Source organism: Pomacea canaliculata, linkage group LG7 (assembly GCF_003073045.1).
Source record: "Pomacea canaliculata isolate SZHN2017 linkage group LG7, ASM307304v1, whole genome shotgun sequence".
NCBI lineage: Eukaryota > Metazoa > Mollusca > Gastropoda > Architaenioglossa > Ampullariidae > Pomacea > Pomacea canaliculata.
The window spans coordinates 19659410-19731498 of record NC_037596.1 but is presented as its reverse complement, the minus strand read 5'-3'; the positions used below and the strand labels follow the sequence as shown (position 1 = coordinate 19731498).

Genomic DNA, 72089 nt, shown 5'->3' with positions numbered 1-72089 from the left:
ATTCTCCCCAAAGCCTTTTCAAAGTCTATTATTTCTATATCCGTTTCCGCTGGTGCTGAAGATGCTTCTCTATCAGGATGCGATAGTTAAAGATCCACTCAACTTTGCTCCTACCTGAAGCCAGCTTGTTTCTTCTGATTGCAATCAATTAGCAGTGGTGCTCATGTGGTTATTCATTAATTTCAGCATGAATTTGCTTGGGTGGCTGATATCATTCAGTTGCAGTCTGTTTTGGAGCATCCAGGACTTTACATCATCTATACATTCCTGTGTCTGAGTCAGTGGTCCAGAGAGTTCTGTAAGTGGAGCTGACCGATAAAGCTGTGTATCATCAACATAACTTACATGTGACATAACGGCGTGACATAACACCAGACAGAGGGGAGGTATAGAACACAAACAGAATTGGACCAGTACAGATCCCTGAGGGACAACGTGTGTCGGGACAGAAGCATCTTAGTGAACACCATTCACAAAGTCTGGGTTCGGTCGGTGAGACACGATCGAAAGGAGGACAAAGGAACACGATAAATGCCAAAAGACTGCTGAAGTCTGTGTGGAGGTATGGAATGATCCACAGTATCAAATGACAGATCAGCTGACACGTCTAGCAAGGTCGGAAATGACACTTTGTGGAGCAGATCCTTTTACAACTTTGAGAAGTGCAGATTGAGTACATGGCCTTCTCTATGACCGACTGGAATGGACTGAAGAGATGATTGCTCTCTCCATGCACTGGGAAAAACAATCTTTTGCAGAACTTTAGACAGAAAAGACAGGTCTGTAATTCCTTAAGCAGTTGTAATCTAAAGATTGTTTCTTTATAAGTGGCACAATAACTGTCAAGAGGAGAACATGAGTTACATAGAACAATCGACAATCGACAAACAGAGAGGAGGGAATAGCTCACAAACAAACTTCTTAACAAATTGTTCACTCACTGGCTCAGGGAAAACATTTGTAATGCACATTTAAAACACTGAATGGTGTGTAAGTGGCGGATAGGTAAGACCCACAATGTCCCAAGGGACCTTTCGAGCTCACGGGGGAGTCGTTAGTTGTTTAACTTTGCCACACTGGTCTGTGGACTGTACACGTGCAAAAGGATGTTCTTTCTTCTCACTTGCACATCTGCTTTGGTTCCAGTGACACATTTCCTCTCTCCCTGGCCTGGAGCCTACCGATAGTGGGTGCAGTGTTGTTGATCTTGGCCTCCACCGATGTGACATGGTGTTTCTCTTGCTGCGGATATGTGTGTGTCTTTGCGGACCCCATCTTCCTCTCCAAGTCAACCACAGCCAGTGAGTCGGCTTGGTCTCATCACCCTTGTCCCCATCTTGCTTTTTTTCCCTGATGCCTGCTTTTTAAAAAAAATGTTTTTAGTATGCTTGAAGTTAATGTCACTAGAGTCATCTGTTTTAATGGGTCAACTTACAGCGAGTGAACGATATGTCAGGAGGGCCAGATGTGTGTATGGAGGACAAAATGGTAATAATTAAGTGGTAATAAATTTTAATTAGTACGCTCAACAAGGCATGGTTGGGGAAGTCTGAAATAGAATAATAGATGGTGGAGGCGGAGATTCCTCAGGCGCCGTTGTTACATTCAAACATAGTGATAGATAGGAAGGAACAGTTGGTTTCTAAAGATTATTTGCAATATGCAGCTTTAGCTGAAAAATGACATAATAGTTACTTTTATATTCTTATTTCAAAATAACAGAGGTAATTTGACCAGACCCAGTAACAGTCTAACAAACTGCGGATTTGGGACCCAGGCTTTCAGCGACCCTCTCCCTTCACAACCACACCACCACTGCCACTGTAAGGACAGGAGCACCACAAATCGGTCATGTGGAAAATCTTGACCGTTATTTTAAGTACTAAAAAATGAGACACACCCCCGCCGCTCTACCTTCCACCCACGTGACTGAAATCGTTGATTTGCTGCAAGGTCAATGGTTAGAAAGACGATTCCTCGACTTGACTTGGTCTAAGGTAGCAAAGGTCAATGCACAGAGAAGATTACTCTACATGCTCTAACATAACTAGTAGGCTACGAGTAGGCGCAGGGCCGCCGAGAGCCAGCCCGGGCCCCGGGACAGACGACCTCTCCGGGCCCCTTGTACTTGTAATCGTAAATTATTTTCCCAGTATATAATGTATGTTTACAATTCGAAATCTCAATATCTACACTCAAACTCAACTTCTGCATGTGTAATGCTTGGTGTTCTGTCCTTAGACCTTTCTTTACAAGAAAAAGAAAAGGAGAAGAAGAAAAAAATCCACTGACCAAGGCCGGGACCCCTTGACAGCCGCGGGCCCGGGTACACCAGACCCTGTCCCCCCTCTCGTCAGGCCTGAGTAGGCGACAAGTCTCCATGGCAACTGATGACACGAGGTCGTCACACGCTAGTGATCGTGAATTGCAGTCAGTCAGCAAGTCACGTGACACCTCACTGCAGCGTGTGTGTAAAGGGTTGGGGGGATGTCACTATTTTCCTCCCGCTTGTGTTTATTTTAAAGTGTCTGGTATCTGGTGTACTTTAAAAAATTGAAGAGGAACTCGGTCAGGTATGACTTGAGTCCAAGTTGAAATCGTGACAATCGTTATATACACGGGTGACAGCTGAAGAAACAGGGTCCTACTAAACCCGTTTCTTTTTGTCAAAGAATTCAATACATTCAAGAAAAATATTAATTAAAAAGTGAAATGGTACAGATGTGACTCGTCTGCCATTGACCATAGGAGCATTCCACTGTCGAACTATGGTATAGCGGAGACACAAATGTTAAGAAACTATGAAGCTGTGAGGAATATCTCGTCAGTCTACAGCAAACTTTAGAGACCTACTATAACAGACTACAGGCTCCATACGACACTGAGTCTGGTGCTGACCAGAAATACCAGTCTATGAAAACGCCAGTCTACCGGACCATGAGGTCTGATGACTACAACTTTTTATCGATTAAAAATATCAATCAAGATTAACCTAGTCTGTTGACCAGTTTTCGATTAGAAATATCACTCTACGTTTAACTTCAGATGACAGTTTGCAGCTGGCTACAAAGACCAGTCTACAGTTGAGAAAAAACGACTCGGTATATATTGTAACGGATTGTAACAAGCTTATATACACAGATGCAAATGTTTTAGTGACTAAATTAGTAGAAAGCCCGGGTTTCTTTTGATCATTCAATATTTCAGTCTTAATACGCATTATTGGCCCTCAATAAAATGATAAAAATAGGTTGAGCATGAAATATTCAGACATGCAAGAGATCATAACAAGGAATAAAGAAATATGACTCAGAGGGCATAACTGACTTTATTTGGCATGTAAGTGCATTGAAGCCTTTCAGAATCTGTATTGTCTACACTGTGTCTACACTGTGTGCCGTTCATGTCCACACCTTTGTTTTTGGTGTCCACACGCTGTGTTGCTGGTGTCCTGACTTGGTGTTATTGGAATCCAAACTGTATTATTGATGTCCGCACTCTGTGTTGTTGATATCAACCCTTTGTGTTGACCTTAGTCACGTGCTACTATTTTCAATTTGTCACGAGTTATTTTCATTACTTATTGGCCATATCTATCACCAAAAACCACCACAAACCATTGTTTACCCCACCCTTTTCTTGAAAACAATGTTTCTTATTACATTTTGCTGTCAAAACATCTGGCTACTGAGATCCATCACTGACCCTGTAGGCAGGGATGCGAAACACTGACGTTCAGATAACAAAATAGAAATGAGACAATGAAGAGCTCCTAGCCATCAATATATCCAATATATCTTGACATTCCTGTCGATGTCCAGTCAGATAAAACAAGCAAGTTTCTTGTCTTGGAACTGTTGATGCTTGGGGTCTTTCTAAAAGGAGTCGATCGACGAAAATGAACAGTCTTCGTTGTTATGCTTTAAGTATTGGATGCAGACTAGAATAAAGTACAATAATTTCATGGTTCAAGCCGAATGCAGAGAATGCCAGCGACTAAACTGCTGCACAACAATGCGCGCTACCGACTGCATTTGAGCCACCCAGCCACATTCTGCAGTATTCCCATAAATCCGCGCAGTCTCAAAATATTCCCAGGCCTCATAACTCTAAAGCACGGAAACAGGTGCCACTACAGAGAGGGACAGCATGTCCGAGACGAGATGTGAACCCAGGACACCTGACAAGCAGGACAAACACGACACAGCATAATAATCAGATAAAACTCGCAAGTGTTTTATTATGTTTTGTGCTGACACTAGATCGTCCTCATCGTCCCCAGTACTAGTTGACCACGAAATCAGTGGCCTGCCAGTGCTGGTCGCGGGGGTGGGAGACCTGACTAGACCCAGCATGGGCCAAGGAGCGCCACCTAGGACAGTCCTGGATGGATTTGACCAGATCCTTCATGGGACCAGGCGGCCTGAACACTCCTTTGTGACGTCCTGGGGAGCGAATAGCTGAGCGGTTAGAAGCATGTCTGTCTGTCTGTCCAAAAAACTCATCTGTCATCATTTGTATAGAACAGCACACACCAGTGCCTGTGAGATTTGGCTTTCTTGAAGCTCTAAGGCATTCTTCTTCGTTACCAAGAGGCCCATGAGGCCTCGTTTTGAAAAGCCGGCAGAGGCATTCGTGAATAAGATCCATAGTGGGCTGGGAGAGGGTAAGGCAGAGGGGCAGAGAGGGGCGTCGCCTCACATATCAAGCTGGCCCCGAGAAAAGTCACTCCTTACTCCCCAGCGACCTTTAAAAAAAAGAAAAGAAAAAAAAAGTTAGGGGACGACATATATCTGGACACTAGATATGAGAAGACACGACAGTATAGCCTCCAGAATGTTCCATCACTGGCTAAATCTGTTTACTTCACCCCTGTCGGTAACGGATCACTGCTCGCTACTCTCTTCCCTCAGTGACATATGGGATCACTATTCACCAACAGAGTGATTACAGTTCCCATTGTTCCCCCCTCCGGCCTGTGACGACAGAGCTGCTCTCAATTCAAGACGACCATAGAAGAAATTGCTTGTAAACCACCATGCACACATGACGAAATGAACGATTGTGAGGAGAGTTGACAGTGGACTGCAAAGTATCATATTTCACCATATTAAACTACACTTGCAGGTGAACAATTGCTGACAATCCTGGTAGACTGGAACTTTGCAAGAACTTGGAAATAAAGTAAACTGATGTTCTGTTCAGGAGGTTCTAGCTGTCTTTGGCCAAAGCAAGGACTTTGATACAATAATACTAAGCAAAGATTTTACTTTGACATCATAATAATAAGAAGCACATTTATAGAGCGCTTTTAATTTTTCCAGCATCAGCCGGACTCACCCCGGCCAAGATAGAATGAATTCTCTGCACAGACCAGGAATGAGAAAGGAAAGATAACAGTGGACTAACGTATGCTGGAAGCGCTTCACAGATGCAATAAGCAAGCACGTTGGTCTGAAAACTAAAGAAATAAAAGGTTTCCCTCCATGCAGTGTAAATACTGATCCTAATGAGGTGCCCGCCATCAGCACAAATGCGGTCTGCAGCCTTGCCATTTGAATTATTCAATAAGATAAGGTCTTGCTGTGTCCCATGAAAGATATCAGACACATGTAATAAAACCTTTTAGCATTCAGTAGCAGAGGTTCAGGGACAGGTTTACCCCTAGACTATCCTTCCCATTGAGTGCTTTCCTGTAGGAGAAGTAAACCTGTTGTGTAAGGTTGGGACTTAAGGGGCAGATAAAATAGGTTCAACACAGCTAGTTCTAATTATTTATAGAGAACGGTTACATGTTCACTGAGCTATCAACTGCTTAACTTGGATCACTGTTGTGTTCAGTAGTGACCACAAGCTGCATGACTATCATTGCATACAGGATGCAGAGTGTTATAGCCTATTTTAAAAAAAAGTAAATATATTATTTACTGTTGTGGCTTTAAGGGGACATAACCTATTTCAAAGACACTTCACTTTTCTGATGTGCTTTCACATATCCCCAGACTTCTTTCCTGTCGCCTGATGTCAAACATCTTCATTTTTATATCTCATTAGTGCTAAAAGCCATCGATACCTGACATCTTTTCCTCATAATGCAAGTGAAAGACCCTCTTTCTCAAAGATGTCCTGTAATGATACACTGTCCTTCATTCTCATCTCTGAGGAAAAAACCCCACTCCATGCCAAACCTCCTTGTGAACAAACCTGCCAATTGTGTGAGGATTAAGGTCAGTCTACAATTATAAAGGCTGAATAGATTTGAAGAATTGCATGCACATTGGCTGTCATTTGTGCAAGGACTTGGAATCTTGTGTTCACTGTTGCTTACACCTTACCATGTTTTGTTTCCAAATCTGTCCATACATCCCATTTCACACAAGTTCTAGCATATCTCAAATAATCACAAGGATATTTTCTGCTGTTTGGTGTAAGTGTTATTTTTATCTGTTCACATCTGTGTGGTCACTGTTTTAGGGAGCATTCTGACTCTCCATTATTTGGGAGGATGTAGTGTCGGTTAGTAAGGGTTCCTGAGAAAACATTAGAATTGAGAAGACAAGGATTGGGACCCTAGTAGTTAACTGTTAGCCATCAGTGCTCAACTACTGAAAGTCAATCCAATGTTTTGTTTTTTTGTTTATTCCTTGTCACTCCTAGAGGAGCATAGGGCTGCAACAACACTTCGCAAGCGGACCTGGTTTTGGGCTACCCCCTTAAGTTGGACCCATGTGGTTCCGACTTCTTTTCCCTTGCTCTCTACTGTTCTTCTCCAAGTCTGCTTTGGTCTCCCAATTCTCCTTTTCCCCTGAGGGTTCCAGTCAAGTGCCTGCTTGGTTTGTGCAGGGTGTGTCCTATCCATTTGTGCTTTGTGATGTCTTGGCTAGTGGCATTCTGGTTGGTTCTCTTCCACAGGCTACTGTTGGAAATCTTTTCAGTCCATGTTATTCCCAGAATGTGGCATAGGCATCGGTTGGTAAAGGTGTGGAGCTTGTTGTTAATGGTGTTTGTCACTCTCCAGCTTTCAGAACCATACAGTAGGACAGCTTTCACATTTGTGTTGAAGATGTGGATCTTATTGTGGAAGAATAAGCTCAGGAGTTCCAGATAGGGGGTAGACTGGCGAAAGCATGCCTGGCCTTGTTGATGTGGCTTTTCATATCACCTTGGCAAAACCCTGCTTATTCTGGTCTGTCTCTTTTCTAGTGCCTTCTTCAGTCTCAAGTATTACTCTTGTCAGGACTTTGCTGGAGACGGACACCAGCATGATCCCCGACAATCGATGCACTGGGAGAGGTCTCCTGTCTTTGGTAATTTGACCAGGGGACCTAGTTTCCAATCTGTTGGTGCTAGCTCATAACCAGATCTTGTGTATGAGGGGCCGTACAATTTTTGCTCTTGGTTCTGCCTTTAATGCTTCTGGGAATATGCCATCTGGGCCTGCTGCTTTGCCACTTTTCGTACTTTTTATAGCTTTGATGATTTCTGTCTTAATGTGTTGATGTGAAGTTGTTTAGTTGCTGGTGGTATGTCAGGCAAGGATGGTGGCCAACAAGCTCTTTGAAGTGCTCCATCCAGCGGTCTCTTTGTCCTGCATCGTTTGTTGTGGTTTTGCCATCTTTGTCTTTCACTGGCTTGTTTTGGCTAATGCTCCTGCCCGAGTTCGGTTTGTATAGTCGCATCATGTTTCCATGTATAGCTGCTGTCTCTGCTTCCTCCGTCAGTTCATAGGTGAAGCGTCTCTTGTCCTTCCTGACAGACCTGTTCACTTGGCAGTTGGCCTCCCAATATTCAGCTCTGAGACCTTCTATTGCTGATCTTGACATTGGTTGAGCTTCTGTTTCAGTCCCTTTCTTGATTCAGTCTTTGCCAAGGTGTCTGGGGTCATCCATTTCTTGTTTTCTCTTCCCTAGAACATCTGTACTAAATTTTGAGCTTGTGGTTTGCCTGCTGGATCAACGAAGGACTTCAGCCTAAGCTGGGAGACTGCCACTAAGAGCTGGTAGTCTGAAGAAACACTGGCGCCTCTTCTCACTTGGACATCTTGAAGACTCCTGCTCTTTCGAGAAACTATTTTATGATCGATCTTGTTTTCTGTCTGGCCATCAGGGGAAGTACAAGTTGTGTATATTTTTGTGTGGGACCACGGTGTCACTGTAGTCATTGAAAGTGCAGAAGTCTGTGAAGAGCTCCCTGTTTTCATTGCAGGTGCGGACGCCATGTCTTCCCGCTCCACTTTTACATTTAGGTCTCCCATCATGATCTTCAGATATCTTCTTTAAAATAATGTCTGCCTATTCCTATATTGTTGTGGAACTGCAACAGTACCACAACAACACAGAAACAGGCAGACATTAATTTAAAGATTAAAAAAGTATGGCAACATGAGTGCACGTGCAAAGTTGTCATCATTTTCGCGCCTATTTCTGACACTGAAGTTGTTCTTCATATCTAATTGTTTATTCATGTCAACTTAGTGTGTAACCATTAAAAGAGTGATGGATATCTCATTTTAAACAGTAAACAGTATCAAAACACGACGTAATATGCTTAATTTCCTTTGGATTAACAAGAAAGTGCAATTTCACAATGAAATAAGAAATACTTTTTTCATTGAATTTATAATTTTAGTTTATTTTTCTGTCATTTATATATATTTTTTAAATACTGCAAATTCGTGCTTTTGCCTGGTAATCAGAATCAAAAGTCGAAACACGGGCTGTTAACAGTTGGCCAGTCCATTTTGTTTTATTAAAAAAAAAGCGAACAATGGAATTCTTCATGAGAATGGTGCATACAACCATCACATTTGAATTCTCCAGTAATTTAGAAAAAGGCTTAATCATATGTCTCTGCTATGATTATTTACACATAAATTTAGCGAAACAAACACACCACAGAATGACTGAAACCACAGATAAACAGTGAAATAATCTGGCATCTGCTGGTTAAAAAATAAAAACTTCAGAGATGACAGACGTTTTCCACACTAAAAGTTTACTCAAAAGGCTTTATGGCATAATCTGTTTAATAAATCACTAACAAAGCTTTCATTAAGAAACACATCTCTCAAGTCAGGTTTATCAATGGCGCTTTGGCCTTTTAAGCTTTTGCTTTTGCTTTTTAGCTTCAAACCGTGACAGTTTCTGAGCCTTCTTTATCTGCTTCATCACTCTTTCTGTCTTTTGCTCAAGTGACAAGGATGTCTTCTTTAAGGGAATTTTGTTCTCTGAGGAAAGTTTCTGCCTCTTTGGCCCAGGAGTGGCGGGAGAGGGTTTCAAGATGCCAGGTCTGGGCGACACAGAAGGCATAGGTGAACACACGGTCTGAGTACCATTCTGAAGAAACTCGTCAAGATCTGTACAGAAAAAAAGGAGATTACAATATGCAGTTTATCTCAAAGGGCAATTATATTATATATAATATTATATTGGACTAGCAGGGATAGCAATTATATACAGCAGCTCACACAATAACTCAATAATACACACATAGAAGCTGTGGCCTGATAAAAAGCAGGTGTAACTCCCAAAAGGACATGCATAGATAACAGTTAAAGCAATGTTGACATCACAGTGCACAGCAGACCTACCAACAATCTTAAACATGCTTGTGATCCGGCACTACAGACTGCATTCTGCCTTGCAGCGTACTAATATGTATCACTTAAGACCAACATATCCCACAAATGCTTAAATCAACTAATTTAACAATTGAAAACAATCTGTTACGCATGCCCAATTGGCTGAAAAGCCATTAATGGATGCTTTATACTGGGAGGAAAAATAAAGCCTTAAACTCAAGTAAAAAAAATATCAAAGCACTTACTTGTCACCCTAGCATTTTCAATCAAAGAACCACCTGACGTAGAATGTTTTGACCCCTGACCATCCCTATAAGGAACGCGCCTTGTATAGAATGTTTTGTCACTTTACAATCTTCAGTTATAAACTCACCTTGAGAGGAGTTTTTGTCCAGATTGAACACCACCTGCTTTTTCTCTGAGCCAGCCTGAAACAGCCATAGCATCATTGTAAGAACCAATGAAAAACCAAAAAAGTGCTTTCTTCTGGTTTTTCTTTAGCCAACCGAGGAAAGGGAAGAGAATAAAACTACTGACTAGGCACTGCGTCTCCAAGTAGGATACATGTATATCTTTCACCGAGAAATAGCATTCTCCTATGACTAAATTTTACATTGATGATAATGAGCCTTACTTGAAGATGATTACCATAACAGTCCCAGACAACTGATTAGGTTGAGAAAATGTCCAAGTCACTGAGAAATAAACCGATAACATAGCAAGGCCAAAGGTCTTCACTAGCATGCAAGCTAGTCAATGAAGAGCTACAAGTAATAAAGTCATAAATATAAAGTGTACAAAGGTTGCTAGGTTTGAGAATCCCAGCTGCTACATATAAGATATAAGGCAGAAATTAGCTGTGAACCTCCAAGTGGTTGCAGCTAAACCTAAGTCTGTCTCTTTACTCACAGATGGCAGGCCAACACAAGACATTGTAAAACAGGGATAAAGCCTACCTGCTTCTAACCCATAGCATCTCAAAGACAAAACTCACCCTATGGAATCTGCAACAAAATTCATCTTATCATGAGCATCACCCTACAGATGTAGTAAACCTCATCTTAAGCATAGTCAAATGTGTTGAACTCAAAGCAAAATCTACTTACTTTATGTGCAGTGATTTTGGATGCAGCTTGCAAAGGGGTTGAAAAGTCTGTTCTAATAGGCTGACATCTAATGTGTTCATCATCTGTCAAGGTAAATGTTTGATATTGAAGCTCCAGAGCAATGCTAGAGGACACGGGTGCCATAACCTCCCACCACCCACTATTGCCTAAAAGTGGGTATAACCATCCACCATTTTTTGTCTCCAACTACCCACTGTTTTTTTTTACACCTTCGCCAGCTACCACCCAGACCCCAAATCTTGAAATTTCTTTTAATCATCTATATAACATCAGAGTATGTAACAGGTACAAAGTGGAATGTTCAATAAGAGAAAGAAAAAATTACAAGATCTGGCATTTTCTAATAATTCTATTATTAAATGTCATTTTACATCACTGTAACAGAAAACCATTTTCCTACAATCTTAATGCACCATGTGTGCAGCGTCTGCATGTACATCTTGTCAAATGCTGCAATCTTTCCAAATGCTCCTTTCTTTGACTTAGACTTCTCATGCTTTGTGTGAAATCTCCTAACACACTCACTGTCTTCCCTGTTATTAATAAACAGCCATACATACCTAACCCCCCCACCAATCACACACAAATAAAATTCTATTAAAGGGTAATTTAGGTCATGAAATGAATTTAGAGGAATAGAGCTACAGTGACAGACTTTGCAATCTTGTTTGCTTTCTCTTTTTGCTGACTGGTGTAGCTTTTGAGTCCCCTGGGATCAACTGGTTTGTCGCATGATTCTCTGTCAAACTCTGTTGCACATTTTTGCACTCTGTATTGACATTTCTGGAAGCTGGAACCAGATGGCTTGTGGCACCAATGGTGTCACAGAACCTGCAAAATATGTATGCAATATCATTAAATGATCAACGTTCACCAGACTTCGAAAAATTAGGACCAACATTGTAAAAGATCATTATTTACTATCTGGATGAAATTAAGGAGAAAAACAGATGACCACAAATTGTAGCCTTATCATGCCCATAAACACAAGAATAGAAACATTCAGACCTGCGATGTCATACAAGTCAATGGACACATTGCAATATTTACTCTTTCTCATCTCTAAGCACTTGATTTACCAGCTCACTATAGTTTTAAATACTAAAGCATTAGATTCTGGTCCTGTGTCAACAGCATGGACTGAAACTTTCTCATCTGTACTATTCTGCTATTGTACTGATGTCATATCTGCACTTTGCCATCTCTGTTGCAGTCTGGACATGCAAAGACACTTGCCTTGGGCTCACTGTAACTGCCCTGTATCTGCCAAAATATGTTCTTTGAATCACTTAAACATGCTACTGTAGACTGACCCCCATCATGACTGACAAATGTTACTGTTATCCTTTTGATGCAGTAATTTTTATTTTTCTGTATATTTGTTTAAATGTGTTATGCTCACTCAGAGTCTGCATTTAGATGATTCTGTTTCTGTTAGCACATGCAAGTGTGTGACAGAATGTGAAAATGAGTTAGTAATGCACATCCTATTTTCCAAATATACAGTTATGCCAATTTAAAACTGCCTTTAAATTATTCCTTGCTGCAAAGGTCATTTTTACGATTTCATATCCCTTCCAGCTGATTTCCATCTTGTAACGAAATTCTGTAATAATTGCAATCCCTCAATGAGGACAAACAAGTCTCAATACCATAATTTGTATAATAGTTTTGATCCTACAATTTGTTAACTTCCAGCAGACTCCCAATAGTTTAGTTCCTTATGTTCATTCAAGCAACTTGCACCCAGGGACAGAAAGCAGCAGAGATAGAGGGAGAGAACTGTTTACACCTATATGGCTTGGCTAAGAACAAAGTGTGAAAAAGAACAGCTGATGTCTCTTAGATTAGTGCTAAGGTACATGTACACACCCATGAGAACACCAAGGGAAATTAATGACTTACACTTTCACAAATTTGTAGATTTTACGTCGTACTTTAGCGGAGCATGTAGAAGCCCCAGCAAGTTCAAAGAGCGTGGCTGCTATGTCTTTGTAGCTGTACTGTAACAAGACATTTATGACAAGGTTATAGAGACAGGCTGCCATATCTCCATCAATTTAATTCTCCAATTGCATCTGTTACTAATTTGCAATTAAAAGAACGTGCCCCAAAGATCAGGTTCCTTCCTCCTTATCAAGTGAAAACATAAGTTCGAAATGGATTCAGGTAAACCTTTTAAAGAAACTGCAAAGGTTTTGATATGTTCTTTAGTTATCTTGTATTTGAGAAGTATTATGTGGAATGAATGCATAGCATATGTATGAATTAGTTATTCAAGAACTGAAGGAGTTAAAAGAAAGAACTTAAGAAATACACAAGAAAGCTTGAATAAAGTTGTATTCATGAACAATTGCTTCCCTTTGATAGTTGAATGGGACTTTGTATCGCGCTGAACTGTGTAACAAACTACACTTGGAAAGACACCTTTAAGTACAAAAAAAAAAAAAAAAAAAAAAAAAAAAAGCCTCAACGAGTTTAACTTGTTTCACCCATTTGACTACTCTAGTTTAGAGACAAAAACTAACATCCCTAGTTGTTTGAAACTTCACCTGTAACTGACTTGTTTTATCTCACTCTGCAATATGTATTCTATGATATCACGAACTATATCCCTGGACTGCTGGCAGACGATTCTTTCCAGTTAACTACTAAAACGAGGCATAAGACAAGAAAGCTTCCGGTTTATTCACATTCTTTGTTACAGCTCACCAAGACTAACAGCGGATCACTTCGCAAGAGGCTAAGCTTTGGTCTTGGCAGACAGATAGAAATTCTTATCCTTGTAAATGGGACAAAAAACAATTTACAAAGTGACTCTTTAATAATGGTAACTGCCTATGCCAAGACTAGCTTACTTTAATTATCAGGGCTTCTGCTAAGGCTAAATTCTTTGGGGTGCTACGGACCCCTTCTTCAGATTTTTAAGGTGTCCCTGTTCTTCGCCCAAATTTGACCCCATTGACGAAAATTGAAGGGGTCCTCCAAACTTTTAATGGGTACTGTACGCAATTTTTTGTGTAAGCAGAAGTCCTGATTATGGATTTTATTTTGTCCATGAAGATGTAAGATGTTCATTTTTTCTAACCAATGGGGAGACAACTATTCTGTCAGACTGAATCTGATGGAGAGTAAGCAAGTCTCTTCTTTAGGCTGGTGTTAACGCAATACCCTATCATTTAGCAGCCTTTTCATTTCCGTGCACAAATGATATAAGGAGATCGAGTATATCTGCGTATGTTAGCTTATAGCATTCTTTCATGGTCAGCTAAATGACTTGAGCTTAACTGACATAATGAGCAACCTGAATTAAAGAGAAGTTCTGAGTCTGACAAATGGTGTCACGAAGGCCTGCTCTTGGCAAAGTAAAAAGTTTAGATATTGGTAGCAAAACAAATGAAAGCAAAGTGCAAAAGCCTACTTAATGCATCAAAAAGCCCAGCATGGTCTTCTGTGCCTGGATCTTTCATCTTAAACTGTGCGCCAGCTAAGATTTACTGGGTGCTACTATCAAAACCTTTCTTCCCAAGCGAGGGAAGCTGGACTGGAGGGGGGAAGTGGTTTGAGAGAATAAAACTTTAAAATGTAAAAATTAAAACCGTATGTGCAGTGACGTATGAATGAATGACATATTATTAATGCAAAACAATAAGCCTAAGAACAAATATAACTAGTCTAACTCGTTTAAAATGCTAGGAAAATTGTTCCCCTCTTTGTGTGTGTGCCCACTGACTGCGCAGAGACAAGAATCACAAAAAAACACCTGTAGCTGTGCTGGTCTGTTTTTAATATCTTTGTCTGCAGTCCTGGTCCGCTCTGATTTTGCTTGCTGAAGAATGCAGCCAAAAGTCTGGTGAATAATGCGGTCTGTGACATGAAGCCTATAATGACAGAAGAAGACACACAACATTGTTAGTCTGGTGATGAATAGTACTTCATATAAATTACTACTTTGAATATTGACATGAAATATTGATTATTTATTGCAAGGTTGGACTAAAATTCAGACAGATCTTTGTTTTGCTATGTTAAAGAACATGTACTGTCACATTATGTCTGAGTGTGGCTGACATGGAAAAATTAATCTGTTTGTAGTGTGCCTTGATGCTTGAACAGTAACCACTACTGCACACTGAGCACATCATACCTATATGCATAAATGTGATCTAAAAATTACCACAATTGATAAATTACAGTAGACTTACAAATTAAATGCATTTTGTTCACCAACCATCTAACAGCAACAATACACATTATATATTGTGCAGGTTAATGAGCATCGCAATAGAAGTGCACACACACACACACATAAAAAAGACAGCATTCGGTGAAGACAGGAAGTAACTAGTGCCATTACTTACCTATGGGAGTTTTGGATGAAGTGGTAGAAGGGTTCCAGTAGGATACCAATCTGATGGCCAGTCAGCTATTGACACAAAATGCAGTAATACTTTCAGGGTCTTTATCCAGGGTTCCCAGGGATCAGGGATGGTGCCAAGTAAGGACCTTACAAGGACCTTTCATGAATTTATAAGGACCTAAGTGACAGCCATCAATGCTCTCATGTACAGTCAGAAAAAGGTATTATTTATGAATCTTTGGTCTTCTTTATGTTGTGATATACACTATTCTAGTAATATATAATCAAAGAGTTAATTCTGATGCCTATCGACCATATTTAGATAACTTAAAAAGTCTCTTTAGCACTCGATAACATATACTATTAATGCTAATGTTCCAAGTTTTCTAGAAATCTAAGTAACAATAATTGCAAGGTTCTTGATTACGAAAGTAATCCGTAACACAAATACATGTATCTTCCAGAAATACTTTCATGCGCTTCTTGTGTCTATCAGTAAGCATGTGCTTCTTCAAAACACTTTCGCCCATTGACGACAGATTCAAGGATATTCTACAGGCAGCAGATCATGCACAATGTTTATCTTTTATCAACCAGTCTTTATATTTTTCTTCCTTTAGCCAGTTCTCCTGAAAAAAACACTTCCCCGGCATTTTCTGAATTGTCAAGACAAAGAAATGTGGTCACCCGTCAAGACTAAAATCTCGTGAAATGTAAGTTCTTGTTGTGAACGAGACTTGGCAGTCGTGCGATTAAAATAGTGTGAGGCGAAGAATCGTCTGTATTCTGTGCCAAAGTTGACTCCGAAAATAAATTTGTGGATTTTTAAGAGGCATGAAAAATAAATCTGTGGTAATATTTTATCGATATAAGGACTTGTAAGGGTCACAGAGAAAATGTAAGGATGTGTGTGAGGAATTACCCATTAGTTTACCCAGCTTGTATGAAATACCCCACACTGACGAAAACATTGAACCATAAAAATGAAAAGGATCACCTACTACTAAACTAAGAAGACAAAAAAGGTATATTTCCCAGTTTTTGGACGGATACATATTTCTTACTGCAGTCTCACCTGTTCTGCACCGACTGTCCTCAGCTCATCCAGAAAGATATCAGCCAAGTGCAAACGTAAACTGTCAGGTATCTCTTCCTTGTCTGGCCTCATCACCTCTTCCTTAATCATGCCTGCTACTGTTGAAGCACACTCATCCCATCCTGCATTCTGGGCAACCTTAAATGTCTGCCTTAGCAGGTCACGCACCAGCTATAACATACATATAAATACAATATTAAAAGTCTGTCTTAGAACGTCACACACTAACTGTGACATACACATAAATACAACTTTCATTTTTCCTTGGATGCTCTTAAAGGGATACTAAAGGGTTGTGATAAGGCTCTGGCGACGGTCAAACGTTTCAAAACTATATTTAGTTAAAATTACAGAGCATGAGAGCAATGCAGGAGAAATAAATGATTCGTTTCTCACTTAATTACCGCTTATTAACATTATTTCGGTTGCCAATGTGTATAAGAATCGAAAAAATCCAGTGAAATCGACCCTTGTGTCCTTCCGCCGAGTAGCCACGATAGCTTCCCGAGACGGTCAAGCAGACAAATCCTCTTGTGACGTCACAAGAGGACAGGAAGTGTCTGTGGTCATTGCTAGGATAGTGATCGGTGTGTTTCATTAGTTGGATTTGTGATATCCAAAATCATTAACAATCAAGATTGCCATGAGTAATGTTCAATTTTACCAATTTGAACCACTTGCATCAGCTCACAATCGACTGCACATCCTCAGCGGACGAGGAAAGTGTTGCAGCAGTCGAAGCACAAAGCAGGTACGTAGGACTATAGAAGTAAGTCATACTGTGTGCACGGGAACAGAAAGTGAACGCATGCTTTACCTTCAAGCACTTTAAAATAAACATATTGCACTCGAACTCTTTACACTGGGCATTGTTGTTGATGAATTCACTTCGTAGTGCATTTAAAAAATAAAATTACATTATGTATGCTAATTATTTCCCTCACACACACACACCCCGGAATATTCACATTGTATATGATAATTTGCGGTTTTAAAGTGAACTTTCCTAAGGATAGTTTCAAAATTAATATTTTGAAATATCTGTATTTAAATATTTTAAACAGACAATATTTGCAGCCTTTTTGGGGGTATAGTTTGAATAATTCGACTAATGACTTACTTTTTTAACAACGATGCATAAAATTCAAGCAGAGACATTTGCTTTATCTGTTATTATGCCTGTGCTTTTAACTTATATGTTTGTTGTTTAAATGTGTGTACATAGATTCATTTATCAGAGTTTCAGACTGGTGCATTTGTGAGGAATGGCCACAACAAAAAGATGAAAAAAAAAATGTTGCCTTATTATGCACAAATTGAAAATAATTTAGAGGAGGACCAGATGTGCATTACCAGCCATGAAGGCTATTTCTTATTGTCTTACTGGTGCTTTAGCCACTTTGCAGGCAAACCATATATAAATGGCAAAATTTTTAGAGAAATGCTCTGAAGAATAAGAAAAATCTTATACAAAATGTTGAAGCATAAAAAAATGTAGAGTAAAAGCTTAAAAGTGAATTGTCAAGAAAATATTCTCTATACAGCATGAAAATTGCTACATTTATCCAAATCCAGTTATTGGACACACTTCATATCACATGTCTAAAAATATTTTCATGTATCTGACATGAATTGTAAAATAAGATCTTCCCTTTATTAGCATTAAATTTTTTTATTTGTTCAAACTCAGGTATGGGACACACTTCATTTTTATGTCCAAAACAAATCTTGCATGCATCTGGCATTTTTATTTTACAAACATCATTTCTGAAATACTTGGTGCTGAATGTACCTTTCATTCTTTATTTTCTTAAAAACTAATAATAATGCAAGGAAAACTGTGTGACAACTGATTTTTGTTTTCTCATAATATACAGACATGTGGCTTAATCTTTTTAATTCCTCAAGTTCCACTGCATGTGAATTTTTCATTTGATTGCTTGTAAGCATTTAAAAATAGTTTCAACAATGTATATTGTCATAATTTTCTTAATTCTTGCACAGTTATGGATTCCACTAAACCAAGTGGACAATTTGAGATACATGTGTGTTTGTGTACTTGTCAAAGGTTGAACATTTAGGAAGCCTAAAAGAGTGTGGCTGTGATGTCCAGGAGTAATGATGGCCACAGGAGTTGTCTTGGCATATGGTTATAAATTTGACTTCTATGCGACACTCGTCTATAGTTGTGATAGTAAAGGGGTTGCTACACTGCCTGCAGACGCTCAGCAGCTCCTTCTTTTCGTGAATGATAAATTTTCTTTCGAGGAAGGGATTTGTGTCCAGTTCACTTTTCTGAGAATTCCTAGAGACAAATATCGAGACTAAAATCATAGTTAAAACCATAAATCATTTTTATAACTAAATATCAGCTTAAATTCTTGTGCTAGCATGTTTCTGATATAAACTATCAAGTACTGACTGTTTGTTAGTAACTGCAATATAAACTTTGTTTACTGGTGCTCTTTGACTGCTGAATTATTCCACTCTGAGGTGTCGTTTTCATTTTCTGACTCCCCATATCGAATATCAGGATCACACCTAGCAGACATTTATAGACACAATTTCCTTCTTTTTCATTTCATTATGAAAAAAAATTATCGACATAAAATTGTACAAAGCCAAATAAAATATTTTTTTATCTAAGTGTTTAAAACTGCGCATATTTTTGGCCTTGAATATCCTTATAAGAAGAAAATATCTGGCACAGTCTGTGGAATTCATGCCAATTTAAGATAAAAGAGATGTGTAATAGAAAAAAAGAACTGAAAAGTGGCCATTACCTTTCAGGATTGGAGCTGAGGTCTGAGTTTGTCTGGACCTCTTTATTTAAGCATAGTTGAACTGTTTGTTGTGACTGACTCGTCATAGTCTGAACATAAAGTTTTTATAAAGTAATCATTCAACAAAACATTAAAACAATAATAAAACATGTATGATTATACCATGTGATCAAGCTATTATTATTTTTAATTCTTTACAGTATCCAACATAAAACACAATCATTTATATTACTCTAATTTTCAAATGTTGAAATATCAAGTCTAACTTCCGCAGTGTACTGCACATAGATTTCACTACTATTGTTGATAAGCTCATTATGTAGGAAATACCTTTCATGTGTATTTTATTGTTTTTAGATTTCATAAACAAATGGGCTGTCTTTTCAAAAATATGAATTTAAAAATATTTCATTTTATAAAAAGCAAACATGGATTTTAAAAAATAATGTAACAAGGGCCAGGATTTCAACAATCATTTCTTTTATACTTGCAGTTTGATGATGACATTTTTCATTTATTATGCATGTACTATGAATTTTTACCTACTGAAACCCGCTTATTATAAGTACCACATAACACGTTTATTGTTATGTATTTTTAATAGATGTATATTGTAATGTTATCTACCAATAATGAATAGTGCATTTTGTAAACACAGTAACAGTAGCACTGACACTGACCTGTTTATGCTGTGGTCGTTTGGCAAGTGAAACACGTCTGTCAGATAAATCCTTCTTTCTTTTTCGAGAAATTTCATTGTGTTGAAAAATTGTCGGAATTGCATCTAGCAGAAGCTGTGCCTTGAAGGCCAAACCTAACTGTTTGGACATTCGGGTCCGGCTAGTAAAGCTTGCATAACATGTCCCACTCTCTGGGTTCCCAAACGTGTGGATCGAGCCTTGTTATTGTATGACCCACTCTTTTTGTAAGGCTCTGTCTTTCGGAAACTGATGAAAAGACAATGTCGTATCTTTTCCCATCTTTTCGTGGCAGTCGGAAACCACACGTCATAGGGTCACGTGACGGAGAACGAGACTTCGTCGACGCAAACGAAAGAGTCCCGTGATATTTCTCTTATTAAACACAACATTCTACTGAAAACCTTCAACTTTTTCCACATGAACAGACATGAAAATAGACGAGATTCAAATTTATCCTACTATTTACGAGTTTCTAAGCAGTTTAATTTTCCCTTTAGTATCCCTTTAAAAGCTATATGCACTATAAAATTGCTTTTATACTGGTAAAATGAAGATGAAATAACTCAACAGAAATAAATGCTTCTGTGGGTGTGAATCTCTCCTAAATACTTGACGGCTTTTATAAACTGCCAGATAGAGCAGAACATTCACTACAACAATACAAACTGGTCTGAAAAATGATTCACTAGTCTGATTTCTTCTCACCATCATAAATTTATCCATCCGCCACTGATCCAATGATTTCCATTCTCGAGCCTCTGTGGCGAAAAAGCAGGCAGCAAAATTTAAGGCGGCCTGAGGTGACGAAAAGGAGTCCATGACAGTTGCAATCTTGTTGGACAGCTCTTCCTGGTGACATAATGCATATGTAATTTCCTGTTTGACCTATAACATTCACATCATTTATAAATGGAAACTCATAGGATGATACCACTGTTTAGTACCACTGACAGCTGTTCAGTAACATACTGGTGAAGTTGGTATAATCATAATTCAAACCAAACACAAGATAAAAACAAAAATTACGGCTAAAACACCAAATGTTACATCATATCTTTGAAAAAACTTCATTATCAAGAAAAAAGCTTCATGTAATATAAACAACTTCATAAGCCTTGTTTAACACAAAAGCAAGCATGAACAAAGTGTCCATGTACAAATATGGACAATAAGACATTGGGTTAACCTGAATGAGAGGCTTATCCTGCATCCACATGGAATAGTGAAGACCCTTCAGTAACTTCATCAGCTCATCCCGACTAAACTCTGGAATCATGCAACATTTCATACAAAAAGTAAGGTCTCTACCTAATCATATAATTTACCTTCATTTTGAGCTGACGTTTAAGTCACACAATTATTAAATGTTACATTAAGGAGGCAGACAGCATTTCCAATGCACTTTCCCAGATGATCCAGCTAGATTGAACTCTTAAATAAGCATTAAATTTCAACCATCAAGTTTTACTCCTTATACATCTGCAATGCTGTTACTGATATGAGTAGTGTAGCCGGACTGATCTGCTACAGTAGTAAGTGTATGTTTGTGATGCTGGTATTACTAATATTAGTAATAACTGTATACCAAGATGCTGTTACCGATAGTAAGAGTAACGACAGAAGCGCTAGGTCATTTCTTACCTGTTTTTGCCGACCTCACAGCGATATATTTCTTTAAATATTTCAGCGAACGGTCGCGTGTTTTCTTTTCATTTGATGCAAGCCGTTGTGCAAACTTGACCTCCACAGAGTTCTCCATGAATTCTGCACCTAATGCAAGTCTTGCAACACGTGGCCCTGTGCGCTATTGACAACCGGAAGTCACCTTTCTGACCTTGACCCTCGGTTCTTGTAAGATATCCGCAGAGAATGTATTTTAAACATAATATGTTTAGTATGACTATAAAGATAAAAATCAATCAACATGCAGCTTAAAGCGTTAATTAATAATTTATTCCAAAAATTTAACAAATCTTCGACATCAGTTGCTTCGGTACTGTCGTCTGTCGGTATAAGGATCGAGATACGAATTTGCATATTATATTACTGTATTCTACATATATATACTCACCTGTTAGTTTATAGATGTAAACACAGCTGTGAATATTATTACTGCGTTGTACACATATGTATATGTGTATTAACCTGTTGATCTATATACAAATAGTGATGCTGCAAATTAAAAAAAAGAACACAGCACGCGAATGGTGGTCAACGTTTATGAAGCAAAAGCATCTAATTTTCTGAGAAAATGCTATAAGTGTTTTCATTTTGTATATGATATGATATAATGAAGCTTTTATTGCCAATTACATTATACTTGGCATACGTGAACAAACAGTTCGTCTAATGGTGAGTTGAATGAACACGTATACGTTTCTGTAAAGGTGTCTCTAAAATATATGACTTATATATATATACTGCTTCCCCTCCACCCTCACAACTGTCATAGAGGAAAAGCAGCTTTCATATGTATCTTGTCTGCCCGTATCAACTCTCTCTTTGCCTTAAATAAAAGTGCTGTCGATTGGCTTTCCTGTCGGCTCATCATGGTGCGAGTTTCGGGGCACTGTGCACACTGCCACACCCTGCCACATCCCATATCCTGGTTCACCCTGGGGTTATGAAGCAAGTGTTCTTACCCCAGGATAAAATGGGAACTCAAGGAAAAGCCTCGATCGTGTTTTCATAGCTGAAATACAGCGTCCATATCCAGCGAACACTATTTCATGTTATTTTCTTTCCATGATCTCGATCGTTGTCACCACTTATACACGCAGCACAAGGGGGAACAACATCTGCATGCTCGACTCACTACTTATAACTTCGGAAACAAGACTCCTTTCCTTGAGTTCCCCACGAGCTGCTCGAAAGCAACGACGTACCCTCGCTTCATCACCACAGCGCCAAGAGGTTAGCAAGTGCAATAGAAAATGCACTCCATGGCAAGCCATCGGACTTGCAGCCACACCAACGACCTCATTTGTCGCACACTCCCAGTCGTCAGGAACACGCAGTCAAGAGAAATTGCGGCCATGGCAAGACTGGGAACTGCAGCCACACACTGGGATCCATTCTGTGCTTTGATCGTCGATAGAAAGCGAAAGTCGACACAGATCACTCAATGCACCTTGCGCAGGTGTTTGATGTAAGGCACATTAGTTGCGGATAATTGTTTACTGCCACCAACATCACTGCTTATGTTTCCCATCTCCATGATGAAAACAGAAATGCAGGCCTCAGCCTGCATTGCAATGATTTCTTCGATCTTCGGGCCCAAGACCTTTGAGCCAGTCCCAAGCGATGATGTTTTCAGGGTTATTGTTTATTAAACTTGTTTGTCGACGAAGCGTTGGCGGGGTGTGTTTAAAGTTAGGTTTGAGTCAACATTTACATATAAATCAGTAATTAATACTACATAAAACTAATAAAACCTATATTATATTTTCATGTATATTCGGTATCATTCAAATACGCACTGCTTTAGGAAACAGACGGTTCAGCGATGTGAATATAATTGTTTTCCGTTTTCCTTGAGGCAGGAACTGACAGTCTTGAGCAATGCAATAGTTTCAGTGATGGGAATATTTGCTGTGGTTACAACCCACTAGTATCAGCCATGCGCAGTTCCTGAAGTCGGTGACATCGTCTGAGGTGAACAACGAGGTGCCGGTCTCACAATTGTCAGTGTATGGAGGCTGCCTGTGTGCACTCTGCCAGGGTTAATGTTCCCAAACAAACTGATAAAGGGGAACGGGGGGTCTCCACGATTATCTCCTTTCCCCTGTCGCATATTTGTTTGGTTTGAATAATCCGCACTAGATTTGGTGCAAAACACCGTGTACATAATTAAATGCGCTTGTTTACAATACTTCGTAACCCAGCTAATGGACACATTGACTTTATATATGTTATAACCGGATACTAGCCACCGCCACAGTATTACGTATATGTATATACATGTTTTCTCTCTCACATACCCCAGTTCCCGAGGCTGCAACACCACAACCTTATATGAATGACGACTACCATGTAGCTTGATATGTGCTGTGTCATAACCAAAGATATGAACAATATCCTCACAGCCATTGTGTGTACCGTATCACGACCGTAGATGTCAAGTGCACATAACGGCTGCATGATTACCCTACCGTTGTGTTTATCATAGGTCATGACCCTAGATGTAAGTGTGTTACCCTACCTTTGGTACAACCCAGTGCAGAGCTGTTACCACACTTAGGTTCCTTGTAGATGTGGAACTGCAGAGTATATCCAGGAGCAGAGATGTGCAGCTTTCCCATCAACTGAAGTCGGAGCCCGAACAAAGCGCAAGAAACTCGTCCTCGCTTACCAACAACTGGGGTTACTTCCCTTGGCCTGCTTGGGCTTCGCACATCCCCTCCCCCACTAATATCCCCTGGTGTTTATGGTCATTGCTTTTCTTTCGTTCGTACTGGTTGTTTAGAGATACGGATTAAGAATTGAAAATGTTAGTCGCGATCAAGATTAGGATTGTGTGTGCGCGCGTGCGTCTAGGCTATCAATATCACCCGCTCACTACAGCAATTCGGCCCCATCCCATCGGCCCGCCAGAGGTTATTAAGTGCGTCACCTGACTGGCATTATACAGTCTCATCGGCTGGCTTTGAAGCGACGCGAATACATGTGAGACTTACTGATACCGACACATGCACGCACCAGTACACAGGCACCCGCTCACTTCTGCGCACGTGTGTAGGCACGATGTGCCCGTGTCCTGTGTGGTACCACCACATGTAGATGTGTGTCGGCACGATGTGCCCGTGTTCTGTGTGGTACCACCACATGTAGATGTGTGTCGGCACGATGTGCCCGTGTCCTGTGTGGTACCACCACATGTAGATGTGTGTCGGCACGATGTGCCCGTGTCCTGTGTGGTACCACCACATGTAGATGTGTGTCGGCACGATGTGCCCGTGTCCTGTGTGGTACCACCACATGTAGATGTGTGTCGGCACGATGTGCCCGAGTCCTTTGTGGTACCACCACATGTACATGTGTGTCGGTACGATGTGCCCGTGTTCTGTGTGGTACCACCACATGTAAATGTATGTCGGCACGATAGCCTCGTGTCTCGTACCACCACATGTATATGTGTGTCGGTACGATGGCCTCGTGTCTCGTACCACTATATGTAGATGTGTGTCGGTACGATGTGCTCATGTCCTGTGTGGTACCACCACATGTAGATGTGTGTCGGCACGATGTGCCCGTGTCCTGTGTGGTACCACCACATGTAGATGTGTGTCGGCACGATGTGCCCGTGTCCTTTGTGGTACCACCACATGTACATGTGTGTCGGTACGATGTGCCCGTGTCCTGTGTGGTACCACTATATGTATATGTGTGTCGGTACGATGGCCTCGTGTCTCGTACCACTATATGTAGATGTATGTCGGTACGATGGCCTCGTGTCTCGTACCACAACATGTATATGTGTGTCGGTACGATGGCCTCGTGTCTCGTACCACTATATGTAGATGTGTGTCGGTACGATGTGCTCATGTCCTGTGTGGTACCACCACATGTAGATGTGTGTCGGCACGATGTGCCCGTGTCCTGTGTGGTACCACCACATGTAGATGTGTGTCGGCACGATGTGCCCGTGTCCTTTGTGGTACCACCACATGTACATGTGTGTCGGTACGATGTGCCCGTGTCCTGTGTGGTACCACTATATGTATATGTGTGTCGGTACGATGGCCTCGTGTCTCGTACCACTATATGTAGATGTATGTCGGTACGATGGCCTCGTGTCTCGTACCACAACATGTATATGTGTGTCGGTACGATGGCCTCGTGTCTCGTACCACTATATGTAGATGTATGTCGGTACGATGGCCTCGTGTCCTGTCTCGTATCACCATCGCCCCGCGCACGCAGCTCGCGCAACGTCGAGGGAAAAACCTGGCGGTCATGACGTCATGGCATGGTGCGGACATGGAGATGCTTCTTCTCATTGGTTAAAGTCAAGACAGGGCGACTGTTTATAAATATGTCTGACAACTTCAGAAGTATGGAACTGGCGAAGAGAGAAAGTGAGAGGTATACAGCAAAGTGAAATGGCCAGCACCAAGGAGTGAACTCGTGTGTTGTTACATATCAAGAACGCCATTAGACATTGTGGTGAGGGCTGTGGACTTGCTTGAAGGCCAGCTTTTGAAGAATCGGCAAAAGACAGGCAGCTTTATGAAATTATTGATTGCTGAAGCTATTAACATGTAAGTATTAATGAATTGATTAAATTTTTTACTATTTACTGTGGTTAGAACGCTCAAGGCGTCAAAGAATCTTTGTGTTGTGAACTTGTGACAGGTATCGAGCAGCAACCCACAAGGTAATCAAGTCACGTGTGAACACAATCAGATGGAAGTAGAACACGTGCTAACAGGCTGAAACACGCCGGTTTTGTCGCACTTTTGCATATTTTTCTCTTTTCTTTTTTAGGTTCAGCTAGGTTCGGTTCACTACCACATAAGACTATAGCAATAATAAGGATGATGACGACGAAAATAATAATAACAATCGTTATCATCACCGAAAACGTGGGGAGTGTTGAAAGCATAGCGTTGACTTTAAAAAAATCCACGGGAATAAAATCATGAATATAAACACCTAAAATAATCGACATAAAGCAAACCCCAAAGCTGCCATGAACTGCGAATAAAAGTGAACAAGATAAAGAGAAGGGAAATCAGTGAGGCAGGTCATGTCAGTCACAGAGACGGTATTAATGGCGCAGGCACCCAAACTGCAGCCCGTAAATTCAATTTATCAACAAAACAAAGATGTAGTACATGCTTTCAATTTATGCAACAAGTAAACAAAGCCCACTTATATTTACTCTTGTCCTCGTTGTATATGCGAACCACTTTTTTCCCTAAAGTTACCGTCCGAGATGAAGGCGCGAGTGAGAAAGCTGTGGTTCCTTAGTAATACACTCCGATAAAAGAAATTATACATAAAGCTAATGAAAGAAATTATACATCAAGCTAATGAAAGAAATTATACATTACACTAATGACAGAATTTATACATTACGCCAGCGGCCTCGCCCTATTCAATGAGTATTCAACTAGGCACTAGGCATATTTGGAGGATACGTTCAGGCCTTTGGTCTGCTAGCCTAGTGGTCACCTAGAAAGTATTAAGTAAGAGCTTGCAAAGCAGGGTGAGGAGCAGTTTTGCCAAGGGACATTGGGATACATTATATATATATAATATCATTCGCCGGCCAGACAAAGTTGTCCTTAAAATGAGCCTGCAAGTGGGAATCAAATTTTAATAAATATAGAAACTTGTTTCATAGGGATATACGGTTACTTTAAGTGAATCATTACAATAAAGTACATTTAAAAATAATGAGATCAGCCAATATGGCGCTGGAGAAACAGTTCCAGCAATCATTTTATTGTGTTATAAAATGTTTGACCAAATATGGCGGCTAATTTTTAAGTTGGTAATCTTGTATGGACTGCAACTGATAGTATAAATATCTAAATACTGTTTTGAATTGCAAAGACCACTTTGAACAATTATATAAGCATATAAAGTGAAGCTGTCCAGGACATAGGTTGATAAGACCCCTGTACACACATACATTTCAAACTTGCTATAGTTTACATTTTAAATAATGTAACCAGCACTTAACATTTTTGGTGGAGTATTAAATTAAAGATTCGAAAATGTAAAATGAGTTTAAAAGCTGCCAAAATTCTCGTTGTAATTAATTTGTATACCTTTCAGATTTTATGTGAATAGTATTTTTAAATTAAGTTTTGTTTTCATTTTCTGATTCTATGAGTGACACCAATAGCGCTCGTTTCTCTGATTCCTTTATGCGGCTTCTATGTTTGTCTTTTGTTACTTGTCTACACGGTTGTTTATCCTTCCGTCTTTCTTCTGCTGCCCATGTCTCCTTCTGACTCAAGCGCTGACAGCATGCTTCTTCATTCGAGTGATCGTGCGCTATATAAATCACACCTTCGTCGTTGTTGTTGTTGTTGTTGTTGTTATCATCATCATCATCATTATCAAACATTTGTGAGGAATGGTCCATTTTATAGACCATTTATAGACCAGATGCACATTAAAAGGCCTTGTCCAAGTAAATTTGTATAGGTATATCTATTATTTCTATGCTTTCTAATATACTGAATGTCTGCAAATCCTGACTTAGTAAGCCCGCAGCTATTTTAGGAGCAAGTTGTCTAAGGTCCTTCGTATCATGTGACATGACAATGGCATCGTGACCTCTGACATGGGCAGTTGAATTCCGCTCTCTTACCCCGGTATCTGGGTGAATTAGCAAAACATTTTGTAGATTAAAAAGCGACGGAAAGAAAGACGAAATGATGCGAGAGGAGTACATCTACTTGATTACAGAGATGAAGGAAGAACGGCAGAAGCAACACTGAATACAAAATATTTTTCTGCATAGAACACGAACAACAAATGAAATGTGATTAAGAAATGATTAGCGAGAACAAATGCTCACGAGATGTGCACAACAGGGACAACAGTCAGCTAAATCCAACAAGAAGTCAAGAAAAGGAGGTGTGATGAGTGTCACATCAGTTCCCCCATACTGAGTGTGATTTCGCGGTTAAAATGAAAAGTGGATCACAAGAGATGTGTGATGTGTGCGTCACACGTCTGTAGATGTGTGCGTCACACGTCTGTAGGTCCCCGACTGTTCAGAAGGGCTATGAGTCAAGTTTGTGTCGTCTGCTCGTGCCACTCAACCGTTTCTCCACGCCGACTGAGCGTGGGTAGCGGCTGAACAGCTCATTGTGTCCACCCCGCACCCACCGCCCGCACCCACCGTTGGCCCGCGCTTACCTGCCCATGTGCAGCCTCCTGGGACACCCGAGGCGACGCGGTGCTGTCTGTCCAGGTGCGAACAGGTGTAGGTCTTTGTCACAGTGGCCTCTCGTCTGTGTCTACATCGCCTCGGTCTCTTTCATCGCTTTCCTATCTCCTCATAATCTTGTATTGTTCGAAACAGACGTGCATTTAGTCCTTCTTCCACAGCCTTGAACTTTCTGTATCTACCAGGAATAAGACTATCCACACATTCTTTGTTTTATTTTTTGTTTTTCTTTCCTTATTATATTATTGGTCTGTGTTTGTGCGCGCGTGTAGATAGATAACCGTATGTTTGCATGAGTGCTTGTTTGTGTTTGCCATGATATGCTATAGCAGCAGTTACTGCTTTAATAATATTAGGTTACAACAACAACAACAACAACAACAACAACAACAACAACAACAACAATACACTCAGAGGCCTTGCTCGTTTAAGGCAAACAAATCAAACATTTTACCACCTTTTGCCCAAGGGTCAAAGTTTCGGGAAGAACTTGTTCTTTGCCTGTACAAGAACGATATAATAAGCATAAGGATGTACAGAATAAGGACTATGATAACGACAACGATGACGATGCCCGTCGTTACTCGTACAAACTCGAGTAAAACTCACACAGGTGTCTTACTGTGCAAATATTTCAACATGCATGTGTAGATGTCATCCTGTAGTGATATTCGAGTATGTATATGTATACAAGACTGTGACAAAAGTTCGACCCCTAAAATGGGTTTTGTGCAGTAAAATGAATGTTTTGCTATATTTGTTGGAAGTGTGTGGCATGACGTGTCCATAGATGCAGCTGACAAGACAACTGCTCACCTGCTTCTAGTGTCTGTATACAGTCGACACGTGACAGACTCGGCTGACAAAGTCTTTGAATTTCAAGCACAATGTCTATCTTGCTGTGAATCTGTTTGTTTTTTCTGACATTCTTAGCAAATATTTAATAACATTAGCATTCGGACAGTCATTTGTTCCACACCACTTCCGCTGTGTAGGAGACAGAAGCGATCATCTCGGTGATTATCCGCGATTTGGCGACAAAGTACCATGACGACCGTCAGCATGAACTGAGACGACATTAATTGTTTACAGGTATATGTTGACAAACACTTTGTGTGTGGACAAAGTAGAACTTTGTCAGGTAAAAGTCTCAGTGACCCCCGGATGTTGGAAACTTGGTAGAGTGAATAGAACTCACGTCACGCGTGACGCAACCTCCACCCGCCATTTTGTTTTCGTTGGCGATGACGCAATCGACGTATTGAAACACACAAAACACGTAAACAACAACAACAACAACAACAACAACAACAACCAGGCCAGTCTTATCATATGTATCTCCTAAAACCTTTATTCCCCCATTGACGTCGTTTCAGGTTCAACAAACAACCAAACAAACAACCAACCAAACAAACAAAACCAACCAACCAACCAACCAACCAACCAACCAACCAACCAACCAACCAACCAACCAACCAACCAACCAACCAAACAAACAAACAAACAAACAAACAAACAGATGTTGTAAGCATTCTGTCCTAGTGTATGCCACAGGCGAACTTTTGTCAGAGTGTCATAAACAGGTGAATAGGTCCTTTACTGTACTGACTGATATTCGGGTGTCTTCCCACCCCACATCACGTGTGTTCCTACATGGAGGCTTTATGTGTGCACCCTCACCTCATCTGTACCTTTGACCTCATCCCTCCATGCACCTAACCCTGTACCTCATCTGATAGTTGCTTTAATGAGGCTTTACCCGACTTCAAGCAAGTATAATTAACTGAATCAGTTTGCTTTTTTGTCTCGTGCCTCTTACCTTGTGTCCTTTATCAGTTGCTTTCACTTTCTTGTCTTCCTCCTCTGTTTATTATTTTACAAACACTGACTACAACAAAGGGTTGCCCCACTTGTAGAGGGGTTGGTGATATGAAGGAATACTTGTCACAAATACACTCACTGACTGTTAAACGAGTTTAGACGCCCACCGTCTGTATTTCCAGAGTCTACCCGTATTTACAGGACAAGTCGCCAAACCCTGCAAGTCAACTAACTGTCCCTCCTTTAATACCCCTCAACCGAACTATACCTTGGTGTGTTTAGTTGTCGCCCTCTTATTGTCATTTGTGAAGATATTTTCGTCTTGATGTGTGTGTGTGTGTGTGCTGTGAATAGGTGTGTGATGTGCATTTTGTGCGCGGTCTACCACTCTCGCTCACACTCAGCCGACAAAACACAATCAAGTGTTAAAGCAGACACGCATACACACCTACACACGCACCCGGCGACACTTCCAGCAGTGAAGTCAGTCTGTCGCACCTGACAACCAAGCTGTTCGCATTTGCTTCCCACGCCAACCCCGACGACACCTGTAGACACCTGTAGACACCTGTAGAGTAGAGTGGCCGCTGAGCACGTGACATCACAGGCCATAGGGTACGGCTGACGTCACCTCGTAGTCCGTTTAACCCTGACCGACTTTCACCACCACCGATGTTACTTTCTACTACTACTACTTTGTCATGTGTTTGTTGTTGTTGTTATGTGCTTTCTCTCTCTCTCACACCACAGAAGGGTTACATTGTTCTCAACTTCTCTTGTGGGTTGGAGCACCATGTCTCCTCGTTATAAGTGTCTCGCTATTTATAGAACAGTACAATACTGTATGTACAATACTGTATGTATATAGAATATGGAGAACAGTACATATATAGACTATAGAGAACAGTACAGAACTGTTTGTATATAGACTATAAATAGTACAATACTGTATGTATATAGAACATAAAGAACAATACAATACTGTATGTATATAGAATACAGAATATGTATATAGACTATAGAGAACAGAACTGTATGTATATAGAATATAAATAGTACAATACTAGTGCAGACTCCCCGAGAGTGGGTTAGTTAGATGGTCTGCACCATGTAGCCATTGTAGTGGGACCCTGCATGTGCAGACAGCTTCACTTGTCTGACAGGAGTCGCCTTCACTGGTGTGTCCTCCCCACCACCTCCTCCTCCTCCTCCTCCTCCTCCTCTTTATGGTATATTAGAGGGTTAGAGGTAATGCCGGGTACAGGGCACCCAGTCAGTCCGAGGGAAGACTACTTGAAACCTGCTATATTCCTGCCTAAGCCTCACAGAATGTCCTCACTGACCCCATGAGCCTCCTGACTCCCCTGTCCTCCAGTGTAGAGAACTCTCCTCGTTGACCTCACTGACGTGACCCCTGACCCACCACAACAGGAATAAGCTGACGCTGCGTTTTGATTACGTCACATACCGAGGGCTGGAGTGCGAGAGACTTACCAACTGTCACCAGCGAGGGAAAAAGGAATTTATGGCCCTTGAAGGCGTCCTCAAACAAACAGGATCACGGCATTGGCTAGTAAATAATATCTGTGCCAGATTTCCTTACCTTCAACCTTTCAAAATAATATCCGGGCAAACCGATCACAAACAAATCAGTAACGTACCGAGATACTGGGCGCCCCGGGGGTGGGATGTGCGCCACCAGGTCCCCATCAGCGACAATGCACTCATCTGTACAAGACAAAGCAAAGAAGATTTTCAAGGAATAAGCCAATCGCTTCTGTTCAATCAAGGCAAATCTTTTAAGATAAAAATAAGAACATTTGAAAGTTTGTAATAACTATATAATGAAAATGAGAAATTCTTGCTCCAGCGGGTATTGAGAAAAGGCCAAACATTTGTTGGGGGGGGGGGGGTCCTGATTATGCGCTTGGGGCAGCTGATGATCCTTCCCACCGTTGTGAGACACCAAGGTAAACACGTGTTTTCCTTTTAACGCGAATATTGACATCAGTTAAGTGATGTAAACATTTTGAATTTCTCTACAAGTATTTATTCCTAGAGGAGCAGAAGGGCGCCACAACACCTCTCCAACGGACCTGGTTATGTGCATCCTCCCCGTGTGGCTCCGACATCTTTCGCCTCGCTTGCTGTTCTTTGCCGTCTGCTTCGGCCCCCCAAAGGGCTCCAGTCAAGTTCTCTACAATTAGAGAATAATTATCGCTCAATAATATATACTTGTCTTTGTTGTTGTTGCCAGTTTATAAGCCTTTTGTCGTCGCTGTTTTCAGCCGATGCCCCTATAAAGGGGCCAGACGTTCTTACCGACCTTTGCAACTGTCGTCACACTTTCAAAATGAAGCAGGACTGAAGGGATCCTGTCTCTCTCTCCCTGAAGTGAAACAGTCGGCAGATAGATCCGTCCCGAGTGTTGTTGGTGGTAGTAGTGGTGGTGGTGTGGCAGTGTGTTGTTGGTGGTGTTGGCGGTAGTGGTGGTAGTGGTGGTAGTGGTGGTGTGGTGGGGAGAGGGTAAATCAGGTTGCCACAGACAGAGGCTGTAAGCCATTATCCACGAGCAGGTTACTCTTCTTTACCAGGCGGTAACTTATGGCAGGGCCTTCTTTCTGGTATCGTTTTTCTCCGTGTAGCAAGTAGAGTAAATTTCGTGATTGCTCTAGTTTAAAAAAAAAGCAAACAGAATTTTTTTCTGACACCAATAAGTAAAGGGACCAGACATACTGACACAGAACTGTCTGATGTATACTGTCTGCAAAAACGACTAAACAGGGTGGCCACATAAACTGACACACAACTGTTCAGTACATTTTTATGACTTTTAAATTAAGTCGTCAGATATACTGGAACTGAAATTTTATGTATATATCTTTAAAACTAATAAATAAAACGGTGAGGTTTACTGGCGGAGAACGATTTGATACATACCGTGTTCTAGAACTAATAAATAAAGTTGTCAGCTATGCTGGTGTAGTTTATTACAGTTTAAGTGACCAGATATACTGACATACAGGTACAAAGCTGTAAGGTACATAATAATTTACTCAAACTAATAAAATGGTCAGACATATCAGCACAGACTTGTTTGATGCACACCATTTATAGCTAATAAATAACGTGGTCAGACATACTGACACATAGGTGTTTGCTACATTCTCTAGAACCAATCAAACGATCAGATATACTGGTACACGATTTTCCATAATACCGCTTTTGAATGGAATTTCTAGTCTAAGAGAAACAGATGTATAAAGACATCTAGAGCAAAACTGAATATCGAATTTTTTTCTGTTGGTAATTTTGTTTCCGAAGAAAAACATTTTGTCCGAGGAACACCATTAGGCAGAAATAAGAAATTTGATTTCCGTATCTTCTTCTTTGGCTTATTTTTTTAATGTTTCTCGTCTCGCCGTTTGATTGAACTACTCATGTGCATTTTTTTTGTTGCTGTGCGAATCAGCGACCCAGTCCCACACCCTGTCGCAGAATGTGCATCAAGGCACCCTGAGGGTAGGTGCATGAATCTGTGTCTGTACAGGTCCTTGTGGGTGCTCACAGGAGCAACTGACTTACTAAGGTCAAAGACTGGACTGGTCGTCTCTCTCAACAACAGGTCAAGGCACGACTGACTGGTCGGTTACATAATTTCTTCTTGTTAGTAGCTAGCGAGTCGCATATTAGTTTGCGCGTGAGTTGCCTACCCAGGGCTGGACAGTTTTACCCCTGAGTAATGTCTATGAATACGAGTCCGCTGGTTAACATGTTACTGACAGACACAACACGGGTGGCATCAGCAATGAAAGTGGAGTGCCATGGTCTGCACACAACCTGGTCTGTAGGTAGTGCCACCACCCGGTCTGTACATGTCAGTACGTATTACATCACAGTGAATGCTGCTAGTCTCAAAGAGTTCGTCTTATCTAGTAATTGTCACACGTGACTGTAGTCTCACAGACTCCTCATGTGGTAATTACCATACGTGACTTTAGTCGCACAGGGTCAGCTTAATGTTCTGTCATACGTGACTTGAGCCTCACAAGGTTCCCACAATCTTGTAAGGTGAGTCTACTCTATAGAGGTCAGACGATATTTTATTACAGGTGAGTCTAATCAGGTAAGCGAGGGCAAATAAACCTTTTCTCTCTGCGCTGAGACTCGCCCCCATAATTCGTCAGCCAACATCAAGCAGCGATGATAGCTGAATATGGTCAAGGGTTGAGGACACACCCCTGCACCCACACACAGAACCTGTGACGTCACTGTCATGTCACTGTTTTACCCTCCGATAATTACTTTCCTCAGTGTACGTTACATATCACACGGCTGTGCCTCCCACCCCAACTCTTACCCCGGTCAACTCTCACCCCGACTTGCAGCCTCAGCCCTACCCTCCGCATCAGCTCCTCCCCCTCCTGTACGGGGTACCACTACGGCGCACCACAGCCGGTAACGTAAGCTGCAGCACGCGATGCGATTGGTGGGCTGCGTGGGACTGGGGTGAGATCACCGTGGCCTAGTTGTAACCTGCCGCACAGCTCTCATTCATTTCGCCTTCAGCCAGCCAGCCAGCGAGCCAACCAGCCAACCAGCAGTGAGAGACGTAGCGCGAGCTTGATGACCCCACCCCCTCACCCCTCACGTACACTTTACGTCGGACTGTCAGCTCGTCCAACTCGCAAACCTTGGCAGCAGACGACTTTCTGTGTTGGTCTCTCTTCCGCTCTTAACGAAACATAAGCAAAGCCATCAACTCCACGCCGACTGGGTTCACCTCGGTGAGAAGACTCAAACAACAGCGGGTGTCATCAGGTCAGTCGGGTGAAGTGTGTCCAGCAACAGCGGGTGTCATCAGGTCACTCAGGTGAAGTGTGTCCAGCAACACCGGGTGTCATCAGGTCACTCAGGTGAAGTGTGTCCAGCAACAGCGGGTGTCATCAGGTCACTCAGGTGAAGTGTGTCCAGCAACAGCGGGTGTCATCAGGTCACTCAGGTGAAGTGTGTCCAGCAACAGCGGGTGTCATCAGGTCACTCGGGTGAAGTGTGTCCAGCAACAGCGGGAGGTAACTCTGCTGGCCGGTGGACCTCAGCAGACGCAGGTCAGGCGCTGACTCAAGGGAGAACAATGTCAAGGGCCAAGCAGCATCCTCTTGTTTCTAGGCATGTTGCTAGGCAAGTCTGGTAAGCCTTCTCACGAGATGCTAGCATTGCCTCTGGCTCACAACCTTGACAGCACCTGTCCCTCATGCAGGTGAATGGACGTTTGCCAGGTAAATGCTGACCTGCAATCAGCAGATCAACCAACACTAGCTTACACCACGTGACTAATCGCGAAGAGAATTCAAACAGTGGACAGCAGCTGGTAAGTGTGGAGTTTAGCAACTTGCCGACACCGAGTTGCTTGTTGTTTGTTAGTTCTCCGAGTTGTTTGTTAGTTCTCCGAGTTGTTTGTTAGTTCTCCGAGTTGTTTGTTAGTTCTCCCAGTTGTTTGTTAGTTCTCCGAGTTGTTTGTTAGTTCTCCGAGTTGTTTGTTAGTTCTCCCAGTTGTTTGTTAGTTCTCCGAGTTGTTTGTTAGTTCTCCCAGTTGTTTGTTAGTTCTCCCAGTTGTTTGTTAGTTCTCCCAGTTGTTTGTTAGTTCTCCCAGTTGTTTGTTAGTTCACTGAGTGCCCCAGTCCTGGGTGTGACTCACCTAACTCTGCCTCGTCTTCCTGTGAACTTCCTTCCTATCACCTGTACTGTTCCACTCACGCGGCCTCACATCCCTGACCAGCAGCTTCTACTTTTCTGTTCTTTTCCGCATTTCTCCAGGGTTTGTGTGTTTATGTCTTCTATCTTCTATCTTCTATCTGCTATCTTCTCTCTGTCCACTAAAGGCATGAGATCAAGATGTAACATTACTCCTTTGATATGAAATAAAACAATAAGCCTGCTGATTTCCTAGCAGACATATGAACGTGACTTGTGAAGGTAATTAGAGAAGTGAGATTAGCATGGAGAATTAATACACACTACTTAGACTATCGCTATAGTGACACAAGATAATGAGATTAATATACATTATTGAAACCCTCTATATATATATAAACAGATAATGAAGAAAGTGCACTGAGATATATATAGAATAGTTAAACTCTATATATCTACACACGATAAGAAGTGAAGTATACTGAGAATAATATAAAATATTTCACCCGTCGATGTATGTAAGATAATGAGTAAAGCACTTGTTCTGCTTGTATCAGACAGTATGAAATATTCCGATCAGATAAGGTGTGGGATCATGGGACAAATTGTGCGGATACTTTTTTCTGTACTTACCTTAGATAGGGGTGGATGGGTAGGTGTCGGTGTGTTTTACAGGGAATGTCAGGGTACATTGTCGCTGTGTGCAGACCAGCCCACCAGTAAGCAGGTGACCGCCATGTTCCAAGAGGACAGTTTTGAGCTGGACCAGACTGTCCCGTTTTCTCTCACCAGAGAACTCAACCCCACCTTTCCCGACTTGCATCTACCCTGTCACGTGACCAGAGAACTCAAGTTCGCCTTCTACGACTCCTCGCTTCCTTATCACGTGACCTGCTTACAGTCGTGTTCTAGCGACAGCACAGGTATTACGTGCACCTGTCTGTGTGACTGTGTGACTGTCTACCTGCTGCCTTCCCCACTTGCTATCATCAGCACAGGCATTCCACACACAGGCATTCCACACATGTCCACACAGCTAGTCACATGTTCACAGCTATTCTGCCTTAATATAACTCTCCTGTCTGACAACATTCGAACATTTCATTGTTCTCTGCTAGTGATGAGCCCCCCCCCCCCCTGTCTGTATTTTCTTTGTGTCTGTCTGTTGTTTGACAAATACTTACATTTGGCGACTTTGCTATCCACATCCACTAGAGTTGTCTTCTCCATTCTGAACACTTACAACAGTGGAAAAACCTCTTGACTTGATATACCCGTTGTTTGTTGTTGTTGTTGTTGTTGTTGTTGTTAAAGACGATGATGATAATTATGTTGTAGCAAGCGGGAAAGGGAGGATGTCGGACACCCATCCCTACAAGAGTCCCCCCAGCTATGAGGAGACTATGCAGCTACACTCCACATACACGCCGCTCTCTCCACCCAACAGCGGATGTGACGCAGTGTCCACATCTTCCACTCTACTGGACGACATCATGGAGTGCATCCTGCTGGACAATACACCTCACCTGTCCCCGGGATCTTCCGGTCAGTGTGCATCGCATAGCAATGATCAGATAATACACATTTTCATCACATCACATCTCATCACATAACATCTACTCCTACACCTCATCACAGATCATCAAATAACACCTAGTGTTACGTCACATCGCAGAGTATAACATCATCTACTGCACTTTTCATCACATCTTATCAGCTCCTCCAATTGTAATTTCGCCACAGGTTAATAGATAACATCTAATTCTACTCTCATCACCGATTATTAAATGATCTGCTCTGATTGTCAGATGACAGGTTTTTATGTGTCAGATGATTTACTTTACTATTCATCTAAGATTATCAGTTCATCGAGTTCTCCTCATTACAAATGAACTGATAACAATTAGTACTTAATTTATAATTAATACTTCTCACCACACATTCCTGGATAATATTAAATGCTGTTAGTCATGACAGCTGTGCATCTTATCACATGACATACAGTTAGGCTGTTCATCGCAGATTATTAGATAACATCAAGTTTTACTTCTTATCACAGATTATTAGATAACATCTAGTTTTACTCCTTATCACAGATATTAGATAACATCTAGTTTTACTTCTTATCACAGATATTAGATAACATCTAGTTTTACTTCTCGTCACAGAATGTTAGATAACATCTAGTTTTACTCCTTATCACAGATATTAGATAACATCTAGTTTTACTCCTTATCACAGATATTAGATAACATCTAGTTTTACTTCTCATCACAGATTATTAGATAACATCTAGTTTTACTTCTCATCACAGAATGTTAGATAACATCTAGTTTTACTTCTCGTCACAGAATGTTAGATAACATCTAGTTTTACTTCTCATCACAGAATGTTAGATAACATCTAGTTTTACTTCTCGTCACAGAATGTTAGATAACATCTAGTTTTACTTCTCATCACAGAATGTTAGATAACATCTAGTTTTACTTCTCGTCACAGAATGTTAGATAACATCTAGTTTTACTTCTCGTCACAGATTATTAGATAACATCTAGTTTTACTTCTCATCACAGAATATTAGATAACATCTAGTTTTACTTCTCGTCACAGATTACCAGGAGAGAAGCACGCCCAGCCCTGCATTGTCGGACATTTCGTCGGTCCTAACGGTATGATCTCCCATTCTTTCCTAGGGGGCGGGCCGGCCGGTGCAAAACGCTTAGCGCCTCTCACCAATACAATGAGGGTTGGCTGTCTTGGGTTCAGATCTCGTCTCGGGCACGCTGTTCTTTTTCTGCTCGTGGCAACTGGCTGACTGCCAATGCATTCTATATTTATACAATTCAATTCTATAAGTATAGAATACATTTCATTCAATACTACACTACGATAACTCACCATTATATGTATATTTTTAGTCAAATATTTGAACTCTGACCTCTGTGTTGTAGAACTGGTCCAGCCACAAGATGCAGCGAAGAGCAGAGAAGAAGATAAAAATAAAATGCGTGAGATAGCTACACTTATTCTTTCTGGTGAGTTGCCTTGGTAGCCTTAGTAGCGACTGAGATGGTAGCATTGTGTAGCGTCAGGTAGTCATAGTAACGATTAAGATAGTAACATTGTGTGACGTCAGGTAGCCTAGGTAATGATTAAGATGGTAACATTGTGTGACGTCATGTAGCCTTAGTAACGACTATGGTATGCCTGACATGTTATCTAGTAGATCGGATGTGAACAGTCCTGTCTCTGTCTCTGTACAATGGATGTCAACAAGTCCTGTCTCTGTCTCTGTACAATGGATGTCAACAAGTTCTGTCTCTGTCTCTGTACAATGGATGTCAACAAGTTCTGTCTCTGTACAATGGATGTCAACAAGTTCTGTCTCTGTCTCTGTACAATGGATGTCAACAAGTCCTGTCTCTGTCTCTGTACAATGGATGTCAGCAAGTTCTGTCTCTGTCTCTGTACAACGGATGTCAACAAGTCCTGTCTCTGTCTCTGTACAATGGATGTCAACAAGTCCTGTCTCTGTCTCTGTACAACGGATGTCAACAAGTCCTGTCTCTGTCTCTGTACAATGGTGTCAAGTCCTCTCTCTGCTTGCAGGTAGCGGCCAAGTGCAGTTGTGGCAGTTTCTGCTGGAGCTGCTGGCAGACAGCAGCAACGACGACTGCATTCGGTGGGTAGGGGGTCAGGGCGAGTTCCGCATGATCGACCCCGAGGAGGTGGCCCGCAGGTGGGGCCGACGGAAGAACAAGCCGAACATGAACTACGACAAGGTGAGCCGGGCCATGCGCTACTACTACGACAAGCTCATCCTCAGCAAGGTGCAGGGCAAGAGGTACACCTACAGGTGAGTCCTCCTGCTACCCACAGGTGGGTCTTCCTCACATCATTGGGTGAAATGAACATTCCATTCTTTGTATCTTCAACCATGTATGTTCAGTTACGACGACGACGACGACGACGACGATGATGATGATGATGATGATGATGATGATGACAACAATGCTCTACCACAGCCTGAGCGCCATGTTATGAACACTAATCCGTTACAACATAAAGAGCATGAACAACATGCCTGAGAGTAGATGATTTCCATGAATGTAACAAAAGCTGAAACTTGTGGCTGGAGTCTCTAGATGGTTCTAGAACAAGGGTGCATCCAAGGCCCGCTAACAACGAGTGTCATCTATCACATGAGGGGTCGGGGGGTAGTTGATTTCTCAACAAGTGGCTACTGACTAGGGTACCACGCGTTCATCATAAACTTTCGAGTTCAAGGAACAGACGGGAGTTTTCTGGAGTTTGTTGATGAGGACAGCCAGACGAGAGAGGAGTGCAGTAATGGTGTGAAGGTGTCACGTGTATTGAGGAGTAAGGGTGTCACGAATGTTGTCTCACTAAAGGGATTGTAATGAAGTCACGTTGCCTTGTTTCAGGTTCAACTTTCACGTCATCATGCGCATGCAGCGATCTACCCAGAGTACGCCGGACATGCGAGAGTTTGGGGAGCTGCTGAGCATGGTGGGATACCAGTCTCAGAGCGCCTCCACCCCGGATATCTCGCACACACTCTCCTCCCTCCCCCCATCCCCACCCGTACCGACGCCATCTTGCTCTGAGGGGAGCAAACTGCGCTCCAACTCCCTCCCCGTACCTTCTCCCCAGTCGCATCTGAGCTCACGTGTCCTTCCCATCATGCCTCGTGCCCAGATGTGACGCAAAGACCAGACTCGAGAACTGGCGAGATCTTGCAGAGTTGGGGGCGGGGGCGCGCCTTCAGTCACGACTCTGTGGATACTCAGAGTGAGTGGCCAACAGTTTCTAGCTGGGAGGTGACAGCAGCACTTGCAGGGTCAGGGGTTAGACTCGCCCAAGCAGCGTACTCTCAACACGACGATTCCTTCAGTTGCGACCTGTACCCCGAATGGCGGGACTCCAAGGTGACAGGTAATCTTGAGGCTGTCACACATCCAGCGCTACACAACCACGACCCAGAGACGTCATCGTCAGCCCACAACGACCACCGCTACCTGCAGCAGCTCCATCATCATTCGCACCAGGATCATCGCATTCAATACTACTGTGACGATGCTTGTGCCGTGCCCGCTGCTCACGACGGCCAGCAACCGGGTGTCTGGACAGCGGGGCCCAGCCACTGCGCTGAGTACTACTCACCCAACTAATGAACACGTGCGACAGAGAAAGGACTCTTTGTGTTTTAGCTCCATCGTGGTCTTTGTCGTCAAGGAGGCGAGACCGTGTGACGTGTCTTCAGGACCTGGAGTGACATGACATAACCCTCACGTGACCTGCTCTGCCCTTTTTTATGAACTTTTGCCAGAAAGTCCGGCGACGTGTGCGACCAGGGGCTCAGTACTTCGCCAGTTCATGCTCAACAGGACATGCCGAGACTTTTGACGAGTCATTAGACGAGGCCTGACAATCGCAGGCCCTGTTCTCGCCCCCAAAACACTCCAGTCTCTCACCACTTGGTGACCCGGATCAGTTATCGGTGGCCGAGGATCCTAGTTGATGTAACTCGCTTTCCGCGTACAAGTGATCAAGTGCGAGGGCAGCAACAGCTCGTCCGATGTGAATGGAGGAGTAGAGGGAGGGAAGGGGAGAAGGGGGATTACTTGGAAGATCTTTCCGGAAGTGTGGACTCGGAAGTCATGACCTGTTGACCCTGTCAGTGTTGCAGAAGCTGGGGACGGTTACTGTACACTAGAAGATCTGTCCGTAGCTGATGATGTTGACGAGTGACAATGTTTCATCTGCTGTCTACAAGCTGTGCACGTGCAGTGCCTCGCACGTGTAGGTGCCACGTGGACAGTACACATATCAGTCAGTCTCTGACATGTCAGCAGGAGTTTCCTGCGGTGATTGTGCGTGATTGAAGATTTTATTGCTTGTGTTTGTTTGTTTGTTGTCGTAGCTCTCAACCATCAACCCGTATCAGAACTCCCGCTCACGGCAGGGCACTGCTGTTTTCTCTTTTCCTCTGTCTTCTTTCACTGGCACACGCACAAAATATGTACATGAATACGCACACACCTATGTGTTCATAAATATACATAAATCATGATACGTTACTTGATTCCATGGACACGTGTAGACACCTGTCTACCTCATACACTTACTTCTTTCTTCTCCGTGACGTACGGCTGTGCCAAGTGATGCTGACAGGTGTGGACAAGGTTTGGTGTTAGTGACAAAGTTTAAAATATCAGCAAGAAGTGTTAATATGTCAATATGTTCTGCAATACAATGTCGGACCTCAGAGGTACGAGATAAGACAAACAAGTGAAATGACGATAAACAAAAGAATTGTAAAGCGAAAGGTCACAATGTCAAAACAACTCAACGGTCATTTCTGGTTGTTTGTGGCTCATCAGATGTCATTAGAGGTAATTACTGTCACCCCAAGTGTGATGTTGGCCCTCATGCTGCTAGGTGAGAATTGTCCCTTGACATAGGTAATGAAGAAACCAGATCACGTGGTTGCTGCTGTGTAGCCAGGCAGGGACATGAAGGAATCCACGTGGTATGTTTACGATTTTGTAGTCTGTTGTTACATCACGTTGATCGCCAGGGCTTCGCGGAGCTGGCTGCATGAGATTGCCATAGAAACTGAGTCCAAGGATAACATTTTAGCAACCGACACTAACCCCAACCCGCGCTTAACCCTAACCACGCCCATGCATCTCACGGGTGCGCGGCCAAGGAAACAATAATCTTACTGATCCATCACTTAACCCTTATCCTTATTGGGTTTGTACACGTGGTAGGGTCTGTGGCCCTTGGTGACTTCTTTGTTTGCTTAGTTGTTAGCATGAACATCACTTGTGGTGACATCACTTGTGGGGACATCACTTGTGCTCCTGGTCTGTCGCCCCAACAGGCTGCTCTGCCCAACTGACCAACACTTGCTGTCTGTGCACTGAATGCATCGTCATAACTTCATTCATGCATTGTTTATTTTAATTTCTGCCTTCTGTATTCTCTTCTTCTTGTTCTTCTTTCTTCGTCACCACGCATTGCTAAAGCTGTGATGTGTTCGTCACGACCCTCTGTACCAACTGTGATGTGTTCGTCACGACCCTCTGTACCAGCTGTGGTGTGTTCGTCACGACCCTCTGTACCAGCTGTGGTGTGATCGTCACGACCCTCTGTACCAACTGTGATGTGTTCGTCACGACCCTCTGTACCAGCTGTGGTGTGTTCGTCACGACCCTCTGTACTGTGATGTGTTCGTCACGACCCTCTGTACCAACTGTGATGTGTTCGTCTATTTTATAACCCACCGGTGACGTTCACAGACATTATCTGCCTGCGGTGTGTCTCTGTGACGTGTATAGAATGAACATTTTGTGGCATATGACGTCACAACCATAGCTCATGTGTTAAACAGACGTCACCGCCCGTGACGGCTACATACCTCGTGGAACCTGACGTTAGCATGTCACGTGTTCGTCATTTACTGTCTGTGAGGTGTACAGACGTCACATGATAGTTATTGTTGTGACACCGATGTCATGTGTTGACTGTGACAGCTGTACAAGCTCAAGTATCTACCGAGACACACTGTGCCTTGGAAAGCCGCTTAGTGCGTGCATATGCACAGTTTGTGTGTGTGTGAGTGTGAGTGTTTGAAGCTGATTCAAATCTGTTATGTCACTATTTTGTCAAAGAGAAATTATAATCTTCATGTTACTAAATCAGTCTTAGAGTTATTGATAATGAATTGGGTACAGAAATATTGTTATAGCTGTTATAGTTGTTATTCGATATTATATTTTTATACGAAGTACAATAAACAAGACCGAATTTTTTACAGTTTGTGTATTTTTACTTCTAATCACAAAATTCCGTGTGTGCCTGTGTGGCTGCCTGTGTCTGTTAAGTGTCAAGGGTTAAGAAAGAACAGGTGCTTTGAAATGGCGGTGAAAATGAGGAGAGTGTGACACGAGTGTGAAACTTGTGTGACGATGCTGACAGGAGTGTGAAACTTGTGTGACGACGATGATAGCACCATGCTCTGGTGAACAAGAAATGAGTGGGGGGGGGGGCAGAGAGACAGGAGACATGAACCCTGCTGGAACCAATCAGGTGATTGATCGCCCCCTCGTATGAGTCGCTGGGAGGACAGACAGGTCAGGGCGGTGAAAGTGGGTCAGGCGGGGGTGTGTAAGTAGGACAGCTTGTGGTCTGGGATTTCCAGGCCTAAACTTAGCGCCGAGCGGTGCGGCGCAGTCATCTGCTCTTCCTCTCCCGCACATCGTCAGCGAGGACAAGAGGGTGTCAGTAGCAGGTAGAGGGAGTGGTTGGTGGTGGTGGTGTTGTAAATTGTGATCACGCTAGTCTGGTGTCGACAGGGGAGTGTGAACAGGTGCACGAACAGGTGCGAGACTGACAAAGTCTTGTCTTTTGACCTCGGAGTGTATGATGTGGAGTACATAACTCGTGTGTCGTTACATTTGACAGCTGCTTCCCACACGTCTGCAGCTCCCCCTACATCAAACTGTAAGATGTATAATGAAACTCACGTAGTAGAACACAGAACACGATGCACGCATGACACATACACGTAAAAACTATATTACACAACACGTCTAATTTTATGTTTCTTCCCATCATCAAAGCTTTATTTAACGCGCTAACAATGTACTACGTCACTGTACTAACCCATTCACATTGCCAGCAGTCAACACCAATCAGTGTACTACGTCACACTAGTACACCATTCACAACACTGCCAGCAGTCAACACAATCAGTGTACTACGTCACACTAGTACACCATTCACACTCAGTGTACTACGTCACACTATTACACCATTCACAACACTGCCAGCAGTCAACACAATCAGTGTACTACGTCACACTAGTACACCATTCACACTCAGTGTACTACGTCACACTATTACACCATTCACAACACTGCCAGCAGTCAACACAATCAGTGTACTACGTCACACTAGTACACCATTCACACTCAGTGTACTACGTCACACTATTACACCATTCACAACCGTGTGCGGACGTTTTGCCGACGGACGTTTCTCCGCCGGACGTTTCGGAGCCGGACGTTTTGTCGACTGGACGTTTCGCCGCTGGACGTTTCGGAGTCGGACGTTTTGCCGACTGGCTTTTCGCCGCCGGACGTTTCGCCGCATTATGTCAGAGAGAGAGAGAGCTTACTTACTTCTCAAAGAATGAAAGTAACTACTAGATTACACAATAATTCTTTATTTCAAACAAATTTACACACAGACTTCACAGACAGTTCACTTTGATTGTCACAGATTATGCGCAACAGCTTTGAGAAAAATATTGATACAATGGCGAGAGAAATGTGTGAGCTAACGGTTCACATGAGGAGGGATAGTGAGAGAGAGTTCACTGATACATTGATACAATGGCGAGAGAAATGTGTGAGCTAAGGGCGTCCCACACTTGCTTCGGCTAAAGGTCCCGCGTGAAATGCCGAAATGAAGTGCCCCGCGCCGAAACGTCCGGCGGCGAAACGCCGGTCGGCAAAAGGTCCGGCTCCGAAACGTCCAGCGGCGAAACGTCCAGTCGACAAAACGTCCGGCTCCGAAACGTCCGGCGGCGAAACGTCCGTCGGCGAAAAGTCCGTGTACCATTCACAACACTGCCAGCAGTCAACACCAATCAGACACAGTGAGTGACAGTTCATTATCCGGACGCTGCCAGTCGGCATGTCACGTGGTTGTGACAAACTGTTGCTGTACCGAGACTTGCAGACTGTCAGCGTGTCAATAGTCCAGAGTCCAGACTGTCTCCCTGTTTGGTGTTGACAGCTGGCAGTGTTGTGAATGCTGTACCAACGTGACGTAGCACACTGTTAGTGTGACGTAGCACACTGTTAGCGGCGCTCGTTGATCGCAGGTGTGAATCGCTGGCTAATTAATTAACGGACGGGTTTACAGGTTAGGTTTCTCTCCCCTTTACCTACCGATATCTGCATCAATCTCAAACTATTTAGGTTGATCTTTAAGTGAGCTTGTCACGTGATGTACAATCGAAATCGACAAGTGTGTGTGCACATCACGAGACATTCAGACCAGACGTCAACGTCACTGCGTGCTTGTTGTCTGTAGATGGCTGGCTGTATGGCTGTCTGTGTGATGTACTGGGGGATGTCTTGTGATTGCAGTTAGTGACAGCCTCGTTCACTGTTCATGCTTCTCACAAACAGCGGGACAACCTAATCAAGTGTTGACAAGTAGTCGGGACACTTTTCAAATGCTTGAAGCTTCAGTGGTGCCGATGTTTACGTCATCAATAACAACCCTTGTGACAACCGTCCAGGACAGTTGGTGACCCCGGGAGACTGACGTCATCGCAATGGAGTCTTGGCGAGGGGACGTTACTAACTGCAAGCACCTCCCACCCCAGACACTGAAGGTGGAACTCAAGGCCGCCACTCACATGCCGAGTCAGATGCTCAGTCAGGAATGTTATGTCTGAATGTGGGCATTATTCACATTATGTGGGAATGTGGGCATTGTGTGGTCACGTGATGCGGGAATGCGGGGGCTTCGCGCGTGCTGTGCATTGAGAAGCCTTCTTGTGGAATGTTCTGTGTACGTCTCGCAAGTTCTCGTCATCAAATCCGGCAGGACACCACAGTCCACCCATTGTAGCCAGCAGTCATACATCAGGGTATGCGAGACAGAGACCGCCACCCAGCGCGCCTAGCGGCACAAATAAATCTCTTATCAACATTCCCGGATTGTTTGACATGGCGGAGAGTGGTTTACAGGCGCCGGGGAGCCAATCATTTGCACTCGCTTCTCGCATCACCGCGCGCGCCACCCGGGGGCAACATTCCAGCACGAAGTGTCACACCTGGCATGTGCACAAGGCCGTGACATGACCGGCCTCCTGGTGACATAACACACGGAGCACGTGGACAAGGGGAGGGAGGCCTCCTTGCAGACTCATGCTCGTGTTTTCCGTCTTTCATTCGTGTTAGCTTTCCTTTTCTTGTTGTTGACCACACTGCATTATGGATGACTGGACACATATCGTAGAATATTGACTATTGACTTCACACGTTGTCATAGCTGACATTGGTAGTAAGAACTTGATCGGCGAAAACTTGGGCAAGGTGGTCATTTGCATCCTCATGTGAACTGAAGGGTACAGCACAGGAGGAGTTTTGTAGAGAGAGAAAGAAGGGGGAAGTCAGGCGGCGCTAGGTCCGGCGAGTGTGGTGGGTGAGGCACACACCCTGTCCCACCCAAACTCCGAGGACACCCTGCTTGGTCTCACGCTGAAGTGACGGACTCCACGATTAATGAGTGCTGGACATTTGTGGATGATGGATTCGCTCAAACTGTCCAATCACCGACAGTAGACATTCAAACTAATTGATTCCTCTAAAGGAGGTTGAAAAACTCGAGACTTTTAAAATCCTATCTCATCTGTCTACAGAGATCACCGTCCCACCCACTGACAGCATCACCTTCCTCTGAGGAATGTCTGCTTCCGGTAGCTTGTCAGGCTAATCGTCGCCTCGGGACCAAGAATGTTTACGCATCACATTGTTCTAAAAAAAAATAAAAATCAAAACACAAAGAAAGAAACAAACAAGCCACTTCTCGTTACCAGTTACCAGTCGCTTGAAAAAAGAAAAGATTGTTTTCCCCACGTCCAATGAGGACACCACAGATTTTATATTCTCCATCAAATGAACCTTCCAGTTCACGAAGAACCCAAATATGGCGATTGCTTACATCTGACACCTTCTACAGGTTGTCGTGAACACTTGCATGGTGGGTGTTCAGTGTTTGTTCAGTGTTTGTTCAGTCTCTCATCTCGTCTTACGTGCCAACAGTGCCTTCATTATTCGCTGTGACACTAGTGCCACATGAATTCAGACATATACAGTGTCTATGTGTGTGAACGCTGTGTGACATCAGTGACATGACTTCAGAGATGTGTGTACATATATATGACCGCTGTCACTACTGACACACAGCTGCAGTACACGCGCTTTCACACAAGTGACACGTCTTCAAGTGTATAAGTATATTTGTGTGTGTTTGTGAACGCGCTTTGACACGAGTGAAGCATGTAGCACAGGCTGTGAATATCAAGCAACATTAATTCTTACATTGTGTGAATTGTGAAGGTCTTGGACACCTCCCACTGTGTCACATTATGTGTCAGACGCCATGGACACCTCCCAATGTGTCACATTATGTGTCAGACGCCATGGACACCTCCCAATGTGTCACATTATGTGTCAGACGCCATGGACACCTCCCAATGTGTCACATTATGTGTCAGATGTGATGGAAACTTGCTAGCAGCAATGTGAGATGTCGCAATGTGTGTGAGTGGACAGTCGCGATGTGAGATGTCACAGTGTGTGTGACTGGACAGTCGCGATGTGAGATGTCACAGTGTGTGTGACTGGACAGTCGCGATGTGAGATGTCGCAATGTGTGTGAGTGGACAGTCGCGATGTGAGATGTCACACTGTGTGTGAGTGGACAGTCGCGATGTGAGATGTCCCAGTGTGTGTGAGTGGACAGTCGCGATGTGAGATGTCACAGTGTGTGTGAGTGGACAGTCGCGATGTGAGATGTCCCAGTGTGTGTGAGTGGACAGTCGCGATGTGAGATGTCCCAGTGTGTGTGAGTGGACAGTCGCGATGTGAGATGTCACAATGTGTGTGAGTGGACAGTCGCGATGTGAGAGGGAGCATGCTAACAATAAGCACGCAGCATGGACGCATACGAGCGACAGGAAAACAAAGAAGACATGAGCTGTACAAGAATAAAGAGCAGTACTAATGATGAATATAAACAAAAACAGGGAACACAAGGAGCAACCAAACAAGAACATGAACCGGAACTGAGGGTAAGAGGATAATGCATGTGACTGGGTAGACGTAACCTTTACTTGATTGTATCACAGCGTATGTCACACTGATCGCACCTGTAACTACTGAATATTTATTTATACAGTTTGTGTATATTCCACACTCAGTCCCACCTTTATGTGCCTTTCACATGTTTATGGAGCAGTGTAGAAGGGAGGGGGGATCCCTCGCTCTGTACTTGTAGTCACCCCTGCATCCGCTGTGACGTCACAGATCCCGTGAGCTCGCCACACAGCGTGAACGAGGAACATGAAAAGGGTCATTAACCGGGTAGGTGCTTGTTGTATACAAGCGGCAAGCTGTAAGGTGTGAGGTCTACCGGAAGTATAACTGAAGGCGGCGCTGAAAGGCCCAGCAGGGTGCCCAGCACACTTCCTGTCCTGACTGTCAAGGTTAACACCTGTAAATTGTAAAATAGATTTTAAAAAGGTCTTCGAAACATTTTACGAAATCGCACGTAGGAGCCGTTTACATCTGTTTACACCTGTTAAGACGACTAAAGGCTGCATGACAACTTCAAAACAAACCTCAACGGGTCAAGCGTTGCCTTCCTTGCTTGTGTGACGTTATTTGACGTTATTTGACGTTATTTGACGTGCATTTGTTGTGTATTTGACATGTGTTTGCTGTGTGTTTGACATGTGTTTGCTGTGTTTGAAGTGTGTTTGCTGTGTTTGCTGTGTGTTTGACATGTGTTTGAAGTGTGTTTGATGTGTATTTGACATGTGTTCTGCTGTGTTTGATGTGTATTTGCTGTATTTTTGACGATATTAAATGACCTGTGCCTAGAAATCGTTTGTTGTGTAGTTGGTGAGCAGGGGAACTGTAATCCAAGTTTGACACCGAGTCAGCAACTAAGTAGATCACGGCACTAAGCCCTGTCAACACTTTTCACTCCAAGAGAAAGAACAGCCTACCTCAGACGAGATGGGGACCCAGTCCAGCCAGTTGAACAACAAGAACTAATTTAATGAAACTTTATTTTTACGGCGACATCGCGATCGTCAGCCAAAATCAGTCCACCCTCATGACCATACCCTGAGATGCGCGTCAGTCCTCAAGTATCACTACACCTCTTGTTTGAATGCTAATTCAATCACGTGATCAGATAGTTTGTCAATCCACTAATGATGGTGCGTGTCTTTAACTGCACTACTCAGTCGTTAAGATGCAGAACACACACGACGGACCACCCCGCCGGCTGCGAGAAGATCCCTCCATTGGCTGAACTTGTCGTCACCGTCGCTCTCAGCGCTTTGACAGTTGGGTGGACCCCGCCTGACGTCACTAGTCGCCGCGGGACGTCGTCGCTGGGGTCGTGACGCACTAGACCGTGACAGCGACGGGCAGCAGGTGCAGGTGCAGGGTAGGACGCCGTGATTTACCTGGACCTCGGTCTCCATGCCCTGCTGACGAGGGTCTTTGATGTTATTTTCAAAGTCTTGCTCGCTGTGAGAAAGATTACGGGAGATTAATGGGTCTGTCACCGTCGCCAGCTACAAAGAACCGCCAGCCGCCAGCTGACTGCAGTCAGGAATTACTCTGCGTGTGTGTGCGTGTGTGTGCGTGTGTGCGAGTGAGAGAGATTGTGTGTGTGTGTGTGCTCGCGCGTGAGAGATTCTGACAAAACAGCGACCATAACCATAATTATTATGTGTAAGTATATAATTGTATATACTGATAGTGAATATGAGTCTAAGAGAAACTTGATATCAATAGACTGCAGTTGTCAGTCTGTGGATGGTGACGTGTCTTACAGTGGGTGACGTAACTATTCCACAGTGTGTCCGCAAGATAACTGCCATTGAGTTCTCTGTGCTTTTTCCTGGATGAAGGTCCTGACACCCACCTGACTATCTGCCGGTGTCACAGCCCAAACCTTCGCCCGAGGGTTATTTCCGTCACGTGACGTGTTACTTCCCTAAAAACAATATTTATTTCTGCGGCTGCGCACAAATCTTGGTAAACAGACATCTCCGAGTCGAATTATCATCAAGCCACACATTACTCTAGCATATTAGGTAATGACTGTGTCAGCACATGACATCGGCATATTCAATAATCTATTAGTAGTCTGTGAGCAAATCCTCGATTACATCGTGACATTCTAGATGCTGTCATCTACAAGCAAATCCTTGTCTCGAGACAATCCTCATCTCGACTTGTATCAAGATAACCAATCGACCTTGACTGCGCATGCGCCGGAGGCAAGCAATCCGCTGAGTGGTGCGAAGGTTCAGAGCGTGACACCGGATATCTTTGAAGGATTACACCTCCTGGGCTGTTCTTGACATGCGAAAAAAAGATCTTTGTCGTCCCTTGTGTTTGTAGGGAGGAGAAATACAATGACCGCAAGCTGTTACAATGGTCACCTCCGGGTGTCAGGGGAGGGACCACTAGCTGTAGGGACTATAGTTGGTGTCAGTAGAGGGGGACTACAGTTGGTGTCAGGAGAGGGGGACTACAGTTGGTGTCAGGAAGGGGAGGGACCACTAGCTGTAGGGACTATAGTTAGTTTCAGGAGAGGGGGACTACAGTGTGTCAGGAGGGGGGAGGCTAGTTGGTGTCAAAAGATGCGGGGACTATAGTTGGTGTCAAGAGAGGGAGGACTACAGTGTGTCAGGAGACAGGTGTGTTATACAATGCAATACAACTCTATGGATCCCCAGGGGCAAGACAGGTGTGTACAAAGCCGGGGTGAAATGCCAACAACTCTGCACGTCTGCTCATGAGAAGCTCAGGTACTTCACAAAGCGAGTCTGGTGACTCAGTCCGGTGAGTCAGGTGACATTGTACCCACGTGCCAGTGCACACAGCTACTATTGTAGTCTCGCCTTTGGTAGCAGTCTACCTGTCTACTGTCTACCACGCATTGTCTCTAAACGATACAAGTGAAGAAATGGCAGCAGCATTGGCTGTACACACACACGAGACATGAATACATTACTAAAGTACCGACAACTGACTTTCTGACACATCCACACATGAATACATTATCTGTCGGCCTGAGAGTCAGCTACTGACAACTGACTTTCTGACACATCCAGACATGAATACATTATCTGTCGGCCTGAGGGGTCAACTACTGACAACTGACTTTTTGACACATCCAGACATGAATACATTATCTGTCGGCCTGAGGGGTCAACGACCGACAACTGACTTCCTGACACATCCACAAATGAATACATTATCTGTCGGCCTGAGAGTCAGCTACTGACAACTGACTTCCTGACACACCCAGACAAACGCAATTATATTTAATTATATTAAAAATACATTATCTGTCGGCCTGAGAGTCAGCTACTGACAACTGACTTTCTAACACATCCAGACAAACGCAATTATATTTAATTATATTAAAAATACATTATCTGTATTATACATTATCTGTATATACATTATCTGTCGGCCTGAGAGTCAGCTACCGACAACTGACTTCCTGACACACCCAGACAAACGCAATTATATTTAATTATATTAAAAATACATTATCTGTCGGCCTGAGAGTCAGCTACTGACAACTGACTTTCTGACACATCCACACATGACCGGTCCCGCAGTTTCTTCACGAACTTGAATCACTGGACTGCTGGCAGACGATTTTTCCAGTTAACTCCTAAAACGAGGCATTAGACGACAAAGCTTCCGGTTTAGTCACATTCTTTGTTTAGGCTCGCCGAGACTAACAGCGGAGAACTTGGCAAGAGGCTAAGCGTTGGTCTCTGCAGACAGATAGCAGTCCACGTACACACGTCCGTGGTTTCTTCGTTCTGTAGTCGACACCACAGACACTTAGCGACGTCACCGTAGTCAGTAGTAGTAGTAGTGGTGGTGGTGGTGGTAATACTGATGGTGGTGACACGATTTCTCTCTCTCCAACCCAGGGTTAGCCCCGGGGTTAGTCTGCTGACCTCACAGAGTCGGTCCGTCACTTTGTGAAAGAACTTACATTATGTGAATAGTGAATAGAATCACACACACAGGACATCGACTGATGTCGTCACTTTGTAAAAGAAGCTAGACTGTGTGAATAGAGTTTGGAGTGCACCTCCCACTAGCGCTACTTCCAATTAGCTCTAGAGTCCATATACACAGTTAGACAACTTCCAGGTGAATACAGTCAGTACCCAAGTAAACAAATCACAGGTGAATAATTAGTGTATAGATGTACAGCAGGCAAGTGAACAGTCAGTTCAAGCTGGTGACTACATACGACCGCCAAGTACAAACAGGTAACTACATAGATACGTCACCATCACCACCTGCAGGCGGGGGGGAAAGGTGCCACCCACTGCTACCGGTCGTCGGGGGAATGGTGGGACTTGATGAGACTTTTGCTGCCTGTCCAGTCCTTCACCTTCGTCTGCCAATGTTTGCTTGTTATTGTTTACACTCAGCATCGTCCTCTGTCCAGGCCGGTCCGGTGTTGCATCGGTTAGCCCAGGGGTCTCAAACTCGCGGCCCGCGGGACAAAAGTTTGCGGCCCCCACCTCAATATCAAAGTTTCATGTTAGTCCCGAGTTTGATACTGTTATATCTTCTCCTCTCTCGCTCCTTAGTCTGCAACTTCCAGTTTCTGTCAACTGTCCTCTGGATGGTCCGGGCGGGTGGCCATAAATCTTGACCAGTGACACTGCTGTATTATTATTCTATTTTCATTTTCAATTTATTTATTACTGATTGATTTATTTTTTCTTATGAATTTGTTAATTTATTTTTATCTTTAAACACAAAAATAAGATGAAAAAATAAGACATTTGATAATATTGGAATGTTTTTGTAAGAGCTTTTCTTGTTGGAAAACCTGATGTGGCCCAGCCTCATCCAGACTCTGCCTCCAGTGCCCCCCGGGTAAATTGAGTTTGAGACCCCTGGGTTAGCGTCTGTCACCAACACACTGAAGGTTGGCTGTCCTGGGTTCAGCTCTCGTCTCAGGCACGCTGTTGTTTCTCTACATGTGGCATGTGTTACAGGGCTGGCTGTCTTGCCGGGATGTAACCTTAGTTGCTGGTTTGGTTTAGCCATCATCCCCATTCCTCTACTTATCTCTGTGCGACCCCCCTGGGTAGAGTGTCCTGCCAGTGATGTCGCCCAATCATGGCAGCTTTCGCCGACTGCTGATGGCGAACAGTGTTTCCCGGGGCCTGCGCTGCCTACAAAATCGTTTGTTTTGTGTTTTGTATGAGAAATTCGGAGCATTTGGTTTCCAATGTGTGGATGCTGCCGTCCGTGTCGGTAACTGTCGGATCACCAATAGCAGCAGTCGTCACACAATCATAGACTGAACATGTAACTGCCAGTCACATCAGCAACACTCATAACATTATAACAATTACAGAAACTGAGCACTGCGGGCAAGTATTTTGTCTCCAAACCTCTGGGTTAGTAAGCGGTAAGATAAGTTCAACAGTTTCTTACCTACTGACAGGCTTAGGGTTAATGTTAACGTTGAATGAAATACTGTGGGTGGGTGTGGGGGGCGTTGGTACCCTGAGACAAATTCATTTGATGCAAGTACACTTACTGTTTCCCTAACTTCACTAACACAAACTAGTTTTCCTGAAACCCTTTTCAAGATCAGGATTATATTTATTATGTCATGGAGTGTGAACACAAGGCAGAACATTTTGTTAGAATATTCAGCAAAGACATTTCTGTATAGTTGCCGATCTTCTCAAACAGCTTCTAGTGAATGACCTTTGATGCCTCAGTCCAGTTCACCTACACCAGGTGAGCGTCTCCAAGAAATAAACCGTTGTGCGTCATGGTGCAGCGGAGTGACGTGGTCATAACGGAACACTTGGTGATAAAGGCGACCTTGACCCTAGTATGACGTAGTTCTAACGGACCACGTGGTGATAAAGGCGGCCTTGACCCTAGTATGACGTAGTTCTAACGGAACACTTGGTGATAAAGGCGGCCTTGACCCTAGTATGACGTATGTCCAGCCTTCACCCGCCAGTTGAGAGCTGTCCATGCTAATCTTCGTTCAGAGGAGGAAAACTTGACCTGGGTCTTTGGTGTAACCTTTGACCTGGACCCTTGATGTCATGTTGTGCCTACCCTTCGTTAACAGCTGATGCTCCTCCCTTCTCCTCCCCTCAAGTCTGTTGTGTGCAGTGGAAGGTATCACACAGAACAGTCTTGATAACCTCAAGGTGAGTTGATGTAAAAAGTGATAAAAGGTAAAATAATAAGCTGTGGACATATAAATATTCTGATAAAGGGATTTATTAACATGTCGACACAGTGATGCATTAATACTCATGTATATATAATATATATAATGATGTATTACATATGTTTATAGAGTGATATATTAAAGGGATTGTAAAGGCAAAATAAAACTGCTTAGAATCGTGTACAGAGTAGGATCCACGTGAATCTCGTCTATTTTCACTTCTGTTCATATGGGAAAAGTTGAAGATTTTGTAGCATGTTGTGTTTAAGAAGAGAAACTACATCGGACTCTTTCGTTTACTGAGACGAAGTCTCGTTCTCCGTCACGTGACCTTCTGACATATGACCAAGACTGCTTACCAAGTGAAACAGACTGTTTTCTGTAATTTTTACAACTGTCCTTTGAAAAGTTCTCTTTAAAACATAAATAAGCTCACGTGACACCACCGATCACAAGTTCAAACCCTAGCAATGACCACAGACACTTGCTGTACGTCACTGACTGACGTCACAATGACCACAGGCACTTGCTGTACGTCACTGACTGACGTCACACCCAGACTCGTCTGCTTGACCATCTCGGGAAGCTATCGCGGTTACTCGGCGGAAGGACACAAAGGTCGATTTCACTGGATTTTTTCAATGTTTATAAACATCGGCAACCGACATAGTGCTAATAAGTGTAATTAAGTGAGAAACGAATCCTTTATTTCTCCTGTGTTGCTCTCGTGCTGTGTCATTGTAACTAAATATAGTTTTGAAACGGTTGACCGTCGCCACAGCCTTATCACAAGCCTGGAGCATCCCTTTAACATGTCGATATGCTGATGTATTAATACACTCAGCGCCTCCCTGTGCTTGCAGTCGTCATGGCGCGTGTTTCTGTGGCGATAAAAGTGAGCTCCGGACGGCTACCATTTTTGCACCCGGACATCCCGGGTACAGACAAGCACCCGGACAAACCCGAACTGTGGCGTCAGATCCTCGCCTGTCTAACGTCTTCCCGTCTCCCCATCTCCCTCCGTCAGCCCCCCCCCCTCCTCTCCAGATTTTCTCTCGTTTTCTTAGGAGGAGGCGCTCCCAGCTCCACAGATGACACAAGTGTAGCGGGGTGACGGGACTGGTGGTGTCGCTCCTGTCGTCGGTGATAACGCGGGTGCTGCTCTTATCACGTGATCGATAGCGTTGCTGATGTCTGGTTGATAACACTGAGTGACACTGTTATTGCTGATGTAAGAGATAGTGGCGGCGCTGTGGGCCCGATGTCAACCTCAGTGTCAAGCTGTGATCATAGGAGTGACGTCATGCCTGTGACATGCGTGTGCCGCTGTAACGTGTCGGAACCTTGTTGACAGGCCCCTACTTCGCGATCCTGATTGTTTATTGTCTTCTGAAAAACAGTTTTACAGAAGCCGTGAGTGTCTCAGCCTGTGGTGTCGCAGTAACACCTGTTTGCTCTCTGACATACACTTCTCGCGAAACAGCTGTCTACAGCTGTCTACAGCTGTCTTGTGGCGAGTTGTTTTGTGTTAGAAAGTTCAACGATCTCTATCTGGTCACGTGCATCTGTTTTGATTTTCCACATGGGCGTTGTCTAGTTGGTGTTGTGGCTTGAACAGGTCAAACCACGGGTTTCACTTTGACACAACAATGTTAACGGCACAATGACTAAGCTAGGTAATGAGCAACAAGACACCACACTAAATAATAGTGAGCTAGGTAATGAGCAGCAAGACACCACACTAAATAATAGTGAGCTAGGTAATGAGCAACAAGACACCACACTAAATAATAGTGAGCTAGGTAATGAGCAACAAGACACCGCAATAAATAATAGTGAGCTAGGTAATGAGCAACAAGACACCACAATAAATAATAGTGAGCTAGGTAATGAGCAGCAAGACACCACAATAAATAATAGTGAGCTAGGTAATGAGCAGCAAGACACCACACTAAATAATAGTGAGCTAGGTAATGAGCAGCAAGACACCACAATAAATAATGGAAAGCTAGGTAATGAGCAACACGACATCACAATAAATAATAGTGAGCTAGGTAATGAGCAGCAAGACACCACAATAAATAATAGTGAGCTAGGTAATGAGCAGCAAAACATCACAATAAATAATGGAAAGCTAGGTAATGAGCAACACGACATCACAATAAATAATAGTGAGCTAGGTAATGAGCAGCAAGACACCACACTAAATAATAGTGAGCTAGGTAATGAGCAGCAAAACATCACAATAAATAATAGTGAGCTAGGTAATGAGCCGCAAAACATCACAATAAATAATAGTGAGCTAGGTAATGAGCAACAAGACACCACACTAAATAATAGTGAGCTAGGTAATGAGCAGCAAGACACCACAATAAATAATGGAAGCTAGGTATGAGCAACACGGAACATCACAATAAATAATAGTGAGCTAGGTAATGGAGCAGCAAGACACACAATAAATAAATAGTGAGCTAGTAATGAGCAGCAAAACATCACAATAAATAATGGAAAGCTAGGTAATGAGCAACACGACATCACAATAAATAATAGTGAGCTAGGTAATGAGCAGCAAGACACCACACTAAATAATAGTGAGCTAGGTAATGAGCAGCAAAACATCACAATAAATAATAGTGAGCTAGGTAATGAGCCGCAAAACATCACAATAAATAATAGTGAGCTAGGTAATGAGCAACAAGACACCACAATAAATAATGGAAAGCTAGGTAATGAGCAGCAAGACACCACAATAAATAATAGTGAGCTAGGTAATGAGCAACAAAACATCACAATAAATACATAACTAAGCAATGTAATGAGGTAACGTCACAATGAAAATATAAATAGCACAATAAGTGGTGTCTCAGTCGCAATAATTAACTGAACATCACAGTGAATAATTCATGTCACATTAATCAGAGGAAGTTTCACACTGCCAGCTGTGAGATCGTACAATAGCCAAGGTAAACGGGGAAGCTATTTAACAGCTAAGGTTTGTTATTGATGAGCGAGACTGAGATTGTGATATTGTGCGATAGCTAATGGTAGAACTCACAGACGGTGTAAGCTAAGTGAGAGACTGGATAATTAGCTGAGACACGCCTACAAGTAGAACACAAATATACAAACATTGCAGTCAAGATGTGAAGATTGTATGATAGCTAAGAGCTCAGACCATAGCTAAGGCAAGCTGTAAGAGACTGTGTCACAGGCAGGGGCCACAGTTAGGGGCACGAGGCCCGTGTACACAATCACAATGCGAGACAGAGATCGTCCACCCGTAGCTTGCCACAAATAAGTGGAAATAGTTACAGTGAGACAATCTCAGGGTCCATGCAGGTGACTGACAGATTGCTGCCGTTACCAATCTTCTACTCAAACCTACCACACAGACAGCCGTCCCCCTGTACATCCCCCCTAACCCCCTATACTCCCCCCTAGGGTCGTCAGTCTCTTTATGTCTCCCACCTTTCCTTCCGTCACCATCCGTTTGTTTTTATCATTGGTTACTTCCCCCTGTGGCCGCTGTGAGCGTGTTTGTCAAAGGCCGGTGAAATGTGCAGGTGACAGACGAGGAACCTCGAGATGGGGATTCCCAGCCCCACACACACCTCACCCAGCGCTCGCCGCTCTGTGCTTTGTGATTTATGTCCCCTGATGCCAGGGTTAGCTTTCCCTGCCCAACAAAGCTGCGCAGTCTCCGTGTCAAGGGACATCATCAGCCCGCGTCTCCCCTCCCCCCAGCCTCTCTCCCCACCTCCCCTCTAACTTCCTCTGTATCGTCTGTACTTACCTTCAGCCTTCTCTAGCTTCTCTCCTCTTCCCTTCTTTTGAGCGTTATTGAGCCTGTTTGAACGTTTGAATTGTCTCCCCAGGTTTACTGTCTTTTCCTGTCATTTTCTGGGTAAGTGTGTGTGTGTGGCTTCTCGGTGTGCGCGGCATGTGTGAATGTGAGTGTGTGTGCGCACATGAGTGTGTGAGAGTGTGAGTGTGTGTGACAGTGTGTGTGTGCTCGCATGAGTGTGTGAGAGTGAGTATGTGTGTGAGTATGCGAACGCAGCGTGCGTGTGTGTGTGAGTGTGTGTCTGTGTGTGTATGTGCGCTCAGCGTGAGTGTGTGTGAGTGTGTGTGAGAGAGAGCTTGTGTGTGTGTGCGCGCATGAGTGTGTGAGTGTGTGTGTGAGAGTGAGTGTGTGTGTGAATATGCGAACGCAGCGTGCGTGTGTGTGTGAGTGTGTGTCTGTGCGCTCAGCGTGAGTGTGTGTGAGTGTGTGTGTGTGTCTGTGTGTGTGAGAGTGTGTGTGTGAGTGAGTGTGTGCCTGTGTGTATATGTGCGCGCAGTGTGTGTGGGCAGTCGGCGTGTAGTCAGTGGAGTAACGAGTGCTAATGACTTATTTACATTGTTTACCAACTGTGCGCTCGGCCTGTACACAGTGAGTGGCTGTGAGTGCTGAGTGCTGAGTGTTGACTTACTCCATGTTTACCGACCTCGTTGTTTCCACCTGTCGACATTTTTGTGGCTGTCGTCCGACGCTTCAATTCTTTGTGTTACACCTGATCTCGCGTGCCTTTCGCAGACTGTCACGTGACTTACATTCCCGTCATGCTTCTCTTGCTATGATTGCAGTGCGAAGCTCGGCAACTCTTTCTTTCTTCCATTGAAAGCCCGTCTCTTTATTCCGACATTCCGTCATCCATCATTCCTTAAGTGTTCTTCTCATCTTCCGTTAGTTTAGTTTGAGAAAGTCTCGTAGCTCTACAGCACACGCACGGACCTGGAGTGCGTGCTACACTCTATACTCTATACACTATATGCACTTTGTACAATCTATAGTCTATATACTCTATGCACTTTATACACTATATGCACGTTATGCACTCTATACTCTATATGTTCTATGAACTATGTACACTCTACGCACTCTCTACACTATGTGCTCTACGCACTCTATACACTCTATAGTCTATATACTCTATGCACTCTATACACTCTATAGTCTATATACTCTATGCACTTTGTGCCCGCGTACACCATGCACACAATCGGCCATCACGCTGCCAGTCGTGAGTACACCACCCTGCCTGCACCCGACAATAAATGTAGTTTGCGAGACATTTAACTCTATTCTCGACATCGAAATTAAGCAAAAACCCAAAGCAACAAACGTTTGTCACGATTACCTACGTCACAGCTGCCAGTGAGGCGTGACCTGTGAGTCCTGTAAGCGCCTGTGTGATACTGGTGACATATGTACAATACATATATATATATATAGATGTATATACGAGTACATCTGGGGCTCAAAGGGGCCTAGAGTCTGACTGGAGAGCCTCACCGTCACAATTCTTGTCACTGCGAGTCTGCGACACCCGGTTTGTCCACCCGCCGTCAGTGACATGCTAACTCGCCCTGTCACAACTCTGTTACCGTCTTTTGCTTTGCTCGCTGTGTGAGGACATCAGTCATCTGCAATCATGGTGAGACTTTGTTTTCCGAGGTCATTAAGTGCATCAGTGCACGCTACAGACGAGCATCAGTAAACATACACAAGTCCTTCTACTCACCACATGTGTGACATAGCCTCAGCACTGACACGTGACGTACTGTGATACCTGTCCTACAGCTACATCTGGCACTAGGAACAAGGCACGTGGTCTGTGGTAATTAGGTAACACTGACATCCGGAGTCCTTAGGTGCATACATGGCAGCAGGAACATGGAAGTGTATAAATAAGTGAGGTTTCTCTACTAAACACACCTGTGAGATCTGTCTCCAGGAACATAAAGTGCACGTAGCAACCGTCTAGAGTCATTCAGTACACGTGGGAACCCTCCAGTGACGTCAAGTGTATGTAGGAACGCTCGAGTGACAAGTATACTAGGAACCTTCCAGTGACATCAAGTATATTACGAACTCTCCAGTGACAGTGTGCATGTAGGAACCTTCCAACAACATTAGTACACGAAGGAACCCTTCAGTAACACTCAGTACATGCGCATATAGGAACATGTGCATCATACCTGGATTGGTGACGTAGCGTGTCTTTGACAAGGGCGTAGCACTCGGTGTATACACGCTCCTTTGTATGACCAGACGTTCATGTCCACGTTTACTTGTACGTCACGCTCCTGCCACCAACCGTACGTCACACTACCGTAGGACTCAAGTTTGTGACACTTGTTGTGAGCCATTGAAATCGGTGATTATGAACACATCGCAGCAGCAACAGCATCACTGATCTGACAGCAGTAATGAAAGCAGTAATGATCTGACACCACCACCACCACCACAACCACCACCAGCAGCAGCAGCAGCAGGGCTACCATTAGCTTTCTTTTTTCCTTGAAGTACGTTAGTCTAGTCAAGAAGAGGTTAAGTGACTGTTGTGACGTGTAGGTGGCTTAGGGTTAGGTGACGTGTAGGTGACATCAGTGGTGAGGGTCATGAAGTGCACATTATGCTAACCCTGACAGTTGGTGTGTGTGTCTGTTACTTCACTCCTCACCTCGGGCACGTGACGCAATTTGTGTGGGTGGTTAGGTGTGTGTGTTGCTACACCTGCATGTAACTGTGTTGGTGACACCTTTTGTAAGGGTCATTAAGTGCACGTTTGTACCTGAGGGTCTCAAGTGCAGTGTATGCTATTCGTGTACACGGTGTACAACGGAGTAAGTGTACAGTGTAATCTAGTAAGCTTACAGTGTACACTATGTACATCTGACTAAGTGTACATCTAGTAAGCTTACAGTGTACACTGTGTACATCTGACTAAGTGTACAGTGTACACTTGAACTTGGAGTGAACGACGCATCAGCTGAGGAGCTTTAGTGTACAGTATACTCCTTGTACACTCGGTGTATATGATATTTCGGGTCACTAAGTACATGTACTGTAAATGACACCAGACACTCTTCTCGTGCATTCAGTGTGTGATGATACCCTGTACCCTGTACCCTGTACCCTGTACTCAGTAATGACGATACACGTGACCACATACTTACCCAGTGTCTGACAAATGTTTCTGAAATACTTGTTGTTGCCTTTTATTATCACCTCTCTTGCTTCGTGCTGCTCAAGTGTTGTATTGATGATCTGGGGTGACATATACCCGTTATTCACATACCCGGGTATCCTAGTCCCAGGGACATTTAAGCAGCTAGTGTTCATAGTTCATTAAGTTTGTGTGTGGAGATACTCTCCTTGGGTCAGTCGGTGTACGGGTGTTTTTGTCAGGGTGTGACGGTGTGCTGGGGGTGGTTGACTGCTCCAACATGTACCTCCCACCCCATCCCACTGGTTGATCCCTGTCACTGGCAATAAGTCGTGCATCACTATCCGTCACTGTCTGCCCAATACCCTGATATACCCTCAAGTCCTGTCCACCCGCTTATAGCACATCAGTCCTACCGCCCCACCCGCAGGCTGCTGAGTAACGCGCTAGCTAAGGTTACATTGTCAGGGGTATGGTTACATTGACTTCACCCTAACTCTAACCTAACCACCGGTGTTGGTAGTCGTGGTGATGTCTGGTTGTCCCGTACACCCAGGGCACCGTGATTTTAATTTTCTCCCGCCGCTGAGTGGCAGGGTGGCTCACCTAGAGACCCCCCTCCTGCTTGCCCTCGGGAATATCAGCCTTGCTACCTGACGGCTGCTCGACACTTTCGTCACTAATCCATCCTTTGTGCACTTCAGCCTCGTACCAGCAGGCGTGCGTGTGTGTGTGTGTGTGCGTGTCAGTGCGTGCGTGTGTGTGCGCGTGTGTCTGTGTGTGCGTGTGTGCGTGTGACGCTGCATTCAGTAGCCAGTTTCCAGCTGTGCTTATGTTTGCTACACATCAATGTCTACATCACTGCTACATACATCACTGCGTCCTGACGCTTCAAACGGCTTCTATTTATATTTTAATTAGAAATTCCAAACGCACGTTACTTTCAATTATCTAAGACCGCATTACACGCACGTGTGGATGCTCACAACAGAGAGAAACGTCACGCACTTAATACCCTCGAGAATTATGACAGACGACAACATTGCAGCCAAATCCGGGTAGGTGGCGGGTTAAGAGGTGCACTCGGCAAGTTTCAGTGGGGACGAGACTGAGGCGCACAAACGGCGGACAGGTAACTGCGTAATGGGGTCACGTCACAACACACGTGACACGCCCCCACAGGTAGCGGCCAGTCGGTGCACTGCCGGGGGTTTCCCCACGTCACGTGACCTGACACGAGCTCGCTACCTCGCTGCTCGGCTAGAACTGCTACAGCAGTGTTACAGTAACGTTTACTAACCAGTGATGTTCTGTAGTAACTAGTGATAGTGTCGGTAACACGCACTAACCAGAACTAATTCTGTAGTAACAGTCAGTAGCACTCAGTAGCTAGTGCTGTGGAGTTCCTCAAGGCTAACAGTGGTATAGCAACACAGCTGTGTCCTGTACTAGCTACAAGTTTGCTTAGCTCTGCAGCGTTACATTTTGTGCTACAAAAGCGTTGCAACGTGCGTACAAGCTGTGTAATGTTGTTACTATAATCGTGGTGCAGGAAAGCTACAAGCCTGTCCGACACAATAATTCTGTTACAATAGTGTTACAAGAGTGTCTAACGCCGCATTCACATAGTAGTGCTACAGAACTGCCAGGGTACACAAAGGACTCACGTTACAGTAGTACCACAGGGATAGCGCTGTGATGTCACAGTGACGTTACATAGTACTAGTACCACAGGGATAGCGCTGTGATGTCACAGTGACGTTACATAGTACAAGTGCTACAGGACTAACGCTGTGATGTCACAGTGACGTTACATAGTACAAGTGCTACAGGACGAACGCTGTGATGTCACAGTGACGTTACATAGTACTAGTGCTACAGGACTAACGCTGTGATGTCACAGTGACGTTACATAGTACAAGTGCTACAGGACGAACGCTGTGATGTCACAGTGACGTTACTAATTAAAATGTATGTACATGTTCACAAGACTAATGCACCAATTTTCTGTCGTGGGCAGAACCCGTGATGAACACACGTTTCTTTTTGTTAACTACTGCTTGTAGGCCCTTGGTCACCCAAGGTTTGTTGTTAAGATAAACATAAACTGCTTTGATGGACTGGTGCAGTCTACACTTTGTTACTCCTAACTTCTACTCCTAGCTGTGTGTTAAATGTCTGTATGAGTGTGTATGCCTGCCCTTGTGAGCGAAGACAAATTTCTGTCCTGGGTCTGCTGGACAGACAATAAAGTCTGTTATGATTTGATTTGATTTTGACTAACGCTCATGCTACAGTCCTGCTACTACCAGAGGCTACTGTAAGTCGTTGATCAAGGAGTTGTCAGCCGCTGCCTGCGGCCTCAGGCTACAGACTGCCACTCAGTCTAACTGCTGCTCACCAGGGGGCGCAGACAGTCGCTAAGGAACACAACTCGTCCTGTCTCACCACACAACAGTTTTACAGTCCGCTTACTCTGACATCAGCAGTGACCTCTCTTTGATGCTGGCAATGACCTTTTCCTGTAAGGGGCGACAATTGACATAAATGACGCGATCAGGCGCTGAGGGGTTACTTGCCCTTGGACTGAGCATGCCGCTTCTTTTCTCCTTCCGCTTTCTTGATTGTTTTGAGCTAAATGGCATCACGTGAAATATACAGCATACAACAATACAGCTTGGTCAGGTAAGAGATGTGACGTCACGGGAAATATACAACATTTAGCAGTACATGTTGGTCAGGTAAGAGATGTGACATCACGTGAAATATACAGCATACAACAATACAGCATGGTCAGGTAAGAGATGTGACGTCACGTGAAATATACAACATACAGTAAACAGCAACAGGTAGCTTGCTTGATCAGGTAAGAGAAAGAAAATCACAATACAGCAAATACCACAACTAAAGAAGGGGTTTGACTTTTCCCTTCCAGCAAATAAAGAATTTCGAATGCATGAACAAATGCATGAATTTATAAAGTGAAATGACACACATATAAATAATAATAACACACATACGTTTTTAACGTTTTACTTTGACCACAGTAGAGGTGATTCATATCTAGGGTCAGTAGGTGAGGACTGACAGGCTGTCAGCTCTCTACCTTCGCCGACCAGATCAAGCAGGATAGGAAAAGGCTGTTTGTACTGTAGGGGAGATGACTATTGCTGCTTGCAGTGTAGGGGAGATAAATAATACTGTTTGTAATGTAGGGGAGATGATTACTGTGGTGCAGACTGCCAAATGTGCTGGTGTTATATGTACTGAATATATACACACATAGTGCTGGTGTTATTTATATACACATATATACAAGGTGCATGTATATACACATACAAGGTGCTGGTGCTATATATATATACTGTTCATATACATGGTGTTAGTGTTATCTAGACTTTATACACACACAGAGACCAGACGGTCATCATGGCACGCAAAGAACGTGCCCAGTACTCAAAGTGAAGGAAAGAACAAAACAGAAAAAAACAACAAAAAAAACAAAACAAACAAAAAAACAAAAACAAAACAAAAAAAAAACAAACGAACAAAAAAAAAAAAAAAAACAACCCCCGACAAAAAGAGAAGACAAAAGCAAGAAAAAAAAAACCCAAACAAAAACAAACAAAGCACAAAAAACCAAAAGGAAAACAAAAACTAAAAGTTGAATGAAATAAGCTTATCTGCAGGTGTGAGTGGAGCACTGTGTCTAACCAACCGTTCAGTATAGGAGGGCTACACTATATTCAAACAAAGAGGGCGCTGGAGCTGCCCATGTAGTGACAGAAGTAAAAGCGGTCACAAGACTGAGGCACTCTGTTATTTCTTATTATCTATTATCTATTATTTATTGTCTATTATTGACCCCAACACGTCTCAGTCCTCAAGCTGCACACGCATGTGCACGTGACGTGGAGAACTTCTGCACGACTTCTGCATGATGGTGCCAGCCGACATTAAGATAATAAACTTTCTCCAGAACCACCGCCGCTGGTGCAGACAAACAACAAATGATTCAGCTTCCGGTCTCTGGCATATTTTTCCCCCCCGAAGCTGGGAAAAGGGAGAGCACCCACGTAGATCGTCCCCACGCGGTGCGCCCTTTGCAGCAGCAGGGAGGCTGGGGGCAGGGAGGGCTGCGTGGGAGGACGCTCCAGGAGGAAGTTGAGAGTGTGCCGCCCTCTGACCCCGGTGTCGCCAACCTGCTCGTGCTGTCCTGGACTGGAAGAGAGAGGAAACGTCTGAGAGAGTGAAACAGAGTCGCCAGACTTCTTTCCCTTGCAGGCTCAGACTCTTCTAGTCCTGAGAGCAGGTTCCGCCCCTTACTGCCACGAGCGCCCGGAAACATTTAGTCGACTTGACTTCGCTTCGTCAAATTCTTTAGGTGGACAATGTGTTGTGACAGTGTTAGCACACAGTGTTAGCACACACAGAGGCACTAACACCTGGGACAAAGTGTTGTGATAGTGTTGTGACAGTGTTAGTACACAGTGTTAGCACACGCAGAGGCACTAACACCTGGGACAAAGTGTTGTGACAGTGTTAGCACACACAGAGGCACTAACACCTGGGACAAAGTGTTGTGACAGTGTTAGCACACAGAGGCACTAACACCTGGGTCAAAGTGTTGTGACAGTGTTAACACACAGTATTAGCACACGCAGAGGCACTAACACCTGGGTCAATGTGTTGTGACAGTGTTGTGACAGTGTTAGCACACACAGAGGCACTAACACCTCGGTCATGAGCAGTATAGTCTTGCCAGGGCGGAAGCTTCAGACTACGGGGAGGAACCAGCCTGCCAGCAACTCGCCCACCCTTTTCCTCCGCGGAATACCTCGTCTGTGAGCTGTTCCCGACAGAGCTCGTCCTACGCCTTCGTCTCCTCTTCCTGAGTAGCGAGTCCACAGGCTCGTCTGGCTATCAGAGGCTCGGACACGGCTATGTATGGGCGATAAGCACCACCGGAAGTGAGGGGAGAATAATGTGAAGTGTGGACTCTTTCCTCCCTTCCCTGTGTCACCTTTGTGCTCCTGTGTCTTTTACAGCTGCGTTGTTAGTACATTGGACTGAGTACACTGTTAGTACGTTAGACTGAATACAGTGTTAGTACATTACACTGAGTACAGTGTTAGTACATTACACTAGTACAGTGTTAGTACGTTAGACTGAATACAGTGTTAGTACATTAGACTGAGTACATTGATAGTACATTAGACCTAGTACACTAGACTGAGTACATTGTTAGTACATTAGACTGAATACACTGTTAGTACGTTAGACTGAGTACAGTGTTAGTACATTACACTAGTACACCGTTAGTACATTAGTACAGTGTTAGTACATTAGACTGAGTACACTGTTAGTACGTTAGACTGAGTACAGTGTTAGTACATTACACTAGTACACTGTTAGTACATTAGTACAGTGTTAGTACATTAGACTGAGTACACTGTTAGTACATTACACTAGTACACTGTTAGTACATTAGTACAGTGTTAGTACATTAGACTGAGTACAGTGATAGTACATTAGACTGAGTACACTGTTAGTACATTACACTAGTACACCGTTAGTACATTACACTGAGTACACTGTTAGTACATTAGACTGAGTACACTGTTAGTACATTAGTACAGTGTTAGTACATTAGACTGAGTACACTGTTAGTACATTACACTAGTAAACTGTTAGTACATTAGTACAGTGTTAGTACATTAGACTGAGTACAGTGATAGTACATTAGACTGAGTACACTGTTAGTACATTACACTAGTACACCGTTAGTACATTACACTGAGTACACTGTTAGTACATTAGACTGAGTACACTGTTAGTACATTAGTACAGTGTTAGTACATTAGACTGAGTACACTGTTAGTACATTACACTAGTACACTGTTAGTACATTAGTACAGTGTTAGTACATTAGACTGAGTACAGTGATAGTACATTAGACTGAGTACACTGTTAGTACATTACACTAGTACACCGTTAGTACATTACACTGAGTACACTGTTAGTACATTAGACTGAGTACACTGTTAGTACATTAGACTGAGTACAGTGATAGTACATTAGACTGAGCACACTAGACTGAGTACACTGTTAGTACATTACACTAGTACAGTGTCAGTACATTACACAGTACAGTGTTAGTACATTACACTAGTACACTGTTAGTACATTAGTACAGTGTTAGTACATTAGACTGAGTACACTGTTAGTACATTACACTAGTACAGTGATAGTACATTAGACTGAGCACACTAGACTGAGTACACTGTTAGTACATTACACTAGTACAGTGTCAGTACATTACACAGTACAGTGTTAGTACATTACACTAGTACACTGTTAGTACATTAGTACAGTGTTAGTACATTAGACTGAGTACAGTGATAGTACATTAGACTGAGTACACTAGACTGAGTACAGTGTTAGTACATTAGACTGAGTACACTGTTAGTACATTACACTAGTACACTGTTAGTACATTACACTGAGTACACTGTTAGTACATTACACTAGTACAGTGATAGTACACTAGACTGAGTACACTAGACTGAGTACAGTGTTAGTACATTACACTGAGAGAAAGGAAACAACGATTGGCTAATAAGAAAAGGGTTAGGGTTACTTTGCTTACCAGGGGAAATGATTGTTTGCCAGGGAATGTTACAACAGGCGGAAGACGTTTTGTGATTAACATTCCCTACACACAGTGTAACATTTCTAAGACACATTACTGTATGGAGTGTAATGCCCTATACACGGTGTGACATTTCTAAGACACATTACTGTATGGAGTGTAATGCCCTACACACAGTGTAACATTTCTAAGTCACATTACTGTGTGGAGTGTAATGCCCTAGACCAGGGGTGTCAAACTCAATTACCCAGCGGGCCAAATCTCACATCACACACAAGGTGGCGGGCCGAAGGTTATTATTTAAGTCCGATAACTTTTTATTGAACACTAAAAAAATGAACTTTTTGTTATTAATTTTGTGTAAACAAAATCATGCAAACCAAGGCTTAGCAGTTTTTCTTTTTAATTTATTTTGTCAGAAGTGGACGTTTCATATCTTTTCTTGACAACAAGTTTGTTTATGTTTGAAGTAAGTTTCTGTGTTGTGGCGATTCTCAGGATGGACTGCAAGTGTACATCAGTAAGACTACTCCTGTGTGATGTTTTGTTGATCTTTACAGACAAAAGTTGCTCACACAAATATCTGCTGCCAAACATGCTCAAGATTCGAGCAGCATGTAGACGAAGCTGGGGCATCGTTTGTGGGAGGGAATGAGTGAAGTGTGCAGGCCCCACACAGTCGTACTTAGCCTTCAGTCACTCATTACACTTTCTTTAGCTTCTGTTCTGCATTCAGGCTTTTCAACTTGTCCTGATGTTTAGTCTCGTAGTGCCGTCTCAGATTGCATTCTGTGGTCACAGCTATTGTATCTCCACAAAGTAGACACTGGTTTATCGCTGATATTAGTAAACATGTAGTCAGCCTCCCATTGGCTTTGAAAGACTGTTTTCAAAATCAACTTTTCTCGTGGCCATTTTAACGGCTAGCTTTAATTTGAATTTTGATTGGTATTGAAATTACAAAAATCCCTTCACTACACAGTGTAATGTTCTCGATCTTTATTAAGTAAATTAACATTAAGTAAAAGTCTTTAGAAAAGTCACAACACGTGCTTAGCTCTGATCATCTGCCTTTGTTCCCCGACAGATGGCGCACCAATACATACGACTAGCGTTAAGTTCACACACTACACACAGCTTTCAATTAATTCTAATAATTAAAAACAATCGCGTGCCCTGCTCTGCTCAGAACTATTTGCTATGACATGTGATGTTATTGCATCAGTATATGTATGTAAAAGAAGATATAATTAGGCAAAAAAGACACAAATCATCAATACACAAGCAGCAATTATTTCAACACCGCGGCTTGCTGTTTATACTCGGATACTTATCTCCCTGGCGACAGTCATTCCCTCTTGACGACGCAGGAACTGGACAGTCGGTATTCCACAGTTGGCACTTAACACCCACAGTCCACGTGTATAATTCAGTTCACACGTATCATGCACAGTTTGCACATATAATTCTAGTTGGTAGGTATATATAATCCCCTGTCCTTGGAGAAGCTATACTCCCACCAGCTTGATCTCCACAGCTTACGTCTCATCGAGACGACTTCCGCTCGCCAGCCCGCACGTGGGTTGACCCTAGTCACCCTTTGATCTCTGACCGATTCAGGGAAGTTAACAGGTACTAAAAATCTTCTACCCGCGGCCCGTGTTCAGGGCAGGGTGTCGCGTGTCAAAGGTCAGATTTATGGGCCCGGCCTTGACCATCCCTTCAGGTCATCAACAGGAGCGGTGGTAACTTGACCAGTGCACTGTTGGTGGTCTGTACAAACTTCACTAAACTCATCTCATCTCTTGCTGTCCTCGACGGGAACTTTTCTGTTGTTTGCCTTTTACTTGTCGCCGGGCCATTAACAATGATTTACTAAAATTCATTCGCGGGCCAGGTAAAATTTCCTGGCGGGCCGGATGTGGCCCGCGGGCCGGGTGTTTGACACCCCTGCCCTAGACAGTGTAACGTTTTCTGACGCATTGCCCTATGGACTGTAATGAACTTGTGGATTGACTAATGGTGGTATCGACTGTGACATCGTTACACACATCCTTTGTATCTATGTCCTCCTGCTTGTTCACAACGGTAACTTGTTCGTATAGTGACGTGACGATCAAGATGTTACAGCCATGAGTTTGTTTTTTGTAGTGACGTCACAGGCCGGACGGCACAGCTATTGGCTTCTGCATGACTTTTGACATGGAGATGTGACTGTCCTTTGACCTCTGTGTACAGTGTAACACTTTGCATGGTTACAGAGGTCAAGCGGAGATAAGCTTAAATTCGTTTCCACAATATACAGGTAGTCCTCGGGTTACGTCGTTTCGTGGTTACGACGCTTTATACGACGCTCATTCCGACTTACGAGGTTTAGCGTCGTAAGTCGAACTGTACGTGCGCCTCATTCCACGTGAGGCGGAAGTCATAGAGTCCAGTACTGTACTGTACTGTGCACTGTACCCGGTTACACGAAGTAAACGAGTCTCCTGCACGCCACAACAACATTATGGCTGCCGAACGAAAGGTCGACTCAGCTGATAACAGCATCAAAGAAAAGGAAGGCCGTCACCATGGAGGTGAAGGTGGATAGCATAAGGCAATATGAGAAGGTGGAAACAGCAACAGAAATTGGCAGGTCATTAGGTCATTAGGACTTAGTCGCTCGACTGTCGCTACGATTATCAGGATAAAGATCGCATCCTTGAACACGTGACAGGATCTGCTCCTATGACAGCGACAGTGATAACAAAGCGTACTGTACTGCACAATATTTTACTGTACTTGTGTTTATTGATAATTATGTAGGGTACTGTGTTAGGATAGGTGTCTGGATAGACTAAGTGTTTGCAGTACTGTACTGTTATTATGGTACAGTACTGTATGAACGTAGGATCCGACTTACGTCGAAATTCGGTTTACGACGCCGCGTACGAACGGATCCCCGTCGTAAGTCGAGGACTACCTGCATATTACAGCCTCCCTGACCCCTGGATAGCCCTGCAAGTTGTAACGACGACAAACAACAGGGTAATAAGCTGGGACCTGCAGACTAACCCTCAGAGTTCGTGTTTAATGGGGGGGAGGGGGCAGAGGGGAGGGTGGGTGACACCAGGGCCAGTAACCGAGTGTCTCAGACACTGAAGGCGGCCATTTGTCACGAAGGTCATTACCGAGTCAAATTGTTTGACGAAACAGCCTTGACACCGACGGCCTGCTGACATCAGGGTGGCCACCCGGGTTTTCCGTCACGTGTCGTGTA

The 72089-nt window shown here is 43.5% G+C and overlaps 2 protein-coding genes and 1 long non-coding RNA gene across 3 annotated transcripts; 2 read left to right on the top strand and 1 right to left on the bottom strand.

Moving 5' to 3' along the window:
• Positions 1–400: 400 nt before the first annotated feature.
• LOC112568622 lies at positions 401–2305 on the top strand. Its single transcript, XR_003100127.1, has 3 exons — positions 401–779; positions 1147–1301; positions 2242–2305. It is a non-coding gene; the product is annotated as an uncharacterized LOC112568622 (long non-coding RNA).
• Positions 2306–8610: 6305 nt separating this feature from the next.
• Positions 8611–21496, bottom strand: LOC112568796 (ribosomal RNA processing protein 1 homolog). Its single transcript, XM_025246278.1, has 11 exons — positions 21289–21496; positions 20834–20913; positions 20353–20496; positions 16143–16334; positions 15069–15133; positions 14471–14588; positions 12613–12710; positions 11363–11538; positions 10687–10769; positions 9954–10008; positions 8611–9355 (listed from the first exon to the last, which is right to left on the bottom strand). Exons 1-11 carry the CDS (start codon positions 21404–21406, stop codon positions 9081–9083), a joined length of 1404 nt encoding a protein of 467 aa, XP_025102063.1. The 5' UTR covers positions 21407–21496; the 3' UTR covers positions 8611–9080.
• Positions 21497–25650: 4154 nt separating this feature from the next.
• On the top strand, positions 25651–43914 carry LOC112568815 (transcriptional regulator ERG homolog). The gene is made up of 7 exons (XM_025246306.1): positions 25651–25907; positions 36781–36996; positions 37412–37618; positions 38684–38742; positions 39025–39108; positions 39683–39929; positions 40519–43914. Exons 5-7 carry the CDS (start codon positions 39078–39080, stop codon positions 40796–40798), a joined length of 558 nt encoding a protein of 185 aa, XP_025102091.1. The 5' UTR covers positions 25651–25907; positions 36781–36996; positions 37412–37618; positions 38684–38742; positions 39025–39077; the 3' UTR covers positions 40799–43914.
• Positions 43915–72089: the final 28175 nt, after the last annotated feature.

Coding starts and splice junctions, on each gene's coding strand:
- LOC112568796 (XM_025246278.1), bottom strand. CDS start 21,406: ATGGAGAACTCTGTGGAGGTCAAGTTTGCACAACGGCTTGCATCAAAT. Junction 15,134..16,142: donor GGACAGTCGGTGCAGAACAG/GTGAGACTGCAG, acceptor TTGTGTCAATAG/CTGACTGGCCATCAGATTGG. Junction 9,356..9,953: donor GGACAAAAACTCCTCTCAAG/GTGAGTTTATAA, acceptor TTTTCTGTACAG/ATCTTGACGAGTTTCTTCAG.
- LOC112568815 (XM_025246306.1), top strand. CDS start 39,078: ATGCGTGAGATAGCTACACTTATTCTTTCTG. Junction 39,109..39,682: donor AGCTACACTTATTCTTTCTG/GTGAGTTGCCTT, acceptor CTCTGCTTGCAG/GTAGCGGCCAAGTGCAGTTG. Junction 39,930..40,518: donor GGCAAGAGGTACACCTACAG/GTGAGTCCTCCT, acceptor GCCTTGTTTCAG/GTTCAACTTTCACGTCATCA.